Source organism: Lepidochelys olivacea (assembly GCF_965140295.1).
Source record: "Lepidochelys olivacea isolate rLepOli2 genome assembly, chromosome: 9".
NCBI lineage: Eukaryota > Metazoa > Chordata > Testudines > Cheloniidae > Lepidochelys > Lepidochelys olivacea.
The window spans coordinates 50,584,809-50,656,649 of NC_140419.1; the positions used below are offsets into that span (position 1 = coordinate 50,584,809).

General features: G+C 46.2%; 1 protein-coding gene across 1 annotated transcript; it reads left to right on the plus strand.

Annotated features, from left to right (window-relative positions):
* Nucleotides 1-3,780: 3,780 nt before the first annotated feature.
* Nucleotides 3,781-59,682, plus strand: UBE2G2 (ubiquitin conjugating enzyme E2 G2). Its single transcript, XM_084640081.1, has 6 exons — nt 3,781-3,993; nt 30,469-30,504; nt 30,601-30,646; nt 52,225-52,343; nt 54,398-54,538; nt 56,583-59,682. Exons 1-6 carry the CDS (start codon nt 3,951-3,953, stop codon nt 56,693-56,695), a joined length of 498 nt encoding a protein of 165 aa, XP_084496207.1. The 5' UTR covers nt 3,781-3,950; the 3' UTR covers nt 56,696-59,682.
* The last annotated feature ends 12,159 nt before the right edge of the window (nt 59,683-71,841 follow it).

The following is a 71,841-nucleotide window of genomic DNA, read 5'->3' on the forward strand; positions in this document are numbered from 1 at the left end:
TGCAGGTAAATTAACTATTGGACCAAAATACCAAAGGGTGAGATGGACTCTCCATCATGTGAAATCTTTAAGAAATGCTCTACTTCACCCAACATACAAGAATCTGAGTGAAAATTTTTGGCCCGTATTACGTAAGACGTCAGAAGGGTGTTGGGTGCTAGCTCACCAGCCCATACATCAAAGAACACACTCCAACCTCAGGATTCTACACCCTGTTCTTCACAGCTTCAGTTTTATGTCTTTAAAATGAAACTGTCCACGACCTCAGTTGTGTTCCTTCCCCCTGAACTGGAGTCTTCTGGAGGTACCCACTTACTCCCTACTAAATTGCATCCAGGAGGCTACCTGCCTGGGAGTCAAGGTGAGCTTTTTTTTCCTTGGCCTGCCCTCTGCAGTTTTCACCTTGGCAGATCATCTCCCCTCCCTAAGAATTGTATACAAATAGGGTTCTTTTCCCCCACCCCAGAATCTCCTGCAGGAGTCTGTCTACTCACCACATCTGTCCAGCACAACTACTTGCTGGCTTTTTGGGGCACCAGATGATCTTCAAGTTGTCACCTGACCCCTGGTCTCACAGCATCAACCGTGCAGTAGCTGATTAATTACAGGTGGGGCCCAATGCCCCTTGAAGAGCAAGCCACCCTCAAACCGGTATTTCTGGCCTTGAAGCCTATGACTATTAATAAGAATCTTAAAACCTTGTACACGTTCCAAATTCAAACCTGGTCTAACTGGTGCAGGTAATGGAATTAAACTGGGATCAGCAGTCTAATGCGTTCAGTGAAAGAGGTTAAAGTAGAAAGGCATGTCTGTGTGTGTGTATTTAGCCATTCTTTTCTGATGCTAAATCCTCCACCTCTGTAATTACAGTCTTCTGCATAAAAGGTGCTTTATCAATGTGAGTTATTCCAAAAGGTCATGGACATTGCCAGGGTTCCTTCCCCACTCTGAACTCTGGGGTACAGATGTGGGGACCTGCATGAAAGGTTATTTATTTTACCTAAGTTTATTTTACCAGCTTAGGTTAAAAACTCTCCCAAGGCACAAATTCCGCCTTGTCCTTGAACAGTATGCTGCCACCACCAAGTGATTTAGACAAAGAACCAGGGAAAGGACCACTTGGAGTCCTATTCCCCCAAGCCCTACACCCCCTTTCCTGGGGAAGGCTTGAGAATAATTTCCTCACCAATTGGTACAGGTGAACACAGACCCAAACCCTTTGATTTTTTATTTCTTTTAAGGACCTGATGGATCTTAAGAACAGAATTTTATTTAAAGAAAAGGTAAAAGAATCACTGTAAAATCAGGATGGTAAATACTTTAGAGGGTAATCAGATTCAAAACACAGAGGATTCCCCTCTAGGCAAAACCTTAAAGTTACAAAAAACCGGGATAAACCTCCCTCTAGCAAAGGGAAAATTCACAATTTGAAAAGAAAAGGTAATTTAAAGTGCCTTGCCTTATTTACTTACTCTTTGTAATATCAGAGACTTGTACAGGATGGTTTATAGGAGAAGGAGTTTTTTGACCTGATGCTTCTCTGCTTTCCCCAGAGAACATACCAACAAAGCCTTCCCCCACACAAGATTTGAAAGTATCTTCTTTCCCCATCGGTCCTTTTGGTCAGGTGCCAACCAGGTTATTTGAACTTCTTAACCCCTTACAGATAAGGAGGAATTCTAGGCTACCCTTAGCTGTATGGATATGACAGACCTTTTCTCCCAACTCCCATAAGGCTGAGTCAGCAAAGGAATAAAGAATGCTCATGAAGCACTCAAATGTGCTGTCATGAATTCTAAGGAACAGCTGGAGCAGGCCCTGGAATCACAGAGACCAAGTAAATAGAACATTTTTCGATTTATTTGCACGTATAATGCAATGCTTAGCTGCAAACTGCTGAACTTTGCCAACCCAGAATGTTCCAGATTATAAAGGTGCTGGAGTTAGATAGTGTTGCTGTACCTTCTTAAAGCAAAACGCACCCACTGCCCAACCCATGGAAAAGGCATATAGTGCAACCCAATCACAGCCACTACTCCAGCCTGTGGCAGACAGGGGGTTCAAGCCCCTGAACCCAGGTAATCATCGATCCTATGGACCTTCTCCTGGGCTTGCTCTGAAGTCTCCCCTTCATGCCAGTCTATTCTGAGCTGAGGCTGAGCCCTGCTATGGTGTATAACATGTGCAAAGGCCCCCAGCTATAGCCATTCTGCCCCTGTACACAGCATCACTGGCAGGGCTCAGGTGGTGTGCTGACCCTCAGCACTGGGCACATTTCCCCACAGTGCTTGGTGTGTTAAGAGTGTAGGCCTGCCTAGTGTACCTCACCTCTCAACTTCCTCCGCATCACATTCTCCCTCCTACCATGGGCAATACTCAAGATTATAGCATAGCAATAGCTCTACTATAGTCTGGTTTGGCAGGGTTCCATTTTAATCGATAACTGTCTGTAGATGTTGATTTCAGCTGACACACTGACATTACTAAAAAGAGGATCAATGGGTCACAGTCTGTGTGCCTGTAGGGCTCCGTGGCCACAAAGCGAGCTCTCTGCAACCCTTCTGCCATGGGAGTGGCTGAGTGGGTTTGTGATAACGGAGCTGCAGAGGGCTCCCTGCAGGCACAAGGTGCGGGAAAAGGCTGCGGTCCTGGGTCGTGGTGGGTCAGAGCAGAGACCCCCGGCTAGGACTGCAAGGAGAAGGAAGAGATCCCAGGTGCTGGGGAGGCCACGCTGCTGCTGACTGGCTCTTGGGGCAGAGCAGGGAGCCCTTTGCAGCCCCGCTGTCACCCATCTGACGGTGTCACACCAGCTGGGAGTACCAGGGTCTCTGTTCTGCCCACAGGACTGCAGCCTTCCCTGCACTTTGCATCTGCAGGAATCCAGTGTCACTGGCTCTGTGGCCATACAGAAAGTCCTTTGCAGCTCTGCTGTCACAGCCCTGCTCACTCACTCACCAGCCTGGAGCGTGGAAGCCATCTCTGGCAGGAACTGTTCAGCAGTTGGGCGGCCTCTCTGCAGCCAGGGGCTCATCCTCCTCCTTCCAGTCCTGGTTGGGGATCTTGGCATCCCACCACCAGACACATCAGGACTGGACAAACTAGCAGCCTGGGGCAGGGTTACCAGATAGTAACTGTGAAAAAATGGGACAGGGGGTGGGGGGTAATAGGCGCCTATTTCAGAAAAAGTCCCAAAGACCAGGACTGTCCTTTTAAAAACAGGACATCTAGTCACCCTAGCCTGGGGCCGTGGGCAGGCAGCACTGGCAGCAAAGGGCTGGCAGGTGTGACTGGGTGGCAGCGGGGTGCATGGCAGAGGCCCATGGCTGCCAGTCCCCTTAGCCCGCGCGAGCTACCAGAGCCACCACTCGCCCAGTCCACTTATGCTCCAAACAAATCCCCCAGCTGCTCACTGGCAGCCTCTGGGGTGGGGGAAGAGGGAGGCCTGGACTGCGCGTCCCCCAGCTCAGGGCTCGCATTTCTTGCAAGGGTGAGGCCTGGCCCTACGGGACCCACTGCGTCCCCTTAACTCGGCCCTTTGGAGCACCCGCCCCCTGCGCTCAGACACAAGGCTGGGCGGGACCCTCCGTCCACTCGGCGCCCAACGACTCCTTCCCGCAGCGCCAGGACCACGGAGCTGGATTAACTACGGGGGCCGGGGCTGTGGAAGCGGGGAGGCATCCGCGGGCCGGGCCCGTGCAGCGGCCGCGGGGGTGGAGTCTTGATGCCCCCGCTCCCTCCACCCCGGGCTCTCAGTCTCCAGCAGCCCCGCCCCTAGCGCGTGCGCCCGACGGACCCCGCAGCACCAGCGAGAGGGAGCTGCGCGCTGGGCCTGGGCGGCCTTTCTAGCCGCGCCGCCTGGCTCTCTATGGTGCGCTGCTGCCTCGGACGCGGCTGGCGGCGGCGGGGCGCGCTCCAGCTCCTCACGGCTGGCGGCTGCGGCCCGGCCGGGCATGGCGGGCACGGCGCTCAAGCGGCTGATGGCTGAGTACAAGCGTGAGTGAGCGGGCCGGGCCCGGCCTTCCCTCCCGCGCGGGGACCCAGCCGCTGCGGGGCGGGCTCGGCATCGCTCCCCCAGCTTGGCGTGGCACGGGGGCGCCGAGCTGCGGGCCGGGCCTGCGCGGGACAGGGGCTCCAGGCGAGGCTCCTGCCGCCGGCCCATGGGGCCTCTGTTGACGCGGGGCAAGGCGAGGCCCCTGAGCGGAGCCGTGGGGCAGCGCTCCCTGGCCGGTCCGCCCGCGGCTGAGGAGCGGCCCCTTCCCTGCCCTGCCAGGCGGGGAGGCCCGGGGTGCCAAGGCCCCCGGGAGAAGCTGGGGAGAAAGGAGCAAAGACGGTGGGGAAATGGGGTCAAAGCATACGGCTGTTTTGGCCGCCATGTGAAAATCATCCTAGTTCTGAGCACGCTCTGCCCGCTTAACCAGGCGGGGCTGGTTGGAGACGTGACCTGTCGGACAAGCTGCCGTTGACTGTCACTGGACGTGTCCTTTTAAACAGCTGAGCTCGGGTGAATCAACGTTGGTATTGTTCACATCTTTCCCAGTAGAAGGAGCAATGAGACTTTCACTTCACAGTTTATCCAGCGAAAGCCTCATTGCTTTCTGATGAATGATGGAAGAATCTGACTTCTGCAAATGCTGCAGGAGTACTGTACTTCAGTGTGCTGTGATGATTAAATGGCCCCCTTGATGACTCCATCCTCAACCGGTATATAAAAAGCCCCGGACAATTGTGACTAGAAATCTTAACGATCTGACAGGAGTCTGACCCCAGACAAATGAGTTGCTTGTCTCAGGTTGTCTGCACTACAAATTGCTTCGGTATAACTTATGTCACTCAGGGGTGTGAATAAGCCACCCACCGAGTCATGTAAATTACACTGACCTAAGCGCCACTGTGGACAGCGCTGTTTGTGTGAGAGAAGCTGCTCCACCCCCCGCCAATTTAGCTACCACCTCTTGTGGAGGCAGGAATTATTAAGCTGATGGGAGAGCTTTCTCCTGGTGGTTTAGAGCTGTGGCTGCTATAGTGTAGACGTAGCCTCAGTCCCTTTCATAGTGTGGAGGTATCCATGTCCCAAAGCTGCATGATGACCAGGCACTTATCAGGGCCGTTGTTGGCTCTCAGTGAGGATGAGGATTGTGTGGGCATGAAGAGTGAATTGCTCTGATCTCTTTTGTCTGCTGCTTATGGGCAAGAGTGAGGTCTATTTGTGCTTCTGTTGAGTTTGTTGCATCTGATAGTGGTTAAATTGAGAGCCCTAGATACCAAAGTTCCCTTCAGAAGCATTAGATATGCTTCTGATCTTGGGCGGGTGGAGCGGGGGAGGATTAGTCCCTGCTTGCATTTGGGAGCTTAGATGTTCCTCCTTTTAAGTAGATCTCCTAATTTAAAAAACTTGGGCGCTTCTGTTGTCTAAAACTTCTAACTGAACTTTGGTTCATGCAAATGTGAACTTAATAGCATTAAAAAGACTTGGGCATAATAGGGGTAGGCATTTGTGGCCAGGTCCCGGGGGAGCCATGCTGCGGTTGCTCAATTAGGGCAAACTGCAAAGAATAGTGCGGCAGTCCCCCAGATCGGTGGTTATTTCAATACTTAGTTCCACCAAGATAGCAACAAAACACTTCTATAATACCTTACTGGTTACCCAGAAGCCAAAATGCAATTCCCTTAAAGCAATACAGCCTTTGGCTTCCACCCAGACAGCCAAGTCAAATATGATGAGGATTACTGAAAATCTTGTTCATCATATACAAAGTTCTACCAATCCCAGATGATCAGCCATATTACCCATCAAGTTAATGGATATTTCAGATCTTACCCAAATACACGCTTACAGCCAATCCTTTAGTATCTAACATCTAAAGGTTTTATTTATAAAAAGAAAGAAAGAGGTGAGAGTTAAAATTGGTTAAAGGAATCAAATAAATACAATAATTGCAAAATTATTGGATTAGCTTTAAAGCAGTGATGGCATAAACTGCTAACTAGTTAAGTCTCTGGTTGTTCCCAAGTAATTGGAAGGTCCTCAGTACCTTGGTTATAATGCTCCCATTAGTATAAATCCATAGTTCAGAGATCAGAGCAGGAAAGAGGCAAAATGGAGCTGTTTCCAGGGCCTTCTATAGCTTCTGCCATGTGGGGGGAAACTTCATTGTCTCAAACAAAGCCTTGGCATAGTTTGTGGAAAAATACAGGAACACAAGATGAAGTTTAGTACCACAGGGTCTAGTCCAGAGGTGGGCATACTATGGCCCGCGGGACCGTCCTGCCTGGCCCCTGAGCTCCTGGCCTGGGAGGCTAGCTCCCAGCCCTTCCCTTGCTGTCTCCCCTTCCCTGCCGCCATGCGGCACAATGTTGTAGGCGGTGGGGCTGCAGAGTCCAGCCTGACCTGATGCTCCGTGCTGCGTGGCGGGGCTGCCTGTCCTGGTGCAGCCGTGCTGCCAGCCACCGGTGCTCCAGGTAGCGTGGTAAGGGGGCAGGGAACGGTGGGGGTTGGATAGAGGGCAGGGGAGTTCAGGGGGTGGTCAGGAGTGTGGATAGGGGATGGGGCAGTCAGAGGGTGGGGAATAGGGGTTGAATGGGGGCAAGGGGTGGCAGTCAGGAAGGAGAGGGGGAGTTGGATGGGGTGGCGGGGGCTGGTTAGGAGGCAGGAAGCGGGGTGGGGATTGGGCAGGGGTCCTGGGGAGGGCAGTTAGGAAGGAGAGGGGGGGTTGAATGGGATGGTGGGGGGCAGTCAGGGAGAAGGGGTGGTTGGATGGGGCAGGGGTCCCGTGGGGCAGTCAGGAATGGGAGGAGGGGTTGGATGGGGTGGCAGGGGGCAGTTAGGGGCCGGAGGTCCGGGGGCGGTCAGGGGACTGAGAGCGGGGGACAGGGGATGGGACAGGGGGGCCATCAGGGAACAGGGGGGGCAGATGGGGCTGGAGTCCTGGGGGGGCTGTCAGGGGGTGAGAAGCGGGGGGGGGTTCAGATGGGGGCGGGGGCCTGTCTGTTTGGGGAGGCACAGCCTCCCCCAACCGGCCCTCAATGCAATTTCAGAAACCTGATGCGGCCCTCAGGCCAAAAAGCTTGCCCGCCCCTGCTCTAGTCACGTGCCCTTGCATGAGTCAGAGCAGCCATTACCCGTACACTAGATAGAAGGTCCTCAGGAATGTCCATTAGATGGGGATAGGCTTCTTCTGTGGCCTGTTGTGTTCGTTGGTGGGCAATTACTCAAACTCCATTCACAATGTGCTGGCTAGACTTGATGTAAACTGCATTGTGGGTGTTTAGATTCATAGATACTAAGGTCAGAAGGGACCATTATGATCATCTAGTCTGACCTCTTGCACAATGCAGGCCACAGAATCTCACCCACCCACTCCTGCGAAAAACCTCTCACCTATGTCTGAGCTATTGAAGTCCTCAAATCTTGGTTTAAAGACTTCAAGGAGCAGAGAATCCTCCAGCAAGTGACCTGTACCCCATGCTACAGAGGAAGGTGAAAAACTTCCAGGGCCTCTTCCAATCTGCCCTGGAGGAAAATTCCTTCCCAACCCCAAATATGGCGATCAGCTAAACCCTGAGCATATGGGCAAGATTCACCAGCCAGATACCCAGGAAAGAATTTTCTGTAGTAACTCAGATCCCACCCCATCTAACATCCCATCACAGGCCATTAGGCCTATTTACCATGAATATTTAAAGATCAATTAGTTACCAAAATCATGTTATCCCATCATCCCATCTCCTCCATAAACTTATCGAGTTTAATCTTAAAGCCAGATAGATCTTTTTCCCCCACTGCTTCCCTTGGAAGGCTATTCCAAAACTTCATTCCTCTGATGGTTAGAATCCTTCATCTAATTTCAAGTCTAAACTTCCCAATGACCAGTTTATATCCATTTGTTCTTGTGTCCACATTGGTACTGAGCTTAAATAATTCCTCTCCCACTCTGGTATTTATCCTTCTGATATATTTATAGAGAGCAATCATATCTCCCCTCAGCCTTCTTTTAGTTAGGCTAAACAAGCCAAGCTCCTTGAGTCTCTTTTCATAAGACAAGTTTTCCATTCCTCAGATCATCCTAGTAGCCCTTCTCTGTACCTGTTCCAGTTTGAATTCATCCTTCTTAAACATGGGAGACCAGAACTGCACACAGTATTCCAGGTGAAGTCTCACCAGTGCCTTGTATAATGGTACGAAAACCTCCTTATCTCTACTGGAAATACCTCGCCTGATGCATCCCAAGACCGCATTAGCTTTTTTCACAGCCATATCACATTGGCGGCTCATAGTCATCCTATGATTAACCAATACTCCAAGGTCCTTCTCCTCCTCCATTACTTCTAATTGATGCATCACCAGTTTATAACTAAAATTCTTATTAATCCCTAAATGCATAACCTTACACTTCTCACTATTAAATTTCATCCTATTACTATTACTCCAGTTTACAAGGTCATCCAGATCCTCCTATATGATATCCTGGTCCTTCTCTAAATTGGCAATACCTCCCAGCTTTGAATCATCCACAAACTTTATTAGCACACTCCCACTTTTTGTGCCCAGGTCAGTAATAAAAAGATTAAATAAGATTGGTCCCAAAACCGATCCCTGAGGAACTCCACTGGTAACCTCCCTCCAGCCTGACAGTTCACCTTTCAGTAGGACCCGCTGTAGTCTCCCTGTTAACCAATTCCTTATCCACCTTTCAATTTTCCTATTGATCCCCATCTTTTCCAATTTAACTAATAATTCCCCATATGGCACGGTATCAAATGCCTTACTGAAATCTAGGTAAATTGGATCCACTGTGTTTCCTTTGTCTAAAAAATCTGTTACTTTCTCAAAGAAGGAGATCAGGTTGGTTTTGCATGATCTACCTTTTGTAAAACCATGTTGTATTTTGTCCCATTTACCATTGACTTCAATGTCCTTAACTACTTTCTCCTTCAAAATTTTTTCCAAGACCTTGCTTACTACAGATGTCAAACTAACAGGCCTGTAGTTACCCGGATCACTTTTTTTCCCCTTTTTTAAAAATAGGAACTATGTTAGCAATTCTCTAATCATACGGTACAACCCCATAGTTTACAGATTCATTAACAATTCTTGCTAATGGGCTTGCAATTTCATGTGCCAATTCCTTTAATATTCTTGGATGAAGATTATCTGGGCCCCCTGATTTAGCCCCATTAAGCTGTTTGAGTTTCGCTTTCTACCTCAGATGTGGTAATATCTACCTCCATATCCTCATTCCCATTTGTCATGCTACCATTATCCCTAAGATCCTATTTAGTCTTATTAAAGACTGAGGCAAAGTATTTGTTTAGATATTGGGCCATGCCTAGATTATCCTTGACCTCCACTCCATCCTCCGTGTTTAGCGGTCCCACTTCTTCTTTCTTTGTTTTCTTCTTATTTATATGACTATAGAACCTTTTACTATTGGTTTTAATTCCCTTTGCAAGGTCCAACTCTACTTGACTTTTAGCCTGTCTCACTTTATCCCTACATGTTCTGACCTCAATAAGTTAGCTTTCCTTGCTGATCTCTCCTGTCTTCCACTCCCGGTATGCTTTCTGCTTTTTCTTAATCACCTCTCTGAGATGCTTGCTCATCCAGCTTGGTCTATAACTCCTGCCTATGAATTTTTTCCCCTTTCTTGGGATGCAGGCTTCCGATAGCTTCTGCAGCTTTGATTTAAAGTAATCCCAGGACTCCTCTGCTTTTAAATCCATAAATTCTTCAGTCCAATCCCTTTCCCTAACTAATTTCCTTAATTTTTGAAAGTCAGCCCTTTTGAAATCAAAAACCCTACTAGCAGATTTATTTTTGTTAATCCTTCCATTCAGTTTGAACTGAATTAGCTCGTGATCACTTGAACCAGGATTATCCCCTACAACCATTTCTTCTATGAGGAGCAAACACATTTGAAATATAGGAACATAGTCAATATTCATAACTTCAGATACAAAAATAATATATGCATACAAATAGGAGAACCATATTCAGCAAATCATAACTTTTCCATAGATACCTTACATGACCTACAGTATAAACTCGTTCATTAGTCCATTCGTTTATAAGCCGACCCCCCAAAATGGATAGGTAAAAATGGCAAAAACTGTATGACCCTTTCATAAGCCAACTCTGTATTTCAGGGGTTGGCAAACTTTGGCTCCTGGCCCATATGGGTAAGTCGCTGGTGGGTCGGGACATTTTGTTTACTTGGAGCATCTGCAGGCATGGAGCCCCTCAGTTCCTAGTGGCTGCAGTTTGCTGTTCCCAGCCAATGGGAGCTGCGGGAAGCAGCGCGGGCCGAGGGACATGCTGGCTGCCACTTCCCGCAGCTCCCATTGGCTGAGAACGGCGAACTGTGGCCAAAGGGAGCTGAGGGGCTCCGTGTCTGCGAAAGCTCCAGGTAAACAAAATGACATTATATTAGATATTCAATTCAATAGAGCTTAAAATTTTCAAATTTTGATGTAGACCCATTGATAAGCCAACCCCGCTCTTCAATGCTTCACTTTTTTACCAAAAAAATTTGGCTTATGAACGAGTATATACGGTACTTTGTATAAGATTTGCTGTATTTATATAACAATGGTAGCCACAATGGTCATATTTTAATCATATAACATCAGAACATTCTTTGTGTATTGTTTGCACAGCTCTGACAGTACATCTCAGTCATGACCTACAACATATGCTATTCCAGTTCTGAGTCTTCCTTGAGAAGAGGCATCCGAACTGTAATTGAATGTAGTCTTGTGAACAATTAATGTAATCTATAGCAATTAATTTACTGTGCAATGATTTCACCTATGGGGAGACGAGCAGAAAAGTTTGGCACACTGTGTATCCCAGCTTCCCCGACGTTCTAAGTGATGTAGTTTATTATCAAAACTAAGTTCCTCTTGGAAAATTATAACCGTAAGTCTGATATGTTTTCTCTCCGAGGCATGTAATTGTCAGTCCTTGTAGACCATTAATTGATCTGTCTTCTAACATTTGAACAAACATAGTTAAACTGCTTATGCAGACAGTAACTCTCCTAGCTAGCCTCTTTTTTGTTAAGCTTTTGTTCCAAAAAGCAGAGGTAAATCTAGACCATAAATACTCTTCATGCCTTTTGCTGATGTTTTATGCTAATGATGTACAAGTGAACACCCAATTATAGCTGTCCTCTAGTATTTTTCTTTAGCCCAAAATAGCTTTCAAAAGTAAAAATATAGTAAATGTTTGTTCATAATCTTAAAGTTAGATCCCCTTATTGTGCTTTTTTGCTTTTATTGGATGTGGATTATTAGCTAACTAGTGTGTAAACTGAAATTAAGAGAGACTGCTCTGGGGAAAGCTTTTTATGAATATATACTTTTCTCACTACTTTAATCTGATTTCTCCCCTCCTCCCAATAATTTGTTCCTAATTATGACAGAAATACCTGTTTGGCGTTTGGCTTGTTTTTTTTCCTAGTGTACTATCTCTGAAATTCTTTGATTTCTTTTATTATTATTTTTAATTTTGTTTTAGTCCCTTGACTTTTTTGTATTGAGATCTAGGCCTTGATACTTCAAACACCAGCATGCTTATCTTTACTACTGAGAGTGGTCCCATTCATGTCATAGGGTAGTGAAATGTGTGCATAAGTGTTCGTAGGATCGGGGCCTTAATCTGATTTTCGTAAAGTAGTAACTTCCCTTCCAGCATCTCTGGTCTTGTAAAAGAAGTTAAATCATTCCTTTTTTTAGTTTAGTCAGTTGTCTGCTAGAATAGTGTAGTTATACTCGAGCTGGTGCTTTATTTACATCTGTACTTAAGGTTACATGAGCATTATAATCCTTTGTTTTCAGTTTTTCATAATGTTCAGGGACTTCAATATGTTGGGCTGAAATTTTTCCAGAAATGGTCTCTGCCTGTGTATGTATTTTTTTTATAGTTTAATTAAAAAAATTGGTTGCCATTTCTGAATGAGCAAGTAAAAGATGACAACAGCAAACTTTCCCCATTTTTATATGTTGTAAATAAATTCTTGAAACAATTTTTTAAAGAGCTCTACTGACAAAATGGCTGGGGTAGAGAGTTCAAAGTTTTGTATGGCAATGTTCCTTTTTGAGTTCTGGTGAACATTTAGTTTTATTTGGCAGATAGGAGGGTTTCCAAATTTTCTATGTATGCAGGTAAAATTTTTAAAAACCTATATTCTACGCAAAGCTGCATGTATGCGTACTGGGAAGATGCAAGTTTTCTAAAGAACACTGCCTCATTAACTGTGTACGTTGAATGAAGCTGAGATCCTGTTCCATTCTCTGCATGTTGGTTTAAGCCGTTACAATTTTTTTGCCCTGTGTGTATGTCTTTCGCTGCTTTGGAAAACTATGGGCTTGGCTACACTTGTGAGTTACAGCACATTAAAGGAGCCCCGGGCGCACTAGCTCAATACTCGTACACACTGGAAGGCACATGGAGCGCTCTGACTCTGTGGCTGGCCCGTTCCTGGTACTCCACCTCGGTGAGTGGAATAACGTTTGTTATGCCCCCGCTGGAGCGCCACGGCGCCAGTGTGGATGCCCTGGTCTGTTAGTGCGCTCTGATCGACCTCCAGAGGTGTCCCACAGTGCCTGTCGTAGCCACTCTGGTCATTACTTTGAACTCTACTGCCCTGCCCTCAGGTGACCAACCGTCAGACCCACCCTTTAAATTCTCTGGGAATTTTGAAAATCCCCTTCCTGTTTGCTCAGCCAGGCGTGGAATCCTCTCGGCGAACCTTTCCAGATGACCATGCCTCCATGCACCAGACGATCCCCAGTATGGAGCAATGGCGAGGTGCTGGACCTAATCGGTGTTTGGGTGGAGGAAGCTGTCCAGTCCCAGCTGCACTCCAGCTGTAGGAATTACAATACCTTCAGGCAGATATCAAGGGACATGATGGAAAGGGGCCACGACTGGCACGCACTGCAGTGCAGGATTAAAATGAAGGAGCTGTGGAATGCCTACCACAAAGCGCACAAGGCAAACAGCTGCTCCGGTGCTGCCCCTGCGACCTGCCGTTTCTACAAAGAGCTGGACGCGATACTTGGGGCTGACCCCACCTCCACTCCGAGTACCACCATGGACACTTCAGAGCCCAGTTCAACAAGGTGGGAGGAGGAGGAGGAGCAGCAGGGTCAGAGCGAGGGTGCTGAGGCAGAGGAAGACACCCTGGAATCCCTAGATGCATGCAGCCAGAAGCTGTTCTCAAGCCAGGAGGAAGGTAGCCACTCACAGCAGTCGGTGTCTGGGGAAGGACAAACACCAGAGGAGGTTCCCAGTAAGCGGCTTTTATTTTGGGAAGGAATTTATTTGGTGCAGGCTCTTGGGGTGAGGAGGGTTAGGGCTGCATGCATGCCTAGATGCGGAATAGGACCTTGGTATGCTCTCTCTCACATCTTGGTAATCTGTCTCAACGATCTCTTCAAAGATCTCATCCAGAACTTGGGAAATGTGCTTGCACAGGTTTCTCGGGTGAGCCACTGTGTTCCTTGTCCCAGTAAAGCTAACTTGTCCTTGCCACTGTGCCGTGAGGGGCGGGGGGACCATAGCTGCGCACAGGCAAGCTGCATATGGGCCAGGGCGGAATCCGCATTGGATTAGAAGACCCTCCCTTGCTTCCCAGGTCACCCTCAGCAGCGAGATATCCAGGACTAACTCCTGTGGAAAATGTGGGGGCAGTGTTCAGTATAGGGGCCCCCTGCCGCTGTTGGCTCTCCCCAAGGCACAGAAACCCAGAGGACAATACAGCCGTGAAACAATCAGTCACGCTTGACCCTGTGCTTACTCACCATTTTGGGGCTCCTGTGGGTTATGTGCGCTCGCTTTAGGACGGGCAAATTATGCAATTGTGTAGACTGTGCTTGCCCTTAAGTATGAGGGAATCATTGCTCTGTCTGGTGTGAACAATGCTGCCTCTGTTAAGTGTTGCATTTTGCCTTTGCAGATGCAACCTTGAGATCTCAGCCGTCCATGTTATCACCAGCCGAAAGACTCCAAAGAATCAGAAAGAGCCAATGTAGAAGCAAGGAAGCCATGTTGCATGAAGTAATGCAGCATTCAATCAATGAAAATCAAAAAGTGCAGGAGTGGCGGGACAGGGAAAGGAGGATCAGCCAGCAGAATGAGGACTGCTGGCACAAAAGCGCGGTGCTCCGGCAGCAAAGCACGGATCGTCTGATAAGCATAATGGAGCGCCAGGCGGACTCGATCCAGGTGCTTGTAGCCATGCAGGCGGAGCACTACCGTGCCTGGACTCCCCCCCCCCCCCCACACACACACAGCCCTTGTCCCAAAACTCTTTCCTTTGTGCCCCCATGTCGCCTCCAACCCACTGTCCCCAACATCCGGGTTCTTACCGCCACCAGCTGCCTCCAACACCTGTAGCTTCACCACCCAGCCCTGAAAACTACGACTCTTACCCACTGCACTCAACCCCCATCACCATGCAGTATAGCCATCCTGAAATGCAGCACTCATTGCACAGTACGCCAAAGAGGAAGGCTGAGTATGATAACAGGACAGATGCAAATCTGTGGTTGTACCGTTCCCCACCCCACCCCCTTGCCCTGTCTGTTTCACAAGCAGTTGTTTCTTTTCAATAAATGGATTTTTTGGCTTTGAAAATATTCTTTATTATTGCATAAAGTAAAAGATACCTTAGCCCAGAAAAGAAACAGGCTCTGCAAGTCAGCGTAGCAAACACAGATTGCTACCAACGTTGGAACCACTGCACTTCACTCCCGTTCAGGGCACCAGACATTACTGGTGGCTTTCAGCCTCAAATTGCTCCCTCAAGGCATCCCTAATTCTTGCAGCCCCACGCTGGGCCTCTCTAATAGCCCTGCTCTCTGGCTGTTCAAATTCAGCATCCAGGATTTGAACCTCCGAGTTCCATGCCTGAGTGAATCATTCACCCTTCCCTTCACAAATGTTATGGAGGGTGCAGCACGTGGATAGAACCGCAGGTCTACTGTCATCGGCCAGATCCAGCTTCCCGTACAGAGAGCTCCAGTGGTCCTTTAAACGGCCAAAAGCACACTCCATCGTCATTCTGCACCTGCTCAGCTGTTGTTGAACCTCTCCTTGCTGCTGTCAAGGCTCCCTGTGTAGGGTTTCATGAGCCGTGGCATTAACGGGTAAGCGGGGTCTCCAAGGATCACAATGGGCATTTCGACTTCCCCTACAGTGATCTTCTGGTCTGGGAAAAAAGTCCCAGCTTGCAGCTTCCTGAACAGGCCAGTGTTCCAAAAGATGCTTGTGTCATGCACCTTTCTGGGCCAGCCTGTGTTAATGTAAATGAAAAGCCCACGGTGATCTGCAAGTGCCTGGAGAACCATCGAGAAATACCCCTTCCGATTAACATACTCAGAGGCTAGGTGGGCTGGTGCCAGAATTGGAATGTGTATGCCGTCTATCGCTCCTCCGCAGTTAGGGAAACCCATTTGTGTAAAGCCATCCACAATGTCATGCAAGTTACCCGGAGTCACCGTTCTTCTGAGCAGGATGTGATTAATGGCCCTGCAAACTTGCATCAACATGATTCCACCAGTCAACTTCCCCACTCCAAATTGGTTGGCGGTAGCTATCTGGAGTTGCCAGCTTCCAGATTGCAATTGCCACGTGCTTTTCCACCGTCAGGGCAGCTCTCAATCTCATGTCCTTGCGCTGCAGGGTGGGGGCGAGCTCTTCACACAGTCCCATGAAACTGGGTTTTCTCATCCGAAAGTTCTGCAGCCACTACTTGTCATCCCAGACTTACATGAAGATGTGATCCCACCACTCAGTGCTTGTTTCCCGACCCCAGAAGCGGCATTCCATGGTGGTGAGCATGTCCGTGAATGCCACAAGCAAGCTTGTGTTATATGCGTTACTCGAGTCGATATCATCATCGGAGCGCTCACTGTCACTTTGCATTATAAGGAATAACTCGACTACCAAATGTGACGTGCTGGCGAGACTCATCAGCATACTCCTCAGTAGTTCGAGCTCCATTCCCGCAGCCCGAAAGAGAAGACAGAGCGCGCAGTACAAAAAACGTTGAAAGATGGCACCAAATATGGATGGAAGCACAGGGATTGCTGGGATGCAAACAGATGCATCATGGGGCGTTGGGACAGGACCCAGAATGCCCCGCCCCCCACCCTGTTCCCACAAGCCACAGCGCCAGAATGGGAAGAGATGCTTTGTGGGATAGCTGCCCATAATGCACCGCTCCCAGTGCCGCTGAAAGTGCCACAAATGTGGCCATGCCAGTGCGCTTGCAGCTGTCAGTGTGGACAGACTGCAGCGTTTCCCTACTGCGCTCTCCGAAGGCGGGTTTAACTTGAAGCACTCTACATCTGCAAGTGTAGCCATGCCCTCAGTCAGTGTTTGCTTCCTTGAATCATATGGGCATTGTGTGCTTCAGACTCTGGACTGGCCATTCTGCTAGTGCCAGTCAAATAATTTCAGCTTGTTCCGTGGTTGGGCACTGTCATAAACATACAGCTAAGGGTAGCGTAAAATCCCTCCTTTACCTGTAAAGGGTTAATCAGTTCCATTAACCTAGTTGGCACCTGACCAGAAGCACCAATGGAGAAAGAAGATACTTTCAAATCTGGGGGAGAAAGGTTTTTGTTTGTGCTCTTTGTTGTTCTCTCGAAGACAAAGAGAGAGACCAAGCAACTAATCCAGCTCCTACTAAATGATACATCAAAAATTACAGAAATAGTAAGTAATAGCAAGGAAATGCATTAGAGTATCTTTTGTTTTAGCTTGTGAATTTTCCCTATGCTAAGAGGAAGGTTTATTCCTGTTTCTTGTAACTTTAAAGTTTTGCCTAGAGGGGAATCCTCTATGTTTTAAATTGTATTACCCTGTACAATTACCTTCCATCCTGATTTTACAGAGGTGCTTGTTTTTCTTTATAAAAAAGTTCTGTTTTTAAGAATCTGATTGGGTAAAGGGATTTGGGGGGATATTTTGGGGAAACAGGAACTCCAAGTGGTTCTTTGTCTAACTCACTTGGTGGTGGCAACAAACCGTCCAAGGACAAGGAAGAATTCATGCCTTGGGGAAGTTTTTAACCTAAGCTGGTAGAAATAAGCTTAGGGGGTCTTTCATGCGGGTCCCCGCATCTGTACCCTAGAGTTCAGAGTGGGGAGAGAACTCTGACAGGCATTAAAGTCAGAAATTTGAGGAAGTTAAGACACTACTAGGCTGACAGGAGAGCTGCTCCCATTGGCGTGGTTAACCCACCTCTGCGAGAGGCGGCAGCTATGTCTTTGAGGTAAGCCTTCCTGTCGACATAGTGCTAGCTACACCACGGGTGAGGTTGGTATAACTGAATTGCTCGGGGTGTGTGTGTGTGTGTGAATTTTTTTACGCCCCTGAGCAATATAGTTATACAGGTGTAATTTTATAGTGTAGACCTGGCCTAAATATCCTGGATTTTGTGCTGTGTTAAATCTGAAATTGGTTGAATGTCATTTTTGAGGAAAAGCATTTTTTTGGTTGAAGCACGTGAGAGTTGGTAGATTGGAATCCTCTTCCTGGGGCTGGTCTATGCTACAAAGTAAGGTCGGTTTAACTACATTGCTCATGCCATGTGCGATGTAATTAAGCCGATCTAAGCCTTGGTATAGAGACTGGTAGGAATTCTTCTGTCAGTCTAGCTACCGGCTCTTGGAGAGGTGGATTTACTTCAGCAGTAGAGGAATCCTTTCCATCTCTGTAGTGTCTACATTACAGTGCTACTATGGCGCTGCTGCTGTAGCGTTTCTAGCATAGCCATATCCCCAGCTTTGCCAGTAATGTGCTATCTGATCTTAGGCAGCTCTTTACACTCCTGTGTCTGAATTTCCACATCTGTAAAATGGAGGTTCTTTTATATCATTAGAACCGTAGAACTGCAAAGTAGTCGTGTTTAATATAAGAAAGTATTTCCTTTTAAAAATTGAGGCATTTAACCTGTGGAATTTATTACCACTAGATATAATGGAGGCCAAGGGCCTAGTAGGATTAAGAAAAAAATTAGACATTTATATGGCAGAGAACATCTATGGTTACGTTAGACAGGATTTAAAAAAACAATTAGAAGAGATATAAGCTTTTATGCTTCAGGACATAAGCCAACCTCATTTCAGTTTGCATGCTCTTGCAGTCTGTTCTTAAAATTGGAAAGTTTCCATCTGGAGCAAAAAGAAAAATCCAGCATTGCAGCTGGACAGGTTGTGGTTAGCTGCTGCTGCTCATTAAATAAAGAGATAAATATTTAGGCAAGGCCCCTGCAGCTGGTTAACATGGTTAGCATCAAAACCACTGCTTTGAAAATGCCCCTTCCTTTCCTAAACATAGTATTTGGGGCTTTTCCTAGTCAGTTATTGAAACTCAATCCCAAGAGAGAATGTGTTCAAAAATGTAGGAAATTGCGTCATAAAACACTTAAGCTTATCCAAGTAATGATAATGAATTCACTTACCACGAGGGAACTGTAATAAATAGGATGGGTGAGTTCAGGACAGAGAATGTTTCTACCATCTCTAATAGAGGCTATAATAGCAGGGTGGATTTGATTTAAATCAAACTGATTGAAATCATGATTTCAATCACGAGTCAGGAAGACTTCATTTAGTCATGGATTTCTACATAAAAGTGCATTCTTGTTAGTTGTTATAACCTTAATACATATACTTCACAACTCAGAGATAGATGTAGGTTTCATTTTTAGAAGGTACACACTATACATTTTTTAAGTGATTTATTTTGAGAACTTTTCAGATTAGTTTTACAGCTATATCAGAAAATGAATGATTGTTTGGTTATCTCATTTATCAAAGGTAATTGAAGCAGATATTTATGAAGTCATTGGGAGGTGAACTATCTCCAATTCAATAGGTTGATCATTAATATTTGGAGGATTTTCTTGCCATGCTATATTAGGAGATCACCAGACAGACATTTAGATTATTTAACTGAAACAACAATGTTATGTATTCTGGATTTTTTGTCTTCAACAGCAAACATATAATATTATAACAAAACAAGCATATGAATTTTTTAATTTAAATATTCACGTTTTTTAAAATCAGGTTTGTTTTGGTTAAAATTGTTTTTAACTAAAATAGTTAAATGAAATATTTTTTAAAAAAAATTAAATCGACTGTCAGCCAGGTCAACACGAGAAACTTAAAATATTGGCTTCTGCAGCTAACTCAGTTCTCTTCACCGTCATTTTCCTGTTTGTTCATAATCTGGAGAAGAAGCTTTCCTGCTTTTTCAGGTCCCAAAAGATTTCTCAGTTTGGAATGAATTAGTCCAAAGGAAGAAAATATTTTTCTACACGGGCAGAAGAAGCTACTGTTGTTACAAGTGAGATTATCACTTCAACAGTCTCTGAATCCAAGTGCTTAAGTGAGTTCCACCAGTTCACTGGTGTGACTTTCTTTAAAACATCATCAGCAAACATATATTTCTTGAATGGTTCATCCTTAGCTCTGAAGTTTATTATAGTTGGCATTATGGAGAGATGATTGCTGGATGTCCATGTCATAGCCAACTCCTCTTCTTCAGTAGTTAAGGTTTGACCCTCGTATCGAGTATTGAGACTATTTGCAAGAAAATGAGCTGGAGATAGTGCTTGTCCCATTCGTTTTTTTAATGCTTGTAATTTAACTCTGTCATTGCATATTTCTCTTTTTAAGATCTCACTCAATTCTTTCCAAATTTCAACAGCATCAGCAATAAAACAGCTATTTCCATGCATTTTGTTCAAGGCTACAGAAATAGGCTTCAGGATACTCAGCATGTGTTCAACATTTCTCTTAAGCCCAATGTTGGGAACTTCGGCTGTGACAGTGCCGTCTATCTTTTTACAATTTTGTTCACAAACTGTCATCAGATTAGTCCAATTCTTGATATAGTGCTCAAAATAGTCCACTACTGAGTTCCATCGCGCACCTTGTGGGAGAGTTATCTTGGTTCTTCCGCTTTTTTCAGAGCAGCTGCTGCAAAGTGGTTGTTACGGAAGTATTTTGCCAAAAACATTAGCCTTTATTTCTCGAACACTGAAGTCTTTGGCTAGGAGGTGCATCAAATGAGCACTGCAAATGTATATTATCATCTTGGGACTCTCTTCACAATAATGTCTTCTCACTTTGTATACATTTGCAATATTGTCTGTGACCAAGCTGCATACTAGACATTTGAATTTTTTTTCAGCGTTTGTTATAGCTTTTACTGCTACTTCTTGTAAGTATTCTGCAGCGTATGCATTTCCTGATCATAGAATCATAGAATATCAGGGTTGGAAGGGACCTCAGGAGGTCATCTAGTCCAACCCCCTGCTCAAATCCCCAACTAAATCATCCCAGCCAGGCTTTGTCAAGCCTGACCTTAAAAACTTCTAAGGAAGGAGATTCCACCACCTCCCTAGGTAACTCATTCCAGTGTTTCACCACCCTCCTAGTGAAAAAGTTTTTCCTAATATCCAACCTAAACCTCCCCCACTGCAACTTGAGACCATTACTCCTTGTCCTGTCCTCTTCTACCACTGAGAATAGTCTAGAACCATCCTCTCTGGAACCCCCTTTCAGGTAGTTGAAAGCAGCTATCAAATCTCCCCTCATTCTTCTCTTCTGCAGACTAAACAATCCCAGTTCCCTCAGCCTCTCCTCATAACTCATGTGTTCCAGACCCCTAATCATTTTTGTTGCCCTTCGCTGGACTCTCTCCAATTTATCCACATCCTTCTTGTAGTGTGGGGCCCAAAACTGGACACAATACTCCAGATGAGGCCTCACCAATGTCGAATAGAAGGGAACGATCACGTCCCTCGATCTGCTCGCTATGCCCCTACTTATACATCCCAAAATGCCATTGGCCTTCTTGGCAACAAGGGCACACTGTTGACTCATATCTAGCTTCTCGTCTGCTGTCACCCCTAGGTCCTTTTCTGCAGAACTGCTGCCTAGCCATTCGGTCCCTAGTCTGTAGCTGTGCATTGGGTTCTTCCCTCCTAAGTGCAGGACCCTGCACTTATCCTTATTGAACCTCATCAGATTTCTTTTGGCCGAATCCTCCAAATTGTCTAGGTCCCTCTGTATCCTATCCCTGCCCTCCAGCGTATCTACCACTCCTCCCAGTTTAGTATCATACGCAAATTTGCTGAGAGTGCAATCCACACCATCCTCCAGATCATTTATGATGTATCAGTTGTTTCTGTAAGGAAGACATTCCCTTCTTCTGTTGTCAGACAAGCACATACAACAGGATCATTGTGGATATTGCTCCATCCATCAAGACTCAGGTTAACAATTTTACCCTCTAGACCTTTTGCATACTGCTCAATTTCTCTTTCATACACTTTATCCAGCAATTTGCCTGCGACGTCTGCTCTGTTGGGTGGACTGTATCCTGGTCTTAATGACTGAACCATGTTAATAAAGTGTGGGTTCTCGATCATACGGGAAGGAGAGTTTCTTGCATAAAAAAAACAGGCATTTTTTTCATCAATTACCTCTTTTTGTAATCTTCTGGTTCTTATCACAAACTTATCTATGGTTGTTTCTGGATGATAGAGATTTTTTTTTCTTTGACAACTGCACAAGTAAGCGTCTCTGATGGTATCTTCTAGACTGAGCACTGAGTCCCATTGGGTATATGGAAAGATTAACCTAAATAATCTATACAGAAGCCCCAGGAACCCTATAAAATTGGGTCCCTAATACATGAACTATTGGAACTCATTTACAAAACTTTCCTTAAACGTTACATGAATATATTGTCTCATACTATAGAATTAGAATTTTTAATCCCTATTCCATGATGAGATATCTTTGAGCTATAATGTATCTTAATTAAAACTGTCTTTAGATAGCTTTTTCCCTCAAAAAGCATTTTATCAAAAAAATCTGATTTAAATAAAAAATAATTATTTTTTATCCACCTTATATAATAATGAATATTATTTGCTATATAACAGCTAAGGGTATGTCTACACTATGAAATTAAGTTGATATTATAGTAGTCGATTTTTATAAATCAGTTTTATACAGTCGATTGCGTATGTCCACACTAAGCGCATTAAGTCGGCGGAGTGCGTCCTCACTACCGTGGCTAGCATCGACTTACAGAGTGGTGTACTGTGGGTAGCTATCCCACAGTTCCCGCAGTCTCCGCCACCCATTGAAATTCTGGGTTAAGCTCCCAATGCCTGATGGGGCAAAAACATTGTTGCGGGTGGTTTTGGGTACATGTTGTCAGTTGCCCCTCCCTTCATGAAAGCAACGGCAGACAATCGTTTCACACCTTTTTTCCATGCGGACACCATACTGCTTTCAGCAGACGGTGCAGTAGGACTGCTAACCGTCGTCATCCACAGCTTCCGCTGCAACTCTGCTCTGCTGCTATTGTCTCAATAGTGAATTTCTCCATGTTGTCTGTCATGGGCTCCCGGGTACGTGTGTTCTTCCTCGGGAAATGTGTGTGTTGTTAACCTTCGTCCTCCACCTCTTCCGCTGCAACTTTGCTCTCCTGCTCTCATGAATCCACCTCGCAAGTCATCTCATCGTTCTCTGTAAATATCTATTCTCGTGGCATCTGTCGTCAGCCACCGCTTCCGCTGCAACTCTGCTCTCCTGCAGACGCCATACCATGGCAAGCATGGAGCCCACTCAGATCACTGTGGCTGTTATGAGCATTTAAACACCTCGTGCTTTATCCTGCAGTATGTGCAGAACCAGAACCTGCAAAAGCAGGCGAGGAGGCGGTGGCAGCGTGGTGACAAGAGTGATGAGGACATGGACACAGACTTCTCTCAAAGTACGGGCCCTGGCAATTTGGACATCCTGGTGGCAATGGGGCAGGCTCATGCTATGGTACGCCGATTCTGGGCCCGGGAAAAAAGCACAGACTGGTGGGACCGCATAGTGTTGCAGGTCTGGGATGATTCCCAGTGGCTGCGAAATTTTCGCATGCGTAAGGGCACTTTCATGGAACTTTGACTTGCTTTCCCTGCCCTTGAAGTGCAAGAATACCAAGATGAGAGCAGCCTTCACAGTTCACAAGCGAGTGGCGATAGCCCTGTGGAAGCTTGCAATGCCAGACAGCTACCGGTCAGTCGGGAATCAATTTGGAGTGGACAAATCTACTGTGGGGGCTGCTGTGATCCAAGTAGCCGACACAATCACTGAGCTGCTGCTATCAGGGGTAGTGACTCTGGGAAATGTGCAGGTCATAGTGGATAGTTTTGCTGCAATGGGATTCCCTAACTGTGGTGGGGTGATAGACGGAATGCATATCCCCATCTTGGGACTGGACCACCTTGGCAGCCAGAATGTAAACTGCAAGGGGTACTTTTCAATGGTGCTGCAAGCACTTGTGGATCACAAGGGACGTTTCACCGACATCAACGTGCGATGGCCGGGAAAGGTACATGATGCTCGCATCTTCAGGAACTCTGGTCTGTTTGAAAAGCTGCAAGAAGGGACTTACTTCCCAGACCAGAAGATAACTGTTGGAGATGTTGAAATGCCTATAGTTTATTCTTGGGGACCTAGCCTTCCCCTTAATGCCCTGCCTCATGAAGCCATACACAGGCACCGTGGACAGTAGTAAGGAGCTGTTCAACTATAGGCTGAGCAAGTGCAGAATGGTGGTAGAATGTGCATTTGGACGTTTAAAAGCACGCTGGCGCAGTTTACTGACTCGGTTAGGCCTCAGCAAAACCAATATTCTCATTGTTATTGCAGCTTGCTGTGTGCTCTACAATCTCTGTGAGAGTAAGTGGGAGACATTTATGGTGGGGTGAGAGGTTGAGGCAAATCACCTGGCCCCTGATTATGCGCATCGAGACATGAGGGCGATTAGAAGAGCGCAGCAGGGTGCGCTGCGCATCAGAGAAGCTTTGAAAACCAGTTTCATGACTGGCCAGGCTACGGTGTGACAGTTCTGTTTGTTTCTCCTTTATGAAAACCCACCCACTTGGTTCACTCTACTTTCCTGTAAGCCACACGCCCTCCCCCCTTCGATCACCGCTTGCAGAAGCAGTAAAGTCATTGTTGTTTCAAAATCATGTATTCTTTATTAATTCATCACACAAATAGGGGGATAACTGCCAAGGTAGCCTGGGAGTGGTGGGGCAGGAGGGAAGAACCAGGTGGGGTTGTGGATGAGGGGAGGAGGGAAGGACAAGGCCACACTGCACTTCAAAACTTATTGAATGCCAGCCTTCTGTTGCTTAGGCAGTCCTCTGGGGTGGAGTGGTTGGGTGCCTGGAGCCCCTCCCCCCTTCCCGGTTCTTGGGCTTCTGGGTGAGGAGGTTATGGAACTTGGGGAGGAGGGCGGGCGGTTACACAGGGGCTGCAGCGGCGGTCTGTGATCCTGCTGCCTTTCCCGCAGCTCCACCAGACGCCGGATCATATCCGTTTGATTCCCCAGTAGCCTCAACATTGCATCCTGCCTCATGTCATCACGCTGCCGCCACCTCTCATCTTACTCGTCCCTCCTGTCCTCGTGTTCATTTTATGCTTTCCTGGACTCTGCTATTGTTTGCCTTCACACATTCTGCTGAGCTTTTCCGTGTGGAAGGACAGCATGAGCTCAGAGAACATTTCATCGCGAGTGCTTTTTTTTCACCTTCTTATCTGCTCTAGCCTCTGGGACGGAGATGATCGGGGGAGTGTTGAAACATTTGCAGCTGCGGGAGGGAAAAAAAGGGAGAGTAGTATTTAAAAAGACATTTTAGAGATCAATGAGTAGACTCTTTCATGGTGAACCAAGCTGTTAACATTACGTAGTATGTGTTTTCGGTACAAGGTCGCATTTTGCCTCTTATTTTGAGGGCCTGCCGGTTTGGTGTGAGAGATCTCACGCACACAGGGCTGGGCAACAGAATTCGGCTTGCAGGCAGCCATGGTAAGCCACAGTCTTTCGGCTTCTTCAGCCTTCATAACATGTGGGAATGGTCTCAAACAGCAGCACTGTCCTTTCCCATACCAAGCACCCATTGGGTTGTCCATTTAAAAGGAGGGACTGCGGTTTAACGTGCAGCACAAACACAACTAACCGCTCCCCCCCCCCTCCAATTCTCTAGAATGATTGCTTCACCCCTCCTCCCACCGCGTGACTAGTATCGGAGAAGATCCCTGCCAGCCAAATGCGAACAGCTCAGCGTAAGTGGCCTCCCCCCAGCGCGTGGCTAAAAGCAGGGATGATTTCAGCCGCAGGCAAACAGCACAGCAGGAACGGCCACCTCTGAATGTCCCCTTAATAATGTCCCTGGAAGATTTCCGCTCCATCCCCAGACACGTTAACAAACTTTTCCAGTTAGCTGTACTGGCCGTGAATGCATCCCAAGTCTTCAGGGTGAATTAATCATTAAACACGCTTGCTTTTAAACCATGTATTATATTTACAAAGGTACACTCACCAGAAGTGCCTTCTCCACCTTCAAGGTCCGGGAGCCCAGGTTGGGAGGGTATTGGCTCCAGGGTGATAAACAATTCTCGGCTGTTGGGGAGAATGGTTTCTCCGCTTGCCTGTTGTGCGCTATCCTCCTCCTCCCCAAAATCCCCATCCCTGTTGTGTGAGACTCCCCCCTTGCAGGTGTCCACAGACAGGGGTGGGTTAGTGGTAGGGGCACCCCTTAGAATTGCATGCAGCTCATCACAGAAGTGGTATGTCTGGGGCTCTGACCTGGAGCAACCGTTTGTGCCTCTGGTTTTTTGGTGGGCTTGCCTGAGCGCCTTAATTTTCACGTGGCACTGCTGCAGATCCCTGTTATAGCCTCTGTCCATCATGCCCTTGGAGATTTTTTTCAAATATATTGGTATTTCACCTTTGGAACGGAGTTCTGATAGCATGGATTCATCTCCCCATACAGTGATCAGATCCAGTACCTCCCGTTCGATCCATGCTGGAGCTCTTTTTCGATTCTGGGACTGCATGGTCACCTGTGCTGATGAGCTCTGCATGGTTACCTGTGCTGATGAGCTCACCACGCTGGCCAAACAGGACATGAAATTCAAAAGTTCCCGGTGTTTTCCTGTGTATCTGCCAAGTGCATCTGAGTTTGAAGTGCTGTCCAGAGTGGAGCATTCTGGGATAGCTCCCAGAGGCCAATTCCATTGAATTGCGTCCACACTACCCCAAATTCGACCCGGCGATGTCAATTTCAGCGCTCATCCCCTCCTTGGTGAGGAGTACAGAAATAGATTTTAAGAGCCCTTTAAGTCTGCAAAAATGGCTTTGTCATGTGGACAGGTGCAGGGTTAAATCAAACTAATGCTGCTAAATTCAACCTAAACTTGTAGTGTAGACCAGGGCTAAGTATCTTCATCCATAGGTCTCAGTACTTTGCAAAGGAAAGTAAGTGTCATTGTCCCTGTTTTACATATGGGGAAACTGACCGATGGAGGGAGTGACTTGCCCAAAGTCACACAACAGGGCTACAACAACACTGAATACAACAATAGGGAAATGGCAGAGTGGGAAATAGAATTGGGTTTCCTGAATCTCAGGCCAGAGGCCTATCATTTGCCTGCACTAAGGGGAAAAGATGTATTTCTCAGGTAATCTGTCTTTAATAGTTTTGCATACCTTCAAATTAATTGATAAATGTTTAATAAAGTTTTCAGAAGGTGTATTGTTCAGCAGATCATTTGAGAACATAATCAGGGTTGATTAAAATGCAGATTCTTGGTATGTTTGTACACTCGCTATAGTGAAGTCAAAGTTTATTTGACCATAACTATTTTATACCTAACAAAATGACCCTAAACCTGAGGGGGAAGCAGAAAGAAGCTTTTGTGGGGGCTGAATGATATTGAATAAATTAGTTCCCAGGAGAAGGGGAATATAGTTTCAAAGACTTTGGTTTTAACTGGATTATTCTGGAGAATTTGGAGGGAAACTGCAGGGGGTGCTTGTAGGACCACTAGGGGCAGCTACTCTGCATGACAAAGGAACTGCAGAGAAGTTTAACTGTCCATGAAGAGACTGTCTGGTTGTGGTCACTGCATGATATCTCTATAACTCTTTCTATGGACAGTTTCATCCTGAGTGATCATACATCAGTGACTCACAATGAGTATGACATTAGTGACTGTTGCTATAACAACAATAGTCCTCCAGGGCAGATTGAATTTTCCTCCAGGGCAGATTGGAAGAGGCCCTGGAGGTTTTTCAGCTTCCTCTGTAGCATGGGGCACGGGTCACTTGCTGGAGGATTCTCTGCTCCTTGAAGTCTTTAAACCACGATATGAGAACTTCAGTAGCTCAGACATAGGTGAGAGGTTTTCACAGGAGTGGGTGGGTGAGATTCTGTGGCCTGCGTTGTTCAGGAGGTCAGACTAGATGATCATAATGGTCCCTTCTGACCTTAATATCTATGAATCTATGAAACCTTTTCTAAAAACTTGGGCATCCGCAACATGCATTAGTGGTCATTGTGTGTACCAGAAATGTTCAGGGGAGACACTGTATTTGCATGTGAATAGATCTTTTAAATGGGGTGGTTATTTCATTCTAAGCTTAAAAACAAATTAGAAAATCTGAACTCTTAACACAAACAAAATTTAAGAGTGCGTAAATGGCTCCAGGGATTAGTAATGGGTTATGGAGCCTTCTGCCTCTGGCTGCAGTGGCTAGTGATAAGATACAATAAAAGATCATGAGCTTGTGTTTTTACAAAACCTGCATTTGGGATCTTGTTCAAGCTGTGTCCTTTTAAAATCATGTAATGTTGATTGCAATCTTGTTTTTTAGTCCACTTCAGTTCTGATGTAATTTTAACAGCTAATGCTTCACAAGCTAACATAAAAACAGCCATACTGGGTCAACCCAGTGGTCCATCTAGCCCAGTATCCTGTCTTCTGTCAGTGGCCAATGCCAGGTACTTCAGAGGGAATTAACAGCACAGGTAATCATCAAGTGATCCTTCTTCTATCAACCATTCCCAGCTTCTGGCAAACAGGCTAGGAACACCATGCCTGTCCATCCTGGCTAATAGCCATTGATGGACCTATGCTCCATGAACTTATCTAGTTCTTTTTTGAACCCTGTTATAGTCTGTCCTTCACAACATCCTCTGGCAAAGAGTTCCATAGGTTAACAGTGAGTTGTGTGAAGAAATACTTCTTTGTTTGTTTTAAACCTGCTGCCTATTAATTTCATTTGGTGACCCCCTAGTTCTTGTATTATGAGAAGGAGTAAATAGCACTTCCTTATTTACTTTCTTCACACCCGTCATAATTTTATAGACCTCTATCATATCCCCCCTTAGTCATCTCTTTTCCAAGCTGAAAAGTCCCTGTCTTATTAATCTCTCCTCATATGGAAGCTGTTCTATACCCCTAATCATGTTTGTTTGCCCTTTTCTGTACCTTTTCCAATTTTTTTGAGATGGGGCAACCAGATCTGCATTCAAGATGTGGGCATACCATGGATTTATATAGAGGCAATATGATATTTGCTTGAGATTAATGCTGTATAGCATTTGAAAGCTGGGATTCCCAAATGGCCTTTAAATTGTATGAACTCTAGCAGTGTGAGAGAATCCTGGAAGTGCAAAAGAGGGGTACCCTCTCCCCGCAAAATAATCCAAGCATAAAATGGCTATCAGAATGATGTGAGTTCAAGATCCTGCAGCTTTCCTCTCTCAGGACTAGATAGGCCTAACCCCACACAGCTGCCTTGTGCTTGCTCCCCTAATGTGATGCGCACCCATTTCTGTTGAGAAGGGGAAGGACAGAGCCTAGCCCGGTGAGGTAAAGGGTTGAGTCTGCATCTTCACAAATACCTTATTTTGTCCCATAGGATTTCACCCTCACTGTCCCCAGTACCTTGTGTTGGTATGGTTTTCTTTGGGGTAGGAGGGCTATACAGTGCATCCTTCACAACTCCTTTCATAGCTATTAACTCCTAACTAGGCCCTGACTGAGCAACAGAAGTCTCATTCGCTGTTCTCTCAGCACAGAGTCTGAGATCTGAACACTGTTCTCCCTTTCAGAAGTGAAAAATCCAGCCTAGAAGGGTGCATGTAATTGTGGGAAATATCAAAAGTATTCTGATGTTGAGTTGATAGGCTCAGAGCTTCCACAGGCTGTGTATAATACCATACATTGGTGATGTCATTTACTAACTTGACATTGAACTGTACTTGGCAAGACAAAGAGAAATAATTCTTTGAACCCCTTGGCTTGACTCTTCCCCTTTGAATCCTATTCCTTAATGGCTTTCCTTGTATTGTTTTTTACGCAGAGAGCTGGCAGGCTAGAGAGCCTCTTTTGTAAATTCCTCTTCCAAGTGTTCCACAGGGCTAAAATAGTTCAAAAGACTGTGTTTCAGGGTATACCTAAGCTTTTCAACTCAAATCAGGGTAGCTCGCTACGAAGTTTTTATTCTGATCAGAAATTAGTTAAATTGCTCTCACATCCTCTAGATATTGGAGACTTTCTAAGTGATTACTACAGTAGGACATGTTTCAGAGTAGCAGCCGTGTTAGTCTGTATTCGCAAAAAGAAAAGGAGTACTTGTGGCACCTTAGAGACTAACCAATTTATTTGAGCATAAGCTTTTGTGAGCTACAGCTCACTTCATCGGATGCATGGAGTTCTTGCCTCAGGATGCTCATCTTATGGGAGAGTCTGAAATCAGGGGGCCATGGATTTAAGTCTACTATAGCTTGGTGAATCAGGAATTGTCAGCTGTCTATGAAGCTGCAGATGAACTGTGTCGTGATGAGGTAAAGGTTTGCTTTAGTCAGGCTGTGACTGTCTGGAGACAGGAAAGACTCCTTGACTAGTCAGCCAGTTGTTCAAGGCTGTTCTGTGGTTCTTTTCTCACATTTCTTAAATTGTACAGATAGGATGTAGTCCTCAGCAGCTGCAGTACAGTATGCAGCTATTCCCATCAAATCTTTCTGCGTCCGTTCCTCCTCCTCGCTGTATTCTGGCTTGTGTTTGGGGTGAAGATGTCATCAGTTTTGAATTAATGCAGTGAGGCCATGGGAGTAAAGTCTTTCCCTGTTCATTGAACTTTGATAACTCTGTGTGCTAATTCAGAATATCCCACCCTGAAAAAGCGTGCATGTTTTCTGTGTTTGGGTGGAACAGTGGTTTTTCTCCTTAAAGTTCAAATTGTTGTGTATTGGGTTTCAGGAAAGGTTTTTAAAGCCAGGTTGGCTAGCAAGTCAGTGATTGTGTTAGTTCATGAAGTGGTTTCGTTCTGTGAGCTTGATGTGTTGGTGTTTCTTCTCTGGAAGACTCAACCGATGAGGAGAGTAGACAACCAGTAGGAGGAATCAGAACATTCCCAAGTTTTTCCTGATATCTGATCGACTGTTGCTGCTTGTCAGGAATTAGCATGCTGAGCTACAGCAATCCAATTGATAGGTTAAATGTCTTATTCTTTGAATTTTAAGTAATATAAAGAAACTACTGTATCAATAACAATCTTCTTTTAATTCTGAATTTTAGAGTTAACCCTGAATCCACCAGAAGGAATAGTAGCAGGTAAGGAGCTATATAGAACTCATGTTATGTAGGTATGTGTCATTGACTGTTGTTCGTAAAGCAATGATGTATCTTTTTTTTTTTTTCTTTAAATAGGGCCTATGAATGAAGAAAACTTCTTTGAATGGGAAGCCTTGATCATGTGAGTTGATACTCCTTTGGAGTTAAACTTCATCTTACATTTAACTTTTTGGACTAGCTTGTCATAAAGGAGAGCATTAATACAGAAAATCTTAATTCAGTCTTGTATATTCTTGCGTAAAAGAGAACTCCATGCAATCTGCTCAGTCCGTATTCAAAGGGGGAAGTTGGGAAACCTCTCTGCCATCAGACCATGATCTGGATTTGAAAATAGAACACTTGCACTTGAGTCGTCTTATGCTGATGGTCATATTGTTGAAGGAATAAGAAAAGTTTGTGACGTTGGCCCAGTGAAGTAGTGTGCTGGGTGTAGTGGCATACCCCAGGGATCATTGCTGGCACTACATCTACTTAATGTGTACGTAAATAACTTGGAAAACAATGAGTTGCCTGATTTGCAGACTGTGAAAACAGGTAACTAAATTCAACAAAATAGGGACAGATTTCTCACATTATAAGCAGAAGAAGACAGTTTGCCAGTGTTACATCTGTTTTCCTTTTGTCTCCAAAATTAATTTTCGTTTTGTCCCCTCCAGCACTTAACCAAGGTGCCAGAATGATCTGGCAAGCTCCACATTTACTGTTATGGAGCATACAGGGTCCATAGGCATTGTTTGTAGAACATATAGATGCTTACTTAGGGCATGTCTACACTTGCCATTTAAAGCGGAAAAAGTCCCTTTTTTGTACAAAAACTATGGAAGTGTCTACACTTGCCAGTGACTTTTTGCAGTGAAACTAAGTTGTTACACCACAAAAAGAAAACCACCTCCACGAGAAGCGTACAGCTCTTACTGGTGATGCTTTTGAGGTGATGTGCAAGTGAAGACGCATTCTTCCTGTTTACACAGCTTTTAGCTTCTGGAGGATATCCCACAATGCCTAGGTGACCACTCTAGCCAGCAGCTCTGCTGCTCCAATGCCAGGTAAACAGACATCCACTCCTCCTCCTGTAAAGCCCCCAGGAAGTTTGAAACTCCCCTTCCTGTTTTCTTGGCAAGTACTCACTTATCTGGCCCGGTGACAATGCCTGCTCCATGGAGCAAACGAACCCCTGCATGGAGCAATGCTGAGCTACTGGAGCTTATCAGTGTTTGGAGAGAGGAGACTGTGCAGGGACCCAGGATGCCCCCATCACCTCCCCCTCTCCCCTTCCCACAAGACCCATCATGAAACTGGAGAGAGCTGCACTGTGGGATAGCTGCCCTAGAGCGCAGTGATGGAAGTGCTGCTAATGTAAACACTGTCTGACACCTCAGGAATTAAGTGAGTACACAAACCAGTGCTTTACTTTCACTCATTCCCTGTCACTGGTGTAACTTATAGCGCAAAAACTCTGCAAGTGTAGACATACCGTTAGCTTTCTGGGAGGAGCTCAGATAATATAGGGGTAGGCATGGTGTAATCAACACCTTAAACTTCATCCAGAAGTCAGTGTGTAGCCCATGAAGATCACATGGCACAGATGTAATATGCTGTGTGTGGAAAGCTGCTCTGTAGGTGGGCTGCCTTGTCTGGCAATAGCTGTGGCTTTGGGATGGTATGAACGTGTAGTCTGTGCAGACCATGTTGTAATAGTCCAATCTTGAGTTGACAAAGGTATGGTTAGGCATAGTGAGGCCTTACATCTGAAAGGAAAGGATGCACTTTCTTGCCAATCATGTGAGAGGCTTATAGCTTTTAACTTCCTAGGGATGTAAATATCAATTTAAAAAGTTAACCAGTTAAATTATTAAAATTATACCATTTAACTGGTTAACCGTTAACCAAGGTCACTCCGGCGGGGCGGCTGGGGCTGGGATCCCACTGGCCTGCCCGCTGCTCCCGGGGCCGCTCCAGCCTGCCGGGGCTAGGGTCCCTCTGGCCCACCGGCCCAACACGGCCAGGGTAAACAGTTAAGGTCCAGTTAATGGTAAGCCTAATGCTTACTGGTTAACCTTTTACATTCCTAAGGATATGTCTACACTACGAAATTAGGTTGAATTTATAGAAGTTGTTTTTTTAGAAATCGTTTTTATATAGTCGATTGTGTGTCCGTCCCCCCCCCCCACAAAATGCTCTAAGTGCATTAACTCGGTGGAGTGCTTCCACAGTACCGAGGCTAGCGTCGACTTCCGGAGTGTTGCACTGTGGGTAGCTATCCCACAGTTCCTGCAGTCTCCGCTGCCCATTGGAATTCTGGGTTGAGATCCCAGTGCCTGATGGGGCAAAAAACATTGTCGCGGGCGGTTCTGGGTACATGTCATCAGGCCCTCCCTCTGTGAAAGCAACGGCAGACAATCGTTTTGCACCTTTTTTCCTGAGTTACCTGTGCAGACGCCATACCAAGGTAAGCATGGAGCCTGCTCAGCTCACTGTCACCGTATGTCTCCTGGGTGCTGGCAGACACGGTACTGCATTGGTACACAGCAGCAGCAACCCATTGCCTTATGGCAGCAGACGGTACAATAGGCCCGAAAACCATCCTCATCATGTCCGAGGTGCTCCTGGCCGCCTCAGTAAGGTCAGTCAGGAGCGCCTGGGCAGATATGGGTGCAGGGACTAAATTAGGAGTGACTCGACCAGGTCATTCTCTTTAGTCCTGCAGGCAGTACTATTGTACCATCTTATGGTGAGCAGGCAGGAGATGTGGATGGCTAGCAGTCCTATTGCACCATCTTCTGGCAAGCAGCCAGGAGATGTGGATGGCTTGCAGTCCTTCTGCACCATCTGCTGCCAGCCAAAGATGTAAAAGATAGATGGAGTGGATCAAAACAAGAAATAGACCAGATCTGTTTTGTATTCATTTGCTCCCCCCTCTCTCCCTCCCTCCCTCCGTGAAGTCCTGCCTGAAATACCAGAGGGAGGGATAGCTTAGTGGGTTGAGCATTGGCCTGCTAAACCCAGGGTTTTGAGTTCAATCCTTGAGGGGGCCATTCTGTGTGACAGTTGTTTTTGTTTCTCCTTGATGTAAAGCCACCCCCTTTGTTGATTTTAATTCCCTGTAAGCCAACCCTGTAAGCCATGTCGTCAGTCGCCCCTCCCGCCGTCAGAGCAACGGCAGACAATCGTTCCGTGCCTTTTTTCTTGCCATACCATGGCAAGCATGGAGCCCACTCAGATCACTTGTGCAATTAAGAGCACATTAAACACCACGCGCATTATCTAGCAGTATATGCAGCACCAGAACCTGGCAAAGCGAAACCGGGCGAGTAGGCAATATCAGCGCGGTGACGTGAGTGATGAGGACATGGACACAGACTTCTCTCAAAGCACGGGCCCTGGCAATGTGGGCATCATGGTGCTAATGGGGCAGGTTCATGCCGTGGAACGCCGATTCTGGGCCCGGGAAACAAGCGCAGAGTGGTGGGACTGCATAGTGTTGCAGGTCTGGGATGATTCCCAGTGCCTGCGAAACTTTCGCATGCATAAGGGCACTTTCATGGAACTTTGTGACTTGCTTTCCCCTGCCCTGAAGCTCATGAATACCAAGATGAGAGCAGCCCTCACAGTTGAGAAGCGAATGGCAATAGCTCTGTGGAAGCTTGCAATGCCAGACAGCTGCTGGTGAGTTGGGAATCAATTTGGAGTGGGCAAATCTGCTGTGGGGGCTGCTGTGATGCAAGTACCCAACGCAATCAAAGATCTGCTGATATCAAGGGTAGTGACCCTGGGAAATGTGCAGGTCATAGTGGATGGCTTTGCTGCAATGGGATTCCCTAACTGTGGTGGGCGATAGATGGAACCCATATCCCTATCTTGGCACCGGAGCACCAAGCCGGCGAGTACATAAACCGCAAGGGGTACTTTTCAGTAATGCTGCAAGCACTGGTGGATCACAAGGGACATTTCATCAACATCAACGTGGGATGGCCGGGAAAGGTACATGACGCTCACATCTTCAGGGACTCTGGTCTGTCTCAAAAGCTGCAGGAAGGGACTTTATTCCCAGACCAGAAAATAACTATTGGGGATGTTGAAATACCTATAGTTATCCTTAGGGACCTAGCCTACCCCTTAATGCCATGGCTCATGAAGCCGTACACAGGCAGCCTGGACAGTAGTCAGGAACTGTTCAACTATAGGCTGAGCAAGTGTAGGATCGTGGTAGAATGTGCATTTGGATGTTTAAAAGCGCGCTGGCACAGTTTACTGACTCTGTTAGGCCTCAGCAAAACCAATATTCCCACTGTTATTACTGCTTGCTGTGCGCTCCACAATCTCTGTGAGAGTAAGGGGGAGACATTTATGGCGGGGTGGGAGGTTGAGGCAAATCGCCTGGCTGCTGGTTATGTGCAGCCAGACACCGGGGTGGTTAGAAGAGCACAGGAGGGCGCGCTGCACATCAGAGAAGCTTTGAAAACCAGTTTCATGACTGGCCAGGCTACGGTGTGAAAGTTCTGTTTGTTTCTCCATGATGAAACCCCCCGCCCCTTGGTTCATTCTACTTCCCTGTAAGCTAACCACCTTCCCCTCCTCCCTTCGATCACCGCTTGCTGAGGCAGTAAAATCATTGTTGCTTCACATTCATGCATTCTTTATTAATTCATCACACAAATAGGAGGATAACTGCCAATGTAGCCCGGGAGGGGTGATGGAGGAGAGAAGCACCAGGAGGGGTGGTGGAGGAGGGAAAGACAAGGCCACACAGCACTTTAAAAGTTTAAAACTTTAAAACTTATTTAATGCCAGCCTTCTGTTGCTTGGGCAATCCTCTGGGGTGGAGTGGCTGGGTGGCCAGAGGTCCCCCCACCGCGTTCTTGGGCGTCTGGGTGAGGAGGCTATGGAACTTGGGGAGGAGGGCGGTTGGTTACACAGGGGCTGTAGCAGCGGTCTGTGCTCCAGCTGCCTTTCCTGCAGCTCAACCATACGCTGGAGCATATTAGTTTGATCCTCCAGCAGCCTCAGCATTGAATCCTGCCTCCTCTCATCATGCTGCCGCCACCTTTCAGCTTTAGCCCTCTCTTCAGCCCGCCACCTCTCCTCCCGGTCATTTTGTGCTTTCCTGCACTCTGACATTGTCTGCCTCCACGCATTCATCTGTGCTTTGTCGGTGTGGGAGGACAGCATGAGCTCAGAGAACATTTCATCGCAAGTGCCTTTTTTTCACCTTCTAATCTTCATTAGCCTCTGGGAAGGAGAAGATCCTGTGATCCTTGAAACACATGCAGCTGGTGAAGGGGAAAAAAAAGGGACAGTGGTATTTAAAAAGACACATTTTCTAGAACAATGGCTACACTCTTTCACGGTAAGCCTTGCTGTTAACATTACATACATAGCACATGTGCTTTCGTTTCAAGGTCGCATTTTGCCTCCCCCCACCACATGGCTAGCCCCTCACCCTTCCCTGTGGCTAACAGCGCGGAACATTTCTGTTCAGCCACAGGCAAACAGCCCAGCAGGAACGAGCACCTCTGAATGTCCCCTTAAGAAAAGCACCCTATTTTAACCATGTAACCATAAATGATATCACACTCCTGAGGATAACACAGAGAGATAAAGAACGGATGTTGTTTGAATGCCAGCAAACATACACTGCAATGCTTTGTTCTACAATGATTCCCGAGTACGTGCTACTGGCCTGGTGTGGTAAAGTGTCCTACCATGGTGGACGGAATAAGACTGCCCTCCCCAGAAACCTTTTGCAAAGGCTTTGGGAGTAGATCCAGGAGAGCCGCAAATGCCAGGGCAAATTAATCATTAAACATGCTTGCTTTTAAACCATGTATAGTATTTTAAAAGGTACACTCACCAGAGGTCCCTTTGCTGCCTGGCATGTCCGGGAGGCAGCCTTGGGTGGGTTCGGGGGGTACTGGCTCCAGGTCCAGGGTGAGAAACAGTTCCCAGCTTCGGGAAAACCGGTTTCTCCGCTTGCTTGCTGTGAACTATCTACAACTTCATCTTCTTCTTCTTCTTCATCCCCAAAACCTGATTCCATGTTGCCTCCATCTCCATTGAAGGAGTCAAACAACACAGCTGGGGTAGTGGTGGCTGAACCCCCTAAAATGACATGCAGCTCATCATAGAAGCGGCATGTTTGGGGCTCTGACCCAGAGCAGCTGTTTGCCTCTCTGGTTTTCTGGTAGGCTTGCCTCAGCTCCTTCAGTTTCACGCGGCACTGCTTTGGGTCCCTGTTATGGCATCTGTCCTTCATGCCCTGGGAGATTTTGACAAATGTTTTGGCATTTCGAAAACTGGAACGGAGTTCTAATAGCACGGATTCCTCTCCCCATACAGTGATCAGATCCCGTACCTCCCGTTGAGTCCATGCTGGAGCTCTCTTCGATTATGGGACTCCATCATGGTCACCTCTGCTGATGAGCTCTGAATGGTCACCTCTGCTGATGAGCTCTGCACTCACCTGCAGCTTGCCATGCTGGCCAAGCAGGAAATTGAAATTCAAAAGTTCGCGGGCCCTTTCCTATCTATCTGGCCAGTGCATCTGAGTTGAGAGCGCTTTCCAGAGCGGTCACAATGGAGCTCCCGGAGGCCAGTACCGTCTAATTGCGTCCACAGTACCCCAAATTCGACCCAGCAAGGCCGATTTCAGCGCTAATCCCCTTGTCAGGGGTGGAGTAAGGAAATCGATTTTAAGTCGGAAAAAAGGGCTTCGTCGTGTGGACGGGTGCAGGGTTAAATCGATTTAACGCTGCTAAATTCAACCTCAACTCCTAGTGTAGACCAGGGCTAGGTGTAACCTCCACAGGGGACCATCTTTGTATGTCTGAAATAACTTCTAACTCTTGCTGGTGATCTCTCACAAATCAGTCTGAGCTCAAAGTAGATAGTAATCTCTACTTGGGATCTGACCGGTTACGCAGGTGCCAAAGTAACCCCTGTTTAGGGCAATGAGCTTCTGCTGCTCCGAGCCACAAAACAGCTCTCAGAGCTGATCTGTGAAGGGTAAATCTGACCCTCCCAATGTCAACCCATACCTCTGTCTATAAGATTCCTCCCAATGCACCTCAGGGAACAGGAGGTGACTTCCCTTTCCCCTACCTTAATCATAGCCAAGAGGGCCAGGTAGCCCTGAATGACAGTGCACCTTGACAGCATTGGAGGAGAGGGCGTATAGCAGGCCACTCCTCCATCTAGACATGGAATGGTAAGATGAGAGCCCTGGACTTTCAGGGAATGATGTCCCACATGGAGAGTAGTGGTATGAAACTTATCCAAAATGCATCCTTTTTCCAGTGAACTGTGTTCTGGGTTGGTAATAGTGAGGCAGACTCTTCCTAACAAAAAGTTCACACACCCTGAAAGAGTCCATGTAGAAGTTATACCTTTTGCCAGCATTTCTGGACGCCTTTTAGGTATGTGTAACATCCGCTGGCATTAGGCAGCAGAAATAACTCCCAGGTGTGCGATATTTCAAACAGTCATGCTTTCCAGTATTGCATGCACACAGGCTGAAAGTTCTCTGACAGTGCAGCTTTTAACTTCCATGTGGTCCCTCTAAAGGGCCAGACAAACTCCCAGATAAACTTCATTCAGCTATAAATAAATGGGTATTAATCCCAAACTGGGATGGGCATGCACTAGTTATAAAAACAAAGGTGGTGGTGCTGAGTGGTGGAATTGTAGGCTCTGCAAGCAACCTGATGCCTGTTCACCATCCCTGCTAACCGGCCTTTACAGGGATACACTTACAGAATGACTTAAACTTTAAAAACGTTGAAATTATTGACATCAAATGAATACGGAATACAACCATGGTTGTAAGAACTTACCTAGCCTGTTTTGGTGACTGGAGCACTTGAGGTCTGTAGCCCATGAAGTGGGTGAAGGTGATATTTTTAATTAAAGAATGGGATCTCTGACTTGTTCTGGAAGAAGAAAAATATTGGTTTGAAGTGATACAACCAATTAGTACCCCCTGTCTTAATAAAATTTTGGCCTGGGAAGCAGACTTATAATTTCAAGATTTCTTTGATATCAGTGGGAGTTGTGGATCCTCTACGTCTCTGAAAATAAGATAATTTAATTTCTAAATATGCATTCATTGCTTAACTTTTAGGCATCCAAGTCCAGAAATGTTTACCATGATCCTTTATGCAGTGTCTTCTAGTTGGAAATGTGGTAATCAGCATTCTTAGAAGTATGATGTGTGTAGCTGTGAAAGGTGAGCACTCACTAGTATTCTCTAAACAGTGTGACGATCTGGTTGACTTTAGAAATCTCCCAGGGTTTGACAAACTCCTTAGAGTGAGGAAGTACTGATAACTCAATTTCTTTCCCAAACAGGTTTCAGAGTAACAGCCGTGTTAGTCTGTATTTGCAAAAAGAAAAGGAGTACTTGTGGCACCTTAGAGACTAACCAATTTATTTGAGCATAAGCTTTCGTGAGCTCACGAAAGCTTATGCTAAAATAAATTGGTTAGTCTCTAAGGTGCCACAAGTACTCCTTTTCTTTTTCCCAAACAGTGAGAGCTGTCATGGAGGACACACAATGGAGAAACTTGAAAGTGTATTGTTAGGCATAAAATATTTTTGTTTCCCTTGTCACTATAATGCAGATGTAAATAGCCAGAGACTTCTTGCTGGCATTGAAAATGAACACCCTTTAAAGTGAAAACTCTCAAGTACGTTTAGCTTGTGGTATTTCTGTCAGTGCAAATTAAGCATTATTACTGTTACATTTATTTATTTGGCATGTGATACGAAAATTTGCATTTTAACACTGGATAGATTTTGAAGCTGAATGGCAATAAAAGCAGAGATTCAGGTATCTTTGTCCTCAAAACTGTTTATTATAAATAAATATGACAAAATCTTATAGAAAGTTTTAATTACTTTTAAAATGAAAGTTCAGTTAGTACTTTATATTTGGATGTAAGCTTCCCCCAGCATTGTGTGCAACCACAAAATTGCAACTTTGTGCTGATGCTGCATGATGTCCAGGAAATTAAACAGACTATGAAGTGCCACTAATTAGTCTAGCCCTGTCCAAGAGAGATACAATGCAAAAAGTAAACGAGCAGCATAAATGGTGAAATGGCAAACAGGAGGCTTGACATTTTTTCGTTTTGACTAATTTAAGGGGCCTTCTGTAGCACATGTGAAGGACCCACCAAGCATAAATACAAGAATTACAGCCGGTTAAAGTAGTAGGGAGATGTGTAAGTGGGAACTCTTGTTTCTCTTCTAGAAAGCAAGGAACATTATTTTTAAAATGCTGAATTCTTTCAACACTGTGTTTACACAATGCAGCACTGCTGTAATAGTTAAGTTTAAGATCTTATTGATTTGAACTTCCCAAGTAGCTGTTTTTCGGTTCCATAAAGCCATGTGTGTTTACCTATCCCAGGCGATTATATTAAGAGGTGTCTTTCTAACGCACAAATGTGTATGAAACGGATCAGAGTGCACATCTGTGATGCTATTGTGCCACTCAAATACAGCTGAGTTAATAGAGGTCTGCAGGTTGGATCTTTAGAAAAGGGCTGATTGGTTCATACAACATAGTGATAAATTGTTCCAAAATGTCAAAGGATTTAATCAAAATACTGGATAATATCTTAACGCTGTGTGGGGTCCAAGAATTTATTGTGCAAGTTTATGAATTTAATATTAACATTTCAGGGCCTTTTTAGTATTCTGCCTTTGAACTTCAAAAGCAGTGTACCATGAAAGCTTATGCTTGTGTTAAAGAAACAGCTTAGCCCACCAAAATGATACAGAAGCACTCGTTAAGAACTTTGTTAGCCTAAAGATTGCTTTTTTTAAATATAAACAATACAAATTTAAGCCGATTTTTCAAAAATCTGTCTTGAAAAGTATTTAGATCTGTGTTTAGACTTAGGACTTTTGTTTGGAGAAGGGCTTTTTGTATCATGGAATTGCCTTTTATCGGGATCTGATGAGGTGGTGGTTTTTGGTAATTTTCCAGCTGTCACAAATACAAAAGAAGCCATTTACAAATGTACAGAAAACAGTGATCATAGAATTGCCTATCCTCTCATCAGTTTGTCTCACCCTACTATTTTGGCACACACCTGGATGTTGGTTTTCTCTCCATAGTGTTGCTCCTCCCACCATAAATAGCATCTTATTGATGGACTCCAGAGTTTCTTCTGCTCATGTTGTATATTAAACCAACAGTGCATCTCTTCCACCGTACACACACAACCCAACAGAAAAATATTTCCATTTATGATGATCAAAATGTAGAGAGCATTTTTCTTATTTTTCCTACTTGAGAACTTAGAGTTTGATTTAAGGATCTTTACTTCATATATTTTGACATGTGGTGTTGACAGTTCGGGCTTGAATGGTTATAAAGCTTTAACCATTTGAATCTCAGCATCTATTATATTTAAATAATTGTCTGACCCTCCCATAATTTCCAGCAATTGTGATGATATAAATCAATAAAAATAAACATGTCAGATTTATATTTTAAAAATCAAATTCTGCACAGTCTTTTTACCCTATAGAGCAATAGGCACTACACCCCATATTGTCTTTCTCAGCAGCTTTTCATGCATTTTGATCAGAAAGGGAAATACAATCGAGCATTGAATGCTAGAGCTCTAAGGTCCTGTGAACAGTTGCCCGATACCACCATCTGTGATCTCTGACAGAGAAGAACTGAACTATTCAAGTGTTTTAATTTATCAGTAAATCTTCTGAAGGATGGTGTAAGGCTATGTGGTCTCATCTAGCCTCTCTTAGAACTGTTTGTAGTCAGTCGTAATGTCCTCCGAGTCCTAAATATCATAAATTTTGTTAGGAAGTTTTAACAATCCGCACCAGTGATGCTGGGCAGAAAATGATCTCTGCTGTTTGGCTGCAGAGACCGCCATCTGAGGAGGACTATGGTTGCTTGTGACATTCTATACCTTGTGGGAGCATATTGTAACCCCCATATTCCTCATTTTCATATAATTGTGCATATAAAGCATGCCTTGTATGGTATCGGGGAAAGGTTATGATCTTCTGAAAGTCACTTCTCTATCCATATATTTGTATCATTAATGCATATGAAGTTATGAGAATTGTGTTGTATGGTGGTCACTAAAACATGCCATAAATTGAGGAATCAGCCAGATATTCGCTCCCCAGAGGCAACAGCAAGGAAAGTAACCAATGCCCGGGCTGGGTGTCAAACAACCCATCAACAGCCATTGTTCAGCAAGGGAGCTACAATGCAATGACTCACCTGCATGAGGCCTCACCAGGGGAATTGCTCAACCTTGCTTGGAGAGACTCAGCAGTACCCCCCCCAGACATGCCTGGACTTGTGCTCCCCAAGCACATGGACTGAGGGTATAAAACAGACAGGGTGGACACATACTTGACCCTTCTCCTGCCCCACCTTCGCTGCAAACAACTATGACACTGAGAAGAAGACAAGACTACAACAGAGGAGATTGGCACAGATTTAAGGAACAAACCTGTTTATTAAGGAATGCAATATCCAGTGGGTTGAGGAAAACTGCTTAAATCTAGATGTTGCCCAGTCTAATAGAGTTGAGAGTTTAGACTGCATGCTTATATTTTATTTTAGTTTGGTAACCACTCTGACTTTTTGCCTATCAATTAAAATCTATCTTTTGTGGTTAATAAATTTATTTGTTTATTCTACCTGCAGCAGTGTGTTTGGTTTGAAGTGTGTCAGAGACTCCCCTTGGGATAACAAGCTGTTACATATCCATTTCTTTGTTAAATTGATGAACTCATATAAGCTTGCAGAGTCCAGCGGGCATAACTTGACACTGCAAGACGGAGGTTCCCAGAGTTTTGTCTGGGGCCGGAGACATTGGCTAGTGTCATTCGGTTGCACAATCCGAGGAGTAGCTTACATGCCAGAGGCTGTGCATGAACAGCCCAGGAGTGGGGGTTCTCACAGCAGAGCAGGGTAAGGCTGGCTCCCAGAGTCAAGGATTGGAGAGACCTAGCAGATCACTGGTCCGGATAACACCAGGGGAACGTCACATTGCTAATACCATATTTCTAGAGCTCTGCTTCCCTTAGTTACACTAGTGGTGAACAGAGGAAAAATACCCTGTTAAATGGAATGGAAACAGTCATTGCCTCCTTCAGAGAAGCACACCTACAAAACTCCTTGAAAAACACACTAACTCATCCCAGGCCTCCAGAAGCCAACGTTACATGCTGCCTCATCACCAGCCAAACGTTCCCGAGCGAAGTAATTAACCATGGTGCTCTGCCAACATCCTAGCTGCCTCACAGACAGGGTTCAGACCCAGACACAGCCCAGAGATCGCTCTGGTGCACTAAAGGACGATCACCACATAACCATGGGCACTGGACCACTCTGCTGCCTTTGACCCAATGGACCTGAAGGTGCTACTAACCCCCCTCCCTGACGTAGGAGGAGCAGATGGCCCAGCTCAACAGTGGCTCCGGTTGTTCCTCTCCAGCAGAACAAGAGTTGTGGTAACTCTTCCTCCTCTCTGATGGCCTTCACCTTTGGGGTACCACAGGACCCAGACTATCCCCGTTTCTCCAGTATCTGTGTGAGACTACTGGTGAAGAGAGCGAGATGCCATGGGCTCAGCTGCCTAAAGTGTGGTGATAGCACTCAATTCTAGATCTCATTTTCAAATGATGCAGCTGCTGCCACTACTAATGTGTCAGAATGCCGACATGAAATTAGCTCTTGGATGAAGAGCAGCTGGTGCAAGCTGAATCCAGGCAAGACTAAAGTGTTGCTGGTCACAAGGAGGGAAACACTTTTTGAAGAAGTGACCAAGACATTCTCTGCCTTCCATTGAAGGCTCACAGCCACCATTTGTCAAAGAGGTGTAGCCTCAGGGACCTATCTGACTCTGCTAAATCTGGATGACTAGGTACCATCAGTTTCCATGTATACCAGTAGCTTCATCCTTTCCTTCTGGACAAGAACCTGAATGTGGTGTTTCATGCATTTGTCTCCTGCAGGCTGGATTACTGTAACTTGTATCTAAATGTGAATACTATGCACAAGTTACTACAGAATGCATCTGCCCGCCTTCTCCGTGACTCAGGCTGTCATCACATCAGGCACCTGTTCCCATCCTTTCACTGGTTCCTGGTCAGGTCCTGATGCCAGTTTACAGCCTTGGTCCTAATTTTCAAAGCAATTAATGGATCAAGTCCCAGCTACATGAAAGACCAAATTTTGATCTGAGAACCACCATGACAGCTGTTCTCTTCTGGGACAAGGCAGATCACAAAGCTCAGGTTCGAGCACAGAGGGCTGGGAACAAAGCATTCTCTGGTGAGTGAGTTCCAGCAATGGAACAGTCTTCCAGAGGAGTTCAGGTGAATCCAGAGTCTGACCATCTTTAGGAAACATTGCAAAGCCTTCCTCTTCAAGAGAGACTTTCCACCATAAATGAGGCTCACAGCACTCTTTCCCCCTTCTAGTCCCAAGTCCCTGCCCACCAATGGGAGGAGGGAAACCTACATCTAATACATCCCAGAGTGATGTTTGCTTTTTTTTTTTTTTTTTTTTTTTTTTTTTGCAGGAGTGTTACACCGTTGACTCATATTTAGCTTGTGATCCACTATGACCCCCAGATCCCTTTCCGAAGTACTTCTTCCTCGCCAGTCATTTCCCATTTTGTGTGTGTGCAACTGATTTGTTCCTTCCTAAGTGGAGTACTTTGCATTTGTCCTTATTGAATTTCATCCTATTTACTTCAGACCATTTCTCCAGTTTGTCCAGATCATTTTGAATTGTAATCCTATCCTCCAAAGCACTTACAAACCCTCCCTGCTTGGTAATCTCTGCAAACTTTATAAGTGTACTCTTTATGCCATTACTGTATCTAAATCATTAATGAAGATATTGAATATAAGTGACTGATCCCTGTAGGACCCCATTTGATATGCCCTTCCAGCTTGACTGTGAACCTCTGATAACTATTCTCTGGGAATGGTTTTCCAGCCAGTTTGAACCCATCTTATTGTAGCTCCATCTAGACTGTATTTCTGTCATTTGAGGTCATGCAAAACAGTACCAAAAGCCTTACTAAGATATACCACATCTACCACCACTGCCCTACTCCCATCCACAAGACTTGTTTCCCTGTCAAAGAAAGCTATTAGGTTGGTTTGACACGATCTGTTTTTGACAAATCCATGCTGATTATTACATCTCAACTTATTATTTGCTAGGTATTTGCAAATTGATTGCTTGATTATTTGCTCCATATAAATGTTTGTTTCGTAGCTGGATCTCCTCAAGCAGCAATGCTTTGTCCAGGGCCTTGTGATTTCCGTTGTTCTGGAGGAGCACAGCTTTCTGAGAAAGTTAAAGATGTGAGATTTGCATGATCAAAAGGTAGTTAGTTATTAGCCATGTTTCAGCTCTGTGCAGTATCACAACAGTTTAGGTTGAGAAATGGTGACTTCAAGCTGAAACTACGGGGATGAATGTAGGTGGGCAGAATGTAGTTCCCGATGTGAACTTTGCTGAGGGGAACTCCAGGATTTATGTATAGCAACACATCTTTTGTGATAGTTGGTTTTGCACTTCATTTGAAAGATGCTATTTCCATGAGCTCCCTAACACCACACTGGAGCATTGGATCCATACTGTACTGACTAGAAGGAAAGAGTGCCAGTCGCTGTGGTGCCTTAATAACTTCCGCATCATCTGGGTTTTTCCTGGAGGTGTCCAACTACTCAACGCACCCGACGTTGATTAGCATGGGAAGTCAGACAAGATCATAGAATAAGGTGTTGAAGCTTCAAGTTTTGTGGAGTGCTTCGAGATCATTTCTGTCCCAGATAGTGGGATAACCAAATAGTTGCTTAACTTTAGTGCTCTTGGCATACTACTTGAATTTAATGGGATGCTGTCAAGTTGTTTAGGTCTAAAATTCACACCCTTATGCATTTCATAGTAGAAAATCCCATCTTGGTTTCACTTCGTGGTTTCCCTTTGAACTTGATCCCCGCAGCAACAAATGACTAAAACAAAAACAATTGACCTGTTTAACAGAGGTCCTAAAAATGAGGCATATATGATCATGCATTAGCATATCTGAGCAGAGAAACCCCCAGGGTTTCCTGTTGCTTTTAAAAGGGAATGTGAGGCACTAGAAACTCCACATACTTTCAGGAGTTTAATACATAAATGTATTTAAACTGTAACCAGAATAAATGTCAGCTCATGGTGTTTATTGCTGAATTACTCTAAGCATGAGGAAGACAAACATGACTGTAGTATAATTTTGATTCTCACTGGCTATTGATGCGTTTCTCTCATTTTAAAGTAATCTGAGGAGCAGAAAGTGCAGGTCTAGTGCCTGTGTTTATCGTTTTCACTAACCCACCTGTCGAGTCTTTCTAAATCCCCACACTTTTAAGGAGCAAGCCTACTCAGTTTTTCTGTCTTGTAGAACTTGAGCTTTCGTCTACAGGCCAACTAAGAGGGCAGGACAGCACCTGGGGGCTATAAAGGACAGGGAGAATCAGGTACAGAAAGATACCCAGTGGCTGATATTCCAGGATCAGAGAGCTGGACCCAGAGGAACTGTGAGAGGGCCAAAGGGAGTGAAGGATGCTCTCTTGGCAGGGATGTTCCCTACTAAATATGCTCTCCAGGCACAAAGGCTGTGGGGGTTCCCACTGGGAAGAGTGGGGATGCACTCAGGGTAGAAGGGCTGGACTGGCTGTCCTGGGATGAGGATAGGAGAGGACTGTACCGGGAAGCCGGGGCCTGGTGGGAGATGCCCAGGATGTATGTTGCATGTACTGTTTGAACTATGTGGGGGGAATTCTGGACTATGGTTGTGGGACTTTTGTTGTGAATTATGTGCACAGGACTTCTGTAATAAATTAACCCCACAAGGGCCATCTGCATTAAGAGAGGCTGTTTGGTGGGATTCTGAACGGGGAAACTGAGGCAGATGCACCTGTCATGCCATGGCCTGTCGAAGCGGGGTCACCCTATGACACTTGGTTATTTTGTGTACTAGATGCATATGATAGAGAACACTTCCACATGAACTCTCATGTATGTAATTGCACGCAGCATTATGTATGCCTTGGATATGTCACAGAACAAGAGTCTGAAAGCTGAGAGGTGTGGGGACTCCATATACAGCAGTTATGCTTCCTGAAGTGTTCAGTATTTTGTCTCAATTGGTAAGAAGTCCTGACATGTAGTTGATACTGATAGTTCGACTCTTGGTCGGTCAATTAGGTGAGTCCCCACCTAGTCCCTATCTTTTAAATGATTTTTGAGCTGCTATGTTTGACGTCCCTGTGAGCAGCACAACAGTATCTTCAAAGAAGCAAAAGCGCCATACCTGCTGGCTATTTTCCCTTGACGTGCAGACACGCAAATCCTGGAACATGCCTTGGAGACAAGATTACGTAATTAGCAGGATGTGTGTGGGTATAATTGAACAGAGTGTTACGACCTTCCTAGTAATTTAATGTGCAAGCTTTGATATTCCCCTCCCTCCCAACCCCATGTTTGGTTTTAAGTTTATGGGGAGTGGGATAAGAGCAGGTTAACTCTTTGTGCTCTTTAGAAGAGCTTAGGAAACATGTAATGGAAATCTGAGGTTTCTTACTAGACAAGGGTTTGGGTGACTGCCTAGTGGTGGCAGTAATAGCACAAGGCAGTTGCCATGCTGAAGTGGGAAAGACTTCTGTTGGTACACGGTTATCGCAAGGTGCACAGGCTCCTGCACAAACCCACCGCTTATCAGTGTGCTGACTGGTGACTAGATGATGCATTGTAGGGGGTAAGAGGAAGGAGAACTGCTGCTGCTCTGGCCAGCTTGTGTCTTGTAACGCCTTGTTTCCATCTGCTTCTACCAGCCTGCAGACTGCTGCTGTATTGTGGGGGTAGCTCTTACACCTCCCTCCCGACTGGACCTGCCAGTAATGGCCAACAGAAGAGCTAGGGCAGAGGTTCTCAACCTTTATCTTTCAGAGCCCCCCCCCCCCCCAACATGATAGAGAAACTCCAGGGCCCACCTGTGCCACAATAACTGGTTTTCTGCGTATAAAAGACATTAGAGGGTAGTAAGCAGGGCAATTGCCTGGGGCCCCATGCCACAGGGCCCCCATGAAGCTAAGTTACTCAGGCTTTGGCTTCAGCCACAGGTGGCAGGGCTCAGGACCCTGGACTTCAGCTTTCTGCCCTGGGGCCCAGGGAGTCTAATCCTATCCCTGCTTGGAGGACCCCCTGAAACCTGCTCAAGGCCCCCCAGAGGGCCTCGGACCCCTGAATGAGAACCACTCAGCTAGGGGATGCCAGCAGGATTAGAACTGCCAGTAGGAGAGGAGTGTCCCTGGGGGAAGGGAACAAGGAAGCTGCCCGCCATGTCCATGGGGAACAGGACATGTTGCAGAGCAGCAGTTGTGAAGAGAGGAACAGAATAAAACACTTATTGGGTATATACAGCTGAAATGACCCATTTCCTATTGTGACTTTTTCGTGGCTGGAGTTGCTACAGGGATCTTACGTGACACTGAGGGCTAGTTGACACTAGAAGTGCTACAGCAGTGCAGCTGCACCGATGTAGCTGCGCCACTGTAGCAGTCTGGTGAAGATGCTGTATGCCAATGAGAGAGCGAGCAGAAGAGTGCAAAGGGCTGGATTTTGAGGTGTCTAGTGAGAGAAATAGCATCAACATGAGACGTATTGAGTTTTTGCCATGTCGTCCCATTCTGTGCGTGTGCCAAGTGGTTTGAGTGGGCAGGCTGTGCAATTAGACATTCATGCATAGACTCAGGCTGAAAAGGTTGATAACCCTGTGGATCCATGGCCTTTTCCTCCATGCTGCTCCAGTCACCTGCACCTCCAGCAGCACAGCTTGCTCCCATCCTGTGCTCTCTTTGTGTGCCTCAGGTGGCTGCGTGCGTGTGACCTTTCCAAAGGCGTTAACTAGGCTTGTAGGACTAATTACTGCTGACTGTGTCTAGTGCCCTTACTCCTCCATTTATGGCATAATATTTGGGGCTGTGTACCACCTGCAGTAGGTGTTCTTATTCTTTCCCTTTCCTGCAGCCCACCTTTGGGTGGCGTGCTTCCAGATACCTACATGGTCGGAAGGGCCCAATGCTGGTTGGATGTTGGTATGGTATTAGTAGCTGGTGGTCTTTGGTCTGCCATTTTTAAGTTAAGTCAAACTCATCTGCCACCATCTGTGCTGCGTAATGGAAAGCACAAAACTTTGCCCTACCTCTTTTCAATCTATCTGCCTCGTCTGTGTCATTCCTGACAGGTGTATGTATCCCCTAAAACAAGAAAAGGAGTACTTGTGGCATCTTAGAGACTAACACATTTATTTGAGCATAAGCTTCCGTGAGCTACAGCTCACTTCATTGGATGCGTTCAGTGGAAAATACAGTGGGGAGATACATATACACAGAGAACATGAAACAATGGGTGTTACCATACACACTGTAAGGAGAGTGACCACTTAAGGTGAGCTAATACCAGCAGGAGAACGGGGGGGGACGGGGACCTTTTGTAGTGATAATCAAGGTGGGCCATTTCTAGCAGTTGACAAGAACGTCTGAGGAACAGTGGGGGGTGGGAGGGGGAATAAACAAGGGGAAATAGTTTTACTTTGTGTAATGACCCATCCACTCCCAGTCTCTATTCAAGCCTAAGTTAATTGTATCCAGTTTGCAAATTTAATTCCAATTCAGCGGTCTCTCGTTGGAGTCTGTTTTTGAAGATTTTTGTTGAAGAATTGTCACTTTTAGGTCTGTAATCGAGTGACCAGAGAGATTGAAGTGTTCTACGACTGGTTTTTGAATGTTATAATTCTTGACGTCTGATTTGTGTCCATTTATTCTTTTACGCAGAGACTGTCCAGTTTGGCCAATGTACATGGCAGAGGGGCATTGCTGGCACATGATGGCATATATCACATTGGTGGATGTGCAGGTGAACGAGCCTCTGATAGTGTGGCTGATGCGATTAGGCCCTATGATGGTGTCCCCTGAATACATATGTGGACACAGTTGGCAACGGGCTTTGTTGCAAGGATAGGTTCCTGTGTTAGTGTTTTTGTTGTGCGGTGTGTGGTTGCTGGTGAGTATTTGCTTCAGGTTGGGGGGCTGTCTGTAAGCAAGGACTGGCCTGTCTTCCAAAATCTGTGAGAATGATGGGTCGTCCTTCAGGATAGGTTGTAGATCCTTGATGATGCTTTGGAGAGGTTTTAGTTGGGGGCTGAAGGTGATGGCTAGTGGCGTTCTGTTATTTTCTTTGTTGGGCCTGTCCTGTAGTAGGTGACTTCTGGGTACTCTTCTGGCTCTGTCAGTCTGTTTCTTCACTTCAGCAGGTGAGTATTGTAGTTGTAAGAATGCTTGATAGAGATCTTGTAGGTGTTTGTCTCTGTCTGAGGGGTTGGAGCAAATGCGGTTGTATCGTAGAGCTTGGCTGTAGACAATGGATCGTGTGGTGTGATCTGGGTGAAAGCTGGAGGCATGTAGGTAGGAATAGCGGTCAGTAGGTTTCCGGTATAGGGTGGTGGTTATGTGACCATCGCTTATTAGCACCATAGTGTCCAGGAAGTGGATCTCTTGTGTGGACTGGTCCAGGCTGAGGTTGATGGTGGGATGGAAATTGTTGAAATCATGGTGGAATTCCTCAAGGGCTTCTTTGCCATGGGTCCAGATGATGAAGATGTCATCAATGTAGCGCAAGTAGAGTAGGGGCATTAGGGGATGAAAGCTGAGGAAGAGTTGTTGTCTCTGTTCTTGGTTTTCTTAGAGCAGTGATCTCCAACCTTTTTATACCCAAGATCCCTTTTTGAATTTAAGGGCTACCCAGGATCTACCCTGCCCCATCCCTGAGGCCACACCCCTTCCCCACAACCCCGCCCCACTCACTCCATCCCCCCTCTCCATTGCTCGCTCTCCCCCACCTTCACTCACTTTCACCGGGTTGGGGTTCAGGAGGGTGTGCAAGCTCTGGGTTGGGGCCGAGGGGTTCACAGTGTGGGAGGGGGCTCTGGGCTTAGCCTGGGGCAGGGGGTTGGGGTGCAGGAGGGGGTGAGGGGTGCAAGCTCTGGGAAGGAGTTCGTGTGCAGGATAGGGCTCTGGACTGGGGCAGTGTTGGGGGGCAGGAGGGGATGGGCTCTGGGAGGGAGTTTGGGTGCAGGAGGAGGCTCCGGGCTGGGGCAGAGTGTTGGGGTGCAGGAGTGGGTGTGGGTGCTGGCTCTGGGAGGGGGGTCAGGGCTGGGGGTTGGAGTGCGGTCTCCCTCTGGGCAGCACTTATCTCCTGCGGTTCCTGGTTGCGGTGCAGGTTGGCTGCCACTAAGGCAGGCTCCCTGCCTACCTCGGCCTCACACCACTCCAGGAAAGCGCCAATGCACCTTTGCGGCCCCTTTAGCAGGTGTGAGCGGCACGTGGCTCTGCATGCTGCTCCTCTCTGCAATTGGCTGGAAATGGGGAGCTGTGGCCAACAGGAGCTGCGGGTGCAGTGCTTAAAGGCAGGAGCAGCATGAGGAGGGAGACCTCTGCCCCTGCGGGGTGGCGCTGGCAGCTTCCAGGAGCGGCGTGGGGCCGGGGCAGGCAGAGAGCCTGTCTTAGCGGCAGCCCCACTGCAATGCCAGAGATCACAATTGACTGGTGACCAGTAATCAAATACCAGCAGTTCTCTGCTTGTAAATATCCTACAATAGCACACCCCAGGGTGTTCATCAGAGAGGAAACTTCTCTACTACAAACTTCAGTTCCCAGAGTCCACTTGGCTGTCAAAAGTAGTGTGAAGAGGACTTGAAACCTAAGGAGAAATAACTTAACAGTGCCATTTCAATTACTTTTCCCATGCTTGTAATGACTGAGATAGTGGTCTCATGGGGCAAACCATGCTTTGTGTGCCATGGTTGTGAGGAAGGGAACCGGTCATGGGTCCAGCCCTCACATCTTTGAATGGGAACATTGCAAGCCTGTGTTTCATACTTCAAGGAGACAAGCTCTGAACAGCAGTGACTGATGCCGGGAGTTGATATATCACCACCTTTCTCCTGAAGTGTAAACTTGAAAACAAATATCAGACTTTTTCAGAACAAGTTTCAACAAGATCTTAGTCATTAGCCACCTTTAAATGGGGGATATTGGTGGTAATGCTAGCCACGCCAGGACAGGAGAAGTCTGTTGTTCAAATAGACATTAGCATGTGTTGCACAAGAATAGTGTCCTGCACATTATAAGTAACTTGCTGCTACTGATGTGCCATCTTCTGAAATGCTTTACTACTTGTATTGCAGTAGCAGCTGGCGGCCCCATTCAGGTTCTGTGCCCTGCTGTGCTCAGTGTTATAAACGCACAGTAAGAGAGTTCCTGCCCCTAACCGCTTACAGTCTTTTACAAATAATCATTTTGTTACTCTTAACTTTTGGGATCTTTTTTTTTTCTGTCCCCTACCATAACTGTATTATTTGAATTTTAATGGAATCCCAAGTGTGTGCATAATAATTTTCTTAACACTTTGACTCTTATTGCAGGAGTACTGATAGGCCAATATACTCTTCTTTCCGATTTCTTTTTGATGTTCACAACACCAAGGTTAAATTGTATGTCTCTGATTAATCCTCTTAATAAGTGACTACTGCAGAGAGAGGGATTTACACTGCAGTCAGGTATTTAATTTGTTTCATTTGTTTCTAGGGGCCCAGAGGATACCTGTTTTGAGTATGGTGTTTTCCCAGCTATCCTGAGCTTCCCTCTTGATTATCCTCTAAGTCCTCCGAAGATGAGGTTCACATGTGAGATGTTTCATCCAAACAGTAAGTTTGATTCAACAGGTGTTTGGTTTTTTTTAAAGACTTTATTTTAATACATAATTTTTTAAAGGGGCAACTGTTGTAGGAGGACATCAGGTGTTTCCACAAAGGCTGTTGTCTCTCATTTAACCCCAGATCTGGAGTGTGTGCTGGGAGCTCTCCTAACCAGTGGACAGTTTCATGTCTTTCTGGAACTGTCTTTTCTCCTAATCTAACTCTCTCTTATCATGCTTTCTTGGTCATGGTACAGCAAGGGTCAGGACTGAAAAGTGAGTCTGTCTTGCATGGGGATCATTGCAGGAATTCTTGCAGTTATACTACATCTGAATTCTCTGATGGTGTATGCCTTGTGGTGTATGGCTAGAAAAACAATCTGAATCTGGGGTAGACTCTCTTCTGTGCTGTTCTGTAACTTAAATGTTGCTAATGTGAGGAATCTTTTTAAGGGAAGAAAAAGTAGCATTTGCTGCAAAAGACGGGGGTTTAATGAGATTCCTCAGGTGACATTGCTGTGAGGCCAGGTGCCTCTGTTCAATATGTGGCACAGCTCAGATTCTTGGATGTGAATTTCAGCAGAGGTTTTTTTAGTCTTTTAGTGTAACTCCAATCTTTTTAACTGTTCACTGTATCACAACCAAACTGTTTTTATGGGACTCCTCTCTGCAGGTAGGGGTTTAAGAGTGTTCTACTGAATAATACTAATGCTTGTGTCCAAAAGCTCATATATTTTAAAAACTGCACCAAATGCTATTCCGGCACTCAATTCTCATTTTCTGAATAGGCCCATGGCGTTCTGCACAAAGTTGTTGGTTACTGCTTTAATTAGTTATTAAAGCAACACAGAAAACATGTGTGAACCTTTTATTATGACTCAAATTATGTGCCTGGACCCATCCTCTGATTCATTAAAGTCTGACAATACTAGAGGGAAAACTCTGGTCGCACCTGCCGCGCATGTTCCCCACCCCTAGTACACAAGCTCTGGAATGTCAACCACTTTAAGTTCTGGCTGAGATTTAGGTACCTGACATGAAATATGGTTTAAACAAGCCATGGAATTTGTGCAGCTCCTGATCTTCACCTACTCTGCCCTTCCTGTACATTATGGTATATTATTCCGTCAGCAAGAGGGATAGTTTAATCCACCCAGCTCCCATTGCCCTTGTCTCCGACTGATTGTCAATGTTCTTAGACCCTGCCTGTCACCATGGGAACTGATCTCCCAGTTGACTCCTGTACAGATGCACCTTTAATGTAATGTAAGGAAAGTTCTGCAGGGACTGAAGTTTTCAAGAAGCCTGGGTGACTTAGTTGTATATATATATATATATATATATATAGGGCTAAAATTTTCTACACTGCTTTGAAAATCCAGCAAGTCAGCATAGCAGTGACCAGCAGAGGATGGAGTTCTTGGAGTGTCAGAGTATCTTGTGTCCAGTTGCAGGGAGGAGACTAGCAGAGGATTGTGGTGAGATCCACTCTTAATATCTCCATCTCTGTTCTGGAAGGAGTATGCTAATGAAACCTGCGGGTGAGAGTAATTTGGAACGGGTGGTGAGGACAGGGCAAAAGGCTGTAGGGAGGCTAGAAATATGGGCAGAAAATAACGAAGTGCGGTTCACTTTGGAAACTATGGGGTAATGATTCTCTGGAGGTACAGTAATCCATATTGCAGAGTCCCTGGGAAAGAGAAGCTTGGGCACTAGTAAAGCTGAAAAATGTTTGGCTCTAATTTGCTGCCTACTTTCACTGTAGAGTATTATTTTTTTCTCCTGTGCATGAGATCTGATTTTTACAACCTGCCTCTGTGACCTGGGCTACAATGATGGTAAAGTTAGTTTCTCCCTTCTTAGTTCAGGGAAGATAACAAAACACCCATAACTTGTCCTGTTGCCTTCTGAAAGTGTCCCCTTGGGTTCAGGAGCAGCTGTGTGGAGGCAAGGGCTGAGCAAGTCTGGTCATCTCTGCACATAAATCATTGCTGGTCTGAGGAGCCCAAAGGGGCAAATGCATCATTTATAAAAAGCTTTTCATCTCCTCTGCTTCCTCTTCAGTTTACCCAGATGGGAGAGTTTGCATTTCCATTCTGCATGCTCCAGGGGATGACCCCATGGGGTACGAGAGCAGCGCTGAGCGGTGGAGCCCAGTGCAGAGCGTGGAGAAGATCCTTTTGTCAGTGGTCAGCATGTTAGCAGGTAAGGATTAGTGCCTCATCTGGAGTTGCTCAGTTAGGATAGCATTTCTGAAGCATGGGTAATGTCTTTACTTTGATATTTGTCTTTGTTGGGCAGTCAAAGGTCTCAGACCTTGTTCTGCAACAGCAAGGTCTGTCAGTGCCATAACAGCCACCTACTGCTTTATTAATGTATCGGTACCCTCAAAATACCTGGACTAGATCAGCAAATTGGTGGCTCCAGGTTTGCATGCAACCTCACACTGCTTCTGTCCAGGCTAGTGGCACCGCCATGGAGATCTGTGAGGCCCAGTTACTGCTCTCTGCTATCGTGTGTGAAACCAGGGTTCAGTTTTTGGTTCTCACTCTGATAGGTCACCTAAGAAGTCAGCGTTTCAGGGACAACCCTGCAAGCCCTATAGCTAATGTAATAATATTTCACACAGATTTCTACCCTGGAGATAAGTTTCTAAAGTTTGGCTATCTAATAACTGGAGAAGATAAAAATGTGTCTCTTGAATAATTGGTACTGAGTGATAAAAATATAATTTAGGTGCTTAGATGCTGCTATGATGAAGGCTGGCTAAGAACCTAGAGAGCTATTCTGGATATATACACTCAGGGAAGAAATACTACCGTCGACCATAATCACAGCAATGACCATCAGGATGTAAAATCCAAGGTTTTAGGAACAGAAAACCTGAATGAACAGGACGCAAAGCACTCTACTTGTTCCCGTTTTTAACATCAAGACTGTTCCCAAATCAGCTCAATTACCAGTTATACATTAAACATCCTAAGGCTTAATACAGTGATGTGTAGGCCTCAAAAGGTTTGGGTTGTGCCACCATCTTACCCAGGCTTTCCAATGCTCCAATAGCTGCCTGGACTCTTCCATCCTTGTGACTTTGTTTCCCTTTTTCCCCTGCCACAAGACACACCTTTGAATATCCTTTGTGTAGCAGAGATTCTGGAAACCTCTTTCCTGGACCCTGGCTGCTAGCAGATTCAAACTGTGTGCTCTGGAGTTGTGCCTACCAAAGACTGGAAACTGAAGGCAGCTGGGGCCTAGTGGAGAGGTTGCGAGAGGTATAGGGTCCCACAGTCTGATCCAGGAGTGGTGAGAAAGGTCTGGATGGTAACAGTCTTGGAAGAAGCTAGGTTTGGAGATTGGTGATCCTCGGGTTAGTGTTTCTGTGCTCTGAACTGGTCAAATCATCCGTAGTTGGATTAATTTGATCTGAAGTTCACGTACAGTCACAAGAGACTTCATGAGCTTTATTCCCCTCTTGTCATGGAATGGCTCCAATTCCTTGTGATCAAACCATGAAAGCAGATTAGCAGATGCAGGAGGTAGAGGCTGGGAGCCAGGACTCCTGGGTTCTATTCTCAGTTGCCATTGTCTGTATGATCCTTAAGAAGTAATTATGCTCCCCCTTTCACCACTGTTCTTTATTAATTTTGGGTAAGTCTCTGTACCTTAATTTAGCTGACTGTAAAATGAGTTGCCAACCTCACAGGGGCTTAAATACTGTTCGCAAAGTTCTGAGATTCTTGAAGTTGAAGAAGTGAACGTTGCTCTAGAAGTGAATGTTGTGTGTGTTTCTGTGGCACTCTTCCCCCAGGTGCAGGAGAGGACCTGCAGTGGTGGGGCTGAAGAGAAATCTGGGTTTTCATGAAACTCCAGAACCAGAAAGGGATTTGCCAGGTGGCAGCCTGCAGTGTTAGAAACCTCCACTAATCTTCTGACTGCCTCATTGGTGACAAAATACTATCTTAAGTGCTGAGGTTCAGCTACTAAGAAAGCACCAATACCAATCACTTAAGCTTTTCCCCCCAAAAAACCTCTTGCTGAAACTCTCCTCTATTTTCTGTGAGATATGTGAAACAAGGGGTGGGATGGGTGCTGCACATATAGTGGGATTTTCTCTCCAAGGGCATCTACATTCCCCCTGGTGCGGATGGTATCCCAAGCACACAGGGGGATGAATGTGCAGAGGCAGCATTTGAAGAACCAAAGTCCTCGGTGAGTAACCTGCCTATCTGTTTTGTCTTTCTCATTTCAGAACCAAATGATGAAAGTGGAGCCAATGTTGATGCCTCCAAAATGTGGCGGGATGACAGAGAACAGTTTAACAAAATTGCCAAGCAGATTGTGCAGAAGTCCCTTGGGCTTTAAAAACAAAAAAGAAAAGAACGAAACTGCAGTGTTTTGTATTTCTCTCCAGCTGACAGAGAGCAATGCTTAGTGCTGATACCAAAAAGGCAGATTTTGCAAAATTGTTGGCCTAATTCTTCCTCTTTATTCTTTTTATTATTTCCCCCCCTTTAAAAAGCCTCTGGCTCAGACTAAAACATGTAGCAAGGGGGTACGTTACTAGAATTCAAAAATGGAGTCAGTCCTATTGCAAAGGCTGTTCAATGCTACCTCATTCTGTTGTATTGAAAACATGGAGACTTTACAAAGCATGAATTTGAGCCTAGCACAGTCTTATACTCATTTTCTGCAATCCACTCCCTGGTCTCACCAAGAAAATGCACAAGTCATTGTGCATTGCCAAGCAGTGGAATCCTCCCCAGTCAGTGATTCAGAGCAAAGGTTAGTGAACAAATACTTAAGTAGCTAGGTGGTCAGCATATTAATGTTTGCAGGTATTCCCAGAGCTTGTTCCAGAGAAGAGGAGTTTTAGGTGACCTGCTACAACAATCAGCTTTACGTTTCTGCTTAACATCGTACCCAAAAATGTGTGCAGAAACAAAGTCATTTTTAATTGTGTGATCTCATTGGGAAATTGGAAACAGCAATGATATTCAACACCAGAGTTTACAAAAAGGTAGCTCAGTGAAAGAGGTTCTAAAACAAGAATACCTTCAGGTTGTTTTAATGTAGGTAGCGATTTTAAGTTTTTTAGCTAAGGCGTCTCAAATTCTAGATGGCCAGTTTCATCTGTGGCTGATGCTCGTGGACCCAGCTGTTTAGAATAGCCCAATATTTTTGTATCATGCTATGAGTCTAAATCTAGCCTTTGAATCTGCTTTTGCAAAGAAGAGATCTCAATGACTGCTGTAATTACTCCCTAAAAATATTTATTGTAACTTCCAGTTTAAATCAGAGAAGTAGGTCAGGAAACCCAGTCTTTTCCTAAACATTTTGGTCAGCTGTTTTGTTAGGTACCTGCATCCCGAAACGCAAGGTAGGTCATCTGTGCTCTGAAAATCGTGGAGCGGGGGACTCAGCTAGTCCTGCTGGGAAACTAAAATCTTTCCAAGATATTGTGAGATGATCTGAAACCCTGTTCTGCCAATACTTGATAGAGTAGAGTACTGACTTGAACACTTGTCATGACAGACCAGGTCACCCACACTTCAGGTAGGGAACGTGGATTTTGACGGTGATCCAATTTAACCCTTACTTTAACAGGAGTTGCAATTTCTAGATGCTAACTGCTCTTGCATACCTAAGTCAGTGCTGGGGGAGATCCTTATCACTGATGCCATCCTCTAGAGGATGGAAGGATGCACACTTGCAACATTGTTCTACTGACCTCTGTATGGTATGCAGCAGGACAATGAAGAACTTTCAAACTCTACTCATTGTAGTGCCCAGACTGTAAAGCTTGTGTGGGGCACCTTCTAGTGTTCTTGCTTTACAACTGAACCTCTTGTCTAGGCCTGAATCTTCTGTAGGCATTTCAAGCAAATATGCTTATGCTGCAAGCAATAACATAAGCCTCTGTTGTGTGTGGAATCAAATATTGTTGACTATCTAAAACAGGCTAGGATAGGAGTATCTGTTTTTGAATGAAAAGAACCAAGAAATCAAATTATAGGAATAATTACATTATTGAGAGAGCTTTGCTGAAGTGACACATGTATATTGCTCTCATTTCAGTATCTGGTGGCTTGCAGTTCATATTGCATACACACATGTGCTGCATGTCACTCTAGGGCGTCGTCTTTATCCATCACTGAAGAGACTCTGGGCTGGGATAACTTGCTGGATTTACCTCCATTATAGGGAGTAATTCCTATAGGTTTGGAAGAGGACTAGTTTTGGGGGCAGGAAGATGATGGAGTAGTATTGTACCCAACTAGTATTTGCAAATGTACATGAAGATGTAGCTTTTGTATGTGGAGTGAAGGCATTTTATGCACTGGATAGATGCGGTGTAGCTTGTGGAATACCATAGTCACATTAGGAAACAGCTTCCTAAAGGAGGGGGCTGTATGCCTGATTCCAGACAGATTGATCACAATCAAGAAAGGGACGTGGCAGAATTAGTCTTGTTTTAAAAACAAAATATTTTTATTCATGTGTATTCAAAGATTCATTATCCTTATTTTATGGTGGAACTTAATCTGTATATTGAAAATAAAGTGATATTTTCTTCTTTCACAAAAGCATAAGAATGAATTTCTCCTCGATTGTTTCTTTCAGTAGGTGAAAAGATAGATAGCCAGGAGAGTACAGCTTTGACTTGGGCCCCATGTGGGAAAAGATATAGTCCACTATCATTAAGCCCACAGGAGAGATATTCAAAGACACAAAGGGGCATAAGAATTGCCAAGTGGGCTCAGACCCAAGGTCCATCCCATCCAGTATCTTGTCTCTGACAGTGAACAGCACAAGCTGTTTTAGAAGGTGGTGCAAGAATCCTGTCCTGCACTGGGCATGAAGGTCTCCTTCTGATCTCTAATAGCAACAGCTCAGCTTAGGCATGAGGTTTAGTGTCCATTCCAGGATTTGTGTTTGCACTTACGACTATGGAAATGGGCAATTCGATGCTCATTTCACATTGACTTTCAGTGGGAATTGGGCATCCAACTTTGAAAAATCGCCACATCCCCCTGAATTTGTCCTCTCAAAAAGAAAATGGTATTTTTAGTGACATGGAACACACTGATTTCAAAGAAACTTGTTAGCATTGAAAGGCAGGGCAGATTTGCTACATCAAAATGGCTTAAATAATGACTAAAATTAGTAGTAAAACCACTTGATTTAAACCACCAATTTTAATAACTTCTATTTAGATTTTTCAAAGTTATTTCTCAGTGGTTGGTTTAAGAACTGAAACTTGCCTTGTTCGGGTAATGGGATCTGTTTGTTCTGATTTCTCATGTTTATGCTATGGCCAAAATAGGTGAATGTTATTTACTGTACTACACAGTTTATTTCTCAAAATGTTTAAACTTCATTTAAACATAACACAGCGCATTAGAATAGTTTTGTACTAGTTGCAAATGATGAAAAATAAAACTTGTTGATTCAAATACTGTAGGTGAATCAAATTACTGCACAGCTGACACTCTTCATCCAGAAAGATCAGAGTACTTCACAAACTTGAGGCGTGCAAAGGGTCATTTGCCCATTGCCGAAATGCCTCACCTCTGATGTCACAGCCATTCTGTGCCAGCAACTCTGCACCTTGTAGACTTCTTACAGCTTAGGAACAGTTTATAGAATTCTATTTGATAAAGCTGCTGCTGTGATATTGGATGGTCTTCAATGAGAGGAGAAATCTTCTTTCCCTTTTAAAAAGAGATTCACGTTCACAAGTGCTGTAATACTAGCCCCTAGTAACAGTCCTGATCAATTTGCCTTTTTCAGTGTCTGAAACAATTCAGTCGGAACTTGTTCTCTGGGGAGCGTCAGAACTGCAGGTATCGTACGGTGATCTATACATGCAAGTAACTTCTTACTTTTTAATAATTTTACTTCTCTCTTTGGTGGATTGTTTGCTTTAGGCTTTATTAGTTTAAAAGGATACTAGCAGCATCCTTTTTAAAGGTCCCCTCTCCTCTTTGGCAGAACACACACAGTGGGAAATGAGAAAAGGAGTACTTGTGGCACCTTAGAGACTAACCAATTTATTTGAGCATAAGCTTTTGTGAGCTACAGCTCACTTCATCGGATGGGGAATGAGAGGTTCTTTGAAAATACTGTTGTACTAAAAGGTGTTGGAACCACATTAAACAGACTCAGCTGGAGGGCAGAGCAGACCCGGGGGGAGAAGGGGTGGCGGAGAGAGGAAAGGGAATGGATTCTCACCAGTTTCTTTGACCAGTTCTGACTTCATAATCAATGTCATGAATTGAAGGCATATGCCTTTAAAATGAAGCAAATGTGCTCACTTTAGCTTATTCCCTGGGTAAAATCTCCACCAGTTGTAGAGTTTATCTTGTGACTTACCATACTTTCCTCTTCCCTTGCCAAAGAGCCCTAGCTCAGTAAGGGTGGAGGTGAGAAGAGACTACGCTGCATGGGAATCCGAAAATACAGGCATTGTTCATTGAGGTACCCAGGATTGGACATCTTGGCCCTTAAGGAAAGCATCTAAATAAGTGACCTGATTTTTCTGGGGCCCTGAGCATCCTTACCTTGCTCTGAAGCCAATGGGAGCTGCTGGCTTATTAATTTGAGCAGATAAATAGAGAGTTTAGGTTCCAAACTTTAGGCATCCAGCTTTGAATCTGGGGATGGGACCTTTTCATCAAGTCAGTGGAAGAGCTCAGGATTGAGTATCTGCCATAGCAGACCCATACCTTGGTGGTGTGAGCAATTTCCTAATCCCGGTCTTTTCAAGTGCTGTCCATGGTACTGTTTAGATTGTAAGCTTTTTGAGGGAGGGACCATCTTACTAGGTGCCATAAGGTTTGCTTCAGTCTATCATTGCCTTCAGGAATCCCACAGGAACATCTAGCCAGCTGATGGGAGGTGCTGGTCTGGCTGCAGACACCAGGACTGAAGGCAAAACCTTCCCTTGCCCCTTTCCCCCGCCCTTTGGCCCACTGGTTAACCTGTTCGTTTTTTTTTTTTTTTTTTTTAAGTACCCTTAGCTTGATTTATACACTTTTCCCTGCTACCTTTCCGGAGGCCAGCAGGTCTCCTGCTACCTTTCCGGAGGCCAGCAGGTCTCCTGCTACCTTTCCGGAGGCCAGCAGGTCTCCTGCTACCTTTCCGGAGGCCAGCAGGTCTCCTGCTACCTTTCCGGAGGCCAGCAGGTCTCCTGCTACCTTTCCGGAGGCCAGCAGGTCTCCTGCTACCTTTCCGGAGGCCAGCAGGTCTCCTGCTACCTTTCCGGAGGCCAGCAGGTCTCCTGCTACCTTTCCGGAGGCCAGCAGGTCTCCTGCTACCTTTCCGGAGGCCAGCAGGTCTCCTGCTACCTTTCCGGAGGCCAGCAGGTCTCCTGCTACCTTTCCGGAGGCCAGCAGGTCTCCTGCTACCTTTCCGGAGGCCAGCAGGTCTCCTGCTACCTTTCCGGAGGCCAGCAGGTCTCCTGCTACCTTTCCGGAGGCCAGCAGGTCTCCTGCTACCTTTCCGGAGGCCAGCAGGTCTCCTGCTACCTTTCCGGAGGCCAGCAGGTCTCCTGCTACCTTTCCGGAGGCCAGCAGGTCTCCTGCTACCTTTCCGGAGGCCAGCAGGTCTCCTGCTACCTTTCCGGAGGCCAGCAGGTCTCCTGCTACCTTTCCGGAGGCCAGCAGGTCTCCTGCTACCTTTCCGGAGGCCAGCAGGTCTCCTGCTACCTTTCCGGAGGCCAGCAGGTCTCCTGCTACCTTTCCGGAGGCCAGCAGGTCTGGTTAACCTAATAGAAATGCCTAGCTCAATAATAGAGCTGACGGTGTGCACACCAATATCCCCATTGGCCGACCCCCACCTCTGGGGCTGCTGCCCATCTGGCTCCTGTTTTGGCTCCTCCTCTCTTCCCTTCTAGTCCTCTCCTCTTCCCCCGGTGAGTGGTTAGAGAACCCTGCTCCTCTGCCCATCTCCCATGCTGGCTTCCCATGAGCCCAGAGCCAAGCAGGGCTCCCAGCCACTGCTGCAGGCACCAGATTTTCACAGCAGCAGGGCACCAGTACTGGCACCGGGATCCTCAGGGACCATAGGGTTGAGCTCACCACGCTCCAGGCTCTGGCTGGCATGAGAGGGCAGGGTGTGAGGGAGGGATGGGAAGGATTAGCTCTTCCCCTTCCCCTGAGGAAATAGGCTCCCAGAGCTTGGTGGGGGGAAGATCCACCAGGACATGTGACAAGCTAATGAGCCCTCCATATTCCATTTAATGGATCCACAAGTGTCACTGGGTTATAATAAACACCCCACACAGCTCCTTCCTGTATCTGAATCCTGCTTAGAATGGGTTCCCCATTGTATCCTACCTCCTCCTGTGGCCCCCAGCACCACCTGGGAAATCCTAAAGCACCCATTTGCCACCGGGTGCCCATCCACTCTCTTGATCAGTCAGTCGGTTCCCCAGCTCTCCCCTCTCCTTGATACCTTATCCCCTAATCTTCAGTGCTGGTGCCAGGATGATCCATCACCCTCTAGATGAACCCCTCTGCCCCACTAGCTTGACACTGGGTGGGGTTCCAGACACAGCTTTGGCCTGGCTCTTACCATGTAGTTGGTAACCACACACCACACAACAGAACCACTAACCCAGGAACCTATCCTGGCAACAAAGCCTGTTGCCAACTGTGTCCACATATCTATTCAGGGGACACCATCATAGGGCCTAATCACATCTGCCACACTATCAGAGGCTCCTTCACCTGCACATCTACCAATGTGACATATGCCATCATGTGCCAGCAATGCCCCTCTGCCATGTACATTGGCCAAACTGGACAGTCTCTACGTAAAAGAATAAATGGACACAAATCAGACGTCAAGAATTATAACATTCAAAAACCAGTTGGAGAACACTTCAATCTCTTTGGTTGCTCAATTACAGACCTAAAAGTGGCAATACTTCAACAAAAAAACTTCAAAAACAGACTCCAAGGAGAGACTGCTGAATTGGAATTCATTTGCAAACTGGATACAATTAACTTAGGCTTGAATAAAGACTGGGAGTGGATGTGTCGTTACACAAAGTAAAACTATTTCCCCATGTTTATTTCCCCCCCTACTGTTCCTCACATGTTCTGTCAACTGCTGGAAATGGCCCACCTTGATTATCACTACAAAAGGTTTTTTGTTTTGTTTGTTTTGTTCTCTCCTGCTGGTAATAGCTCATCTTACCTGATCGTTCTCGTCACAGTGTGTGTATGGTAACACCCGTTGTTTCATGTTCTCTGTGGATATAAAAGCTCCCCACTGTATTTTCCACTGCATGCATCCGATGAAGTGAGCTGTAGCTCACGAAAGCTTATGCTCAGATAAATTTGTTAGTCTCTAAGGTGCCACAAATACTCCTTTTCTTTTTGTGGATACAGATTAACACGGCTGCTACTCTGAAACCTTCTATTATCTAGAGAGTCTTTGGTATAGTGTGAGAATAGAAATATTCCTGCATTCCAGTGCAATATTGTCAGGATCTCTTGCTGAATTGGCAATATTGATTAGGATCTAGGGACTAGATCCTCAGCTGATGTAAACTGGCAAAGCTCCTTTGATCTCCACTGTGTGATGGAGCAGAATATTTGAGATACTGTATGTGATTATATCATTAAAGTCGATAGTGCAGTGTACTGATAGCAGGGCGCAAGGTAAGGTTGCTTATGCACCACTTTTCAGTACTTATCTGTGCAACCTGAATGTTTTCTTAATGTCGTTTTTGTAGCCTTGTTTGAAAGGGAAAACAAATCCATGATCTGTCACTATTTGGCTAGACATGGTCACTGTACCCTCCCCACACGCAATGTACTGTCAGCATCAGATGCTCCACTATGCACCTTCGAAGGTTTTGTTCAATTCACACTTTGAGAACGTGCTGTGGCGGAGGCACCTTCGCAGCTGTTAGCCAAGCATGTGCTGCACAGCCTCCCTGTGCTTGAAACAAGTTGCTTTAACAATCACACACCAGATACTGCACATAGAACCATAGGGCTGGAAGGGGCCTCAAGAGGGCGTCTAGTCCAGTCCCCTGCACTCCTGGCAGGACTAAGTATTATCTAGACCAGGGGTTCTCAACTATTTCTTTCTGAGGCCCCACCCCCCCTCCAACATGCTATAAAAACTCCATGGCCCACCTCTGCCACAATAGCTGGTTTTCTGCATATAAAAGCTGGGGCCTGTGTTAGGGGATACAAGCAGGGCCCATGCCACAGGGGCCCCCATGAAGCTACATTACTCAGGCTTCGGCTTCAGCCCCAGGTGGCAGGACTTAGGCCCAGCGCTTCAGTCCCATGCAGTGGAGTTTTCGCTTTCTACCCTGGACCCAGAGGTGAAAGCAAGAGCCGGTGCGCCGTACCAGGGTGGATCGTCGACCCAAGGTGCAATTTAAAGGGCCTGTGGCTCTCAGCAGCAGCTGGAGCCCCCGGCCCTTTAAATTGCTCCCAGAGCCCCACTGCCGGAGCCCTGGGGTAGCAGCGGCAGGGCTGGGGCGGCAATTTAAAGGGCCCAGGGCCCTTTAAACCACTGCCAGAGCCCCCAGCTGCCGCTGTTACCCCAGGGAGGGGGAATGAGGCACTTGCCAGTACAGGGTGGGCCGGGGCTGGCTCTGACCCCCCCCCCCCGCACCGCTCCTTCTGCCTGAGGCCCTGCCCCTTCCGGGGGCCAGAGCCAGCCCCAGCCCAGCCCCATACCAGTAAGTCCCTAGACTTACTTTCACCCCTGCCTGGACCCTAGCAAGTCTAACACTGACCTTACTTGGTAGCCCCCCTGAAACCTGCTTGCAGCTCCCCAGGGGGCCCCAGATCCCTAGTTGAGAACCACTGATCTAGACCACCCTGACAGGTGTTTGTCTAACTTGCTCTTAAAAATCTCCAGTGATGGAGATTCCACAACCTCCCTAGGCAATTTATTCCAGTGCTTAACCACCCTGACAGGAAGTTTTTTCTGATGTCTAACCTACACTGCCTTGCTGCAATTTAAGCCCGTTGCTTCTTTTCCCATCCTCAGAGGTTAAGAAGAAAATTTTTTCTCCCTCCTTCTTGCAACAACTTTTTATGTACTTGAAAACTGTTATCATGCCCCCTCAGTGTTCTCTTCTCTAGATTAAACAAACTCAGTTTGTTCAATCTTCCCTCACAGGACATGTTTTCTAGACCTTTCATCATTTTTGTTGTTGTCCTCTGGACTTTCTCCAATTTGTCCACATCCTTCCTGAAATGTGGTGCCCAGAACTGGACACAATACTCCAGTTGAGATCTAATCAGCACGGAGTAGAGCAGAAGAATTACTTCTTGTGTCTTGCTTACAACACTCCTGCTAATACATCCCAGAATGATGTTCACTTTTTTTGCAACAGCGTTACGATGTTGACTCGTTTAGCTTGTGGTCCATTATGACCCCCAGATCCCTTTCCGCAGTACTCCTTCTTTCCCATTTTTTATGTGTTCAACTGATTGTTCCTTCCTAAATGGACTACTTTGCATTTGTCCTTATTGAGTTTCATCCTATTTACTTCAGACCATTTCTCCAGTTGGTCCAGATCATTTTGAATTTTAATCCAATCCTCTAAAGCACTTGCAACCCTTCCCAGCTTGGTGGTATCTGCAAACTGCGATTCTCAAATCTTCATAACTCAGTCAAATCACAACTGATTTTCACCAAAACACCCACAGCACTACTTCACAACAAAGGCTATTTCACTGCCAAATTTCAACACTGTATCTCCATCGCTTTGTTGTTCAAACTGTTCAAAAACAGGTGATAAGATTAATTTTACACAGGAAAAAAAATGGTTCTCTCCCTTCAGTCTCAAAACCAGTAGAATGAGGTCTGCTCAAAGTTTAGAACAAGAATAATCCAAAACTTTCTGACAGAGACCAAGTGTGGAAAATTTCATCCCACAAAAGCAAAGCTTCAGGAAGTTCTGAGCGGTTACAACGGAATTGCCTAGGTGACCTTAATTCTAAACTGCCCTTAGTGCTCCAACTAGAATGAAACCACTACAAATTAAAGGAGGCTGACACCCTGTCACTGCAATGGGGTTAGAAATCCATTACAGTAAGTTTGCTCTTACATCTTGTAAGATGTGTCCAGACAAATACCACAGGGAGAGTAGAGTGGCTTGAGGTAGGAAAATGCAAAAATGGTGCGCTTAATGACCATAGCCACAAGGTGGTGCCTAATGCTTGTCTCTCTGAGGGAAGATGTTGAGAGGAGTTCATTGAGGAACAGAATAAAAGCTCTTTTGTGTTATAGAATCAGTGTAAGGGGAAGCAGTGGACTGTATACACCGGCTGGTTTGGTTCTGGACAGACCCCACCCCCATCTCTGAGCATTGGTTTTCTCAGCAGTCTTCTGTGAAGCTGGCCATTGTCCTAAGGCACGGGTCGGCAAACTTTTTGGACTGAGGGCCACATCTGGGTGGGGAAATTTCATACAGGGCCATGAATGTAGGGCTGGGACAGGGGGCTTGGGTGTGGGAGGGGGTGTGGGGTGCAGGAGGGGACTCAGGGCAGAGGGTTGGGGTGCAGGAGGGGGTGCGGAGTGTGGGAGGGGGCTCAGGGCAGGGGGTTGGCGTGCAGCAGGGGTACAGAGTGCAGGAGGGGGCTGAGGGCAGGGGTTGGGGTGCAGGAGGGGTGTGGGGTGTGGCATGGGGCTGGCAATCCCACGGGTGGGTGCTATGGGGCTGGCAATCCTGCGGGCCAGATCCAAAACCCTGATGGGCCGGATGCGGCCTGTAGGCCCTAGTTTGCCCACCCCTGTCCTAAGGGGTCTCAATTCTCCACTTGTGTACACGGCAGTGAATCAGGAGAAATTCTGTGGAGGCTAATGGAGTCCTGGTGGTGTGAAAATGGCATGAGGGAGAGGAGAATCAGGCTCATCATCTTAACAGACCAATCCACAAAGGTCAGAAAGTCCCATACTGATTGGAACACTCTACCGGCTGTGAGCTACTTTGGCGATACCAGTAGCTGTACGCCCAGCTGAGCTGGCTGCTCAGGGGGGCAAAGGCTAGTGAACAAATTGCAGAGGCAGAAGTGCTGGGATGGTCAGGATTAGGGGACTTATAGGGACCTGCTTTGACTTACACCCTGCAGCACTCGAGGAGTTGGTGAGGCAGCTAAGCTTGGCCCTGGTCTACACTAGGACTTTAGGTCGAATTTAGCAGTGTTAAATCGATTTAAACCTGCACCCGTCCACACAATGAAGCCCTTTATTTCGACTTAAAGGGCTCTTAAAATCGATTTCCTTACTCCACCCCTGACAAGTGGATTAGCGCTTAAATCGACGTTGCCGGCTCGAATTTGGGGTACTGTGGACACAATTCGATGGTATTGGTCTCCGGGAGCTATCCCAGAGTGCTCCATTCTGACCGCTCTGGACAGCACTCTCAACTCAGATGCACTGGCCAGGTAGACAGGAAAAGAACCGCAAACTTTTGAATCTCATTTCCTGTTTGGCCAGCGTGGCAAGCTGCAGGTGACCATGCAGAGCTCATCAGCACAGGTGACCATGATGGAGTCCCAGAATCGCAAAAGAGCTCCAGCATGGACCGAACGGGAGGTACGGGATCTGATCGCTGTATGGGGAGAGGAATCCGTGCTATCAGAACTCCGTTCCAGTTTTCGAAATGCCAAAACCTTTGTGAAAATCTCCCAGGGCATGAAGGACAGAGGCCATAACAGAGACCTGAAGCAGTGCCGCGTGAAACTGAAGGAGCTGAGGCAAGCCTACCAGAAAACCAGAGAGGCAAACAGCCGCTCTGGGTCAGAGCCCCAAACATGCCGCTTCTATGATGAGCTGCATGCCATTTTAGGGGGTTCAGCCACCACTACCCCAGCCGTGTTGTTTGACTCCTTCAATGGAGATGGAGGCAATACGGAAGTAGTGTTTTGGGGACGAAGAAGATGATGATGAGGAGGAGGTTGTAGATAGCTCACAGCAAGCAAGCGGAGAAACCGGTTTTCCCGACAGCCAGGAACTGTTTCTCACCCTAGACCGGGAGCCAGTGCCCCCCGAACCCACCCAAGGCTGCCTCCTGGACCCAGCAGGCAGAGAAGGGACCTCTGGTGAGTGTACCTTTTAAAATGCTATACATGGTTTAAAAGCAAGCATGTGAAAGGATTACTTTGCCCTGGCATTTCTCCTAGATGTAGTCTGTTCTCCTAGATGTAGTCCTAAAGCCTTTGTAAAAGGTTTCTGGGGAGGGCAGCCTTATTTCGTCCTTCATGGTAGGACACTTTACCACTCCAGGCCAGTAACACGTACTCGGGAATCACTGTAGAACAAAGCATTGCAGTGTATGTTTGTTGGCATTCAACTAAAATCCGTTCTTTATCTCTCTGTGTTATCCTCAGGAGAGTGAGATATAATTCATGGTCACCTGGTTGAAATAGAGTGCTTTTCTTCAGGGGACACTCAGAGGAGCCCATTCCTGCTGGGCTGTTTGCCTGTGGCTAAACAGAAATGTTCCCCGCTGTTAGCCACAGGGAGGGGGGAAGGTTGAGGGGGTAGTCACGCGGTGGGAGGAGGCAAAATGCGACCTTGTAACGAAAGCACATGTGCTATGTATGTAATGTTAACAGCAAGGTTTACCCTGAAAGAGTGTAGCGACTGTTTTATAAAATGTGTCTTTTTAAATACCGCTGTCCCTTTTTTTCTCCACCAGCTGCATGTGTTTCAATGATCACAGGATCTTCTCCTTCCCAGAGGCTAGTGAAGCTTAGAAAGAAAAAAAAAAAACGCACTCGCGATGAAATGTTCTCCGAGCTCATGCTGTCCTCCCACACTGACAGAGCACAGACGAATGCGTGGAGGCAAATAATGTCAGAGTGCAGGAAAGCACAAAATGACCGGGAGGAGAGGTGGAGGGCTGAAGAGAGTAAGTGGCGGGCTGAAGAGAGTAAGTGGCGGGCTGAAGACAGGGCTGAAGCTCAAATGTGGCGGCAGCGTGATGAGAGGAGGCAGGATTCAATGCTGAGGCTGCTGCAGGACCAAACCAGTATGCTCCAGTGTATGGTTGAGCTGCAGCAAAGGCAGCTGGAGCACAGACTGCCACTGCTGCCCCTCTGTAACCAACCGCCCTCCTCCCCAAGTTCCATAGCCTCCACACCCAGACGCCCAAGAACGCGGTGGGGGGGCCTCCGGCCAACCAGCCACTCCACCACAGAGGATTGCCCAAAAAAAAGAAGGCTGTCATTCAATAAATTTTAAAGTTGTAAACTTTTAAAGTGCTGTGCTTAAAGTGCTGTGTGGCATTTTCCTTCCCTCCTCCACCACCCCTCCTGGGCTACCTTGGTAGTCATCTCCCTATTTGTGTGATGAATGAATAACGAATGCATGACTGTGAAGCAGCAATGACTTTATTGCCTCTGCAAGCAATGATTAAAGGGAGGAGGGAAGGGTGGTTAGCTTACAGGGAAGTAGAGTGAACCAAGGGGCGGGGGGTTTCATCAAGGAGAAACAAACAGAACTTTCACACCGTAGCCTGGCCAGTCATGAAACTGGTTTTCAAAGCTTCTCTGATGCGTACCGCGCCCTCCTGTGCTCTTCTAACTGCCCTGGTGTCTGGCTGCATGTAACCAACAGCTAGGCGATTTGCCTCAACCTCCCACCCCGCCATAAATGTCTCCCCCTTACTCTCACAGATATTGTGGAGCACACAGCAAGCAGTAATAACAGTGGGAATATTGGTTTCGCTGAGGTCTAAGTGAGTCAGTAAACTGCGCCAGCGCGCCTTTAAACGTCCAAATGCACCTTCTACCACCATTCTGCACTTGCTCAGCCTGTAGTTGAACAGCTCCTGACTACTGTCCAGGCTGCCTGCGTACGGCTTCATGAGCCATGGCATTAAGGGGTAGGCTGGGTCCCCAAGGATACATATAGGCATTTCAACATCCCCAACAGTTATTTTCTGGTCTGGGAAGAAAGTCCCTTCCTGCAGCTTTTGAAACAGACCAGAGTTCCTGAAGATGCAAGCATCATGCACCTTTCCCGGCCATCCCACGTTGATGTTGGTGAAACGTCCCTTGTGATCCACCAGAGCTTGCAGCACTATCGAAAAGTACCCCTTGCGGTTTATGTACTCGCCGGCTTGGTGCTCCGGTGCCAAGATAGGGATATGGGTTCCGTCTATAGCCCCACCACAGTTAGGGAATCCCATTGCAGCAAAGCCATCCACTATGACCTGCACATTTCCCAGGGTCACTACCCTTGATATCAGCAGATCTTTGATTGCGTGAGCTACTTGCATCACAGCAGCCCCCACAGTAGATTTGCCCACTCCAAATTGATTCCCAACTGACCGGTAGCTGTCTGGCGTTGCAAGCTTCCACAGGGCTATCGCCACTCGCTTCTCAACTGTGAGGGCTGCTCTCATCTTGGTATTCATGTGCTTCAGGGCAGGGGAAAGCAAGTCACAAAGTTCCATGAAAGTGCCCCTACGCATGCGAAAGTTTCGCAGCCACTGGGAATTGTCCCAGACCTGCAACACTTTGCGGTCCCACCAGTCTGTGCTTGTTTCCCGAGCCCAGAATCGGCATTCCACAGCATGAACCTGCCCCATTAGCACCATGATGCATGCATTGGCAGGGCCCATGCTTTCAGAGAAATCTGTGTCCATGTCCTGATCACTCACGGGACCGCGCTGACGTCGCCTCCTCGCCCGGTATCGTGTTGCCATGTTCTGGTGCTGCATATACTGCTGGATAATGCGTGTGGTGGTTAGTGTGCTCCTAGTTGCCAAAGTGAGCTGAGCGGCCTCCATGCTTGCCTTGGTATGGCGTCCGCACAGAAAAAAGGCGCGGAACGATTGTCTGCCGTTGCTCTGACGGAGGGAGGGGCGACTGACGACACGGCTTACAGGGTTGGCTTCAGGGAGCTAAAATCAACAAAGGGTGTGCCTGTACATCAAGGAGTATTTGAGGCAGGACTGCACGGAGGGTTCCAATAAGAAATGGTGCACCTAAGTTATCGTTGTTATTGGAACAAGGAGGTTAGCCTGGCCTCTGATTGATACATGGCTAGATTTACCTCGCTGCACCTTCTCTGTGAGTGACTGCAGTGTGATCTAGACAGGGGAGGAGGCAAATGAGTACAAAACAAATCTGGTCTATTTCTTGTTCTGACCCACTCCATCTATCTTTTACATCTTTGGCTGGCAGCAGACAGTGCAGAAGGACTGCATGCCATCCACATCTCATGGCTGCTCGGCAGAAGATGGTACAGTACGACTGCTAGCCATCCTCATCTCTTGCCTGCCTGGCAGAAGATGGTACAGTACGACTGCTAGCAGTCCGTATCGCCTGCCCGCTCACCATAAGACGGTTCAATAGGACTGCAGGACTAAAGAGAATGACCTGCTCAAGTCACTCCAGATTTAGTCCCTGCGCCCATGTCTGCCCAGGCGCTCCTGATCGACCTCACAGAGGCGACCAGGAGCACCTCAGACATGACGATGACGGCTACCAGTCGTACTGTACCGTCTGCTGCCA

What these genes read in the sequence shown, in the direction of transcription:
- UBE2G2 (XM_084640081.1), top strand. Translation starts at nt 3,951, where the DNA reads ATGGCGGGCACGGCGCTCAAGCGGCTGATGGCTGAGTACAAGC. An exon ending in GCTGATGGCTGAGTACAAGC is followed by an intron (nt 3,994 to 30,468) that starts GTGAGTGAGCGG and finishes TCTGAATTTTAG; the next exon opens with AGTTAACCCTGAATCCACCA. An exon ending in GAATGGGAAGCCTTGATCAT is followed by an intron (nt 30,647 to 52,224) that starts GTGAGTTGATAC and finishes ATTTGTTTCTAG; the next exon opens with GGGCCCAGAGGATACCTGTT.